The following is a 66249-nucleotide window of genomic DNA, read 5'->3' on the forward strand; positions in this document are numbered from 1 at the left end:
TGTACTTTAGTCAAAGTAGAAGTACTCAGATCTTGTTCTTGAGTAAAAGTAGAAGTACTCAGGACTTGTACTTGTGTAAAAGTAGAAGTACTCAGGTCTTGTACTTTAGTCAAAGTAGAAGTACTCAGATCTTGGACTTGTGTAAAAGTAGAAGTACTCAGATCTTGTACATGTGTAAAAGTAGAAGTACTCAGGTCTTGTACTTTAGTCAAAGTAGAAGTACTCAGATCTTGTTCTTGAGTAAAAGTAGAAGTACTCAGGACTTGTACTTGTGTAAAAGTAGAAGTACTCAGGTCTTGTACTTGTGTAAAAGTAGAAGTACTCAGATATTTTACTTGTGTAAAAGTAGAAGTACTCAGTTCTTGTACTTGTGTAAAAGTAGAAGTACTCAGGTCTTGTACTTGTGTAAAAGTAGAAGTACTCAGATCTTGGACTTGTGTAAAAGTAGAAGTACTCAGGTCTTGGACTTGGGTAAAAGTAGAAGTACTCAGATCTTGGACTTGTGTAAAAGTAGAAGTACTCAGATCTTGGACTTGTGTAAAAGTAGAAGTACTCAGATCTTGGATTTGTGTAAAAGTAGAAGTACTCAGATCTTGGACTTGTGTAAAAGTAGAAGTACTCAGATCTTGGACTTGTGTAAAAGTAGAAGTACTCAGGTCTTGTACATGTGTAAAAGTAGAAGTACTCAGGTCTTGTACTTTAGTCAAAGTAGAAGTACTCAGATCTTGTACTTGTGTAAAAGTAGAAGTACTCAGATCTTGTTCTTGAGTAAAAGTAGAAGTACTCAGATATTGTACTTGTGTAAAAGTAGAAGTACTCAGGTCTTGTACTTGTGTAAAAGTAGAAGTACTCAGATCTTGTACTTGTGTAAAAGTAGAAGTACTCAGTTCTTGTACTTGTGTAAAAGTAGAAGTACTCAGGTCTTGTACTTGTGTAAAAGTAGAAGTACTCAGATCTTGTTCTTGAGTAAAAGTAGAAGTACTCAGGTCTTGTACTTGTGTAAAAGTAGAAGTACTCAGATCTTGTACTTGAGTAAAAGTAGAAGTACTCAGATCTTGTACTTGTGTAAAAGTAGAAGTACTCAGGTCTTGTACTTGAGTAAAAGTAGAAGTACTCAGGTCTTGTACTTGTGTAAAAGTAGAAGTACTCAGGTCTTGTACTTGTGTAAAAGTAGAAGTACTCAGGTCTTGTACTTGAGTAAAAGTAGAAATACACAGATCTCGTACTTGAGTAAAAGTAAAGTACTCAGATCTTGTACTTGAGTAAAAGTAGAAGTACTCAGATCGTGTACTTGAGTAAAAGTAGAAGTACTCAGATCTTGTACTTGAGTAAAAGTAGAAGTACTCAGATAATGTACTTTAGTAAAAGTAGAAGTACTCAGATCTTGTACTTGAGTAAAAGTAGAAGTACTCAGATCTTGTACTTTAGTAAAAGTAGAAGTACTCAGATCTTGTACTTTAGTAAAAGTAGATGTACTCAGATCTTGTACTTGAGTAAAAGTAGAAGTACTCAGGTCTTGTACTTGAGTAAAAGTAGAAGTACTCAGATCTTGTACTTGAGTAAAAGTAGAAATACTCAGATCTTGTACTTGAGTAAAAGTAGAAGTACTCAGATCTTGTACTTGAGTAAAAGTAGAAGTAGTCAGACCTTGTACTTTAGTAAAAGTAGAAGTACTCAGACCTTGTACTTGAGTAAAAGTAGAAATACACAGATCTCGTACTTGAGTAAAAGTAAAAGTACTCAGAATGTACTCCAGGTGGAACTAAAGTACCTTAAACTTGTGCTTAAGTACTGAGTAAATGTACTTAGTTACTTCCCTCCTCTGGATGTTAGCTGTTTTTACTCACAGCACGTTGACCCCCACCGCCCCCCCTGATGTTATGAGCATGATGAAACTGTCGATCTCGTAATCTCCATCAGAAATCCTCCGAGCGGCGGAGATCAGCAGCAAAACCGTCACGATCCAGATGGAAAACACCGACAGCAGCATGCCCAGGATCTCTGAGGGTCAGTGGGGGAAATATTAAACTAACAGGTATCACAATGAAACCCAACCGGTTCATTACTGACATTAACACAAGTACTTTTTACATTACAAGTTTTCTGACAGGTGATGTTTTAGATATGCAAATGAGGCGTTAAAATGCGAATTGTTGGTGAATTTAGGAGAAATCTGCAGATACATTAAAGAAGTAAAACAATGAATTATCTTTAACCCATAAGAACCCAGACCCAATTCTACTTTTGGGGAAATTAAGGGGAACATCATTTAGACCAGGGGGGTCCAACTCAAATACACAGTGGGCCAAAATAAAAAATGGGCATTAGTCGAGGGCCGGACTGGTTCAATGTTTATTGCAGAACTTATTGAAATGAACTTATTGCACATATTAAACCTGGAACTAACAAAGCTTCAATTATTGCCTATAAAAACAACATTAAATAATCAGCTGTATTAATTTCTTATGGCTCTATCTGCAGCTTCTCCAGAGTCATTTCTTATGAGTACATTTTCCCACAGGCCAACAACAGCTTCAACAAAACTATTCCCCTCAAAGAGAAAACCAAACATGCCCTGTTGTCCTGAGAGAAAGTGCAGAAGGAAGCATCCATTGAACTCAGTGTGCTGCTCTGTGATGCTAGCTCTGATACTTGGCATCTCATCTTGGGTGCAAGGTCATCAATGTTTGGGCTCAGGCTCTGAGCGGAGGAGACCCTCAGGATGGAGTGAAGGTGTGCATGCAATATACCGGAGGGCCAGATCTAATAGGAATTAGAAATTATCCTGCGGGCCGAAATTCAATCCACCACGGCCCTGATTTGGCCCCCGGGCCTCGAGTTTGACACATGTGCTTTAGACCATATAGTTGAACACATTTCGGACAAGTAACACCACCGAGTGTCAAACATCTGAAAAGTGAGATATATGTCACATTGGGCGATAATGGTAAAGTAATGGTTATTAATAACTTAATTAATGAGGATGATTTTTTTGTTTGAAATTTCTTTAAACATTCTTTGAATTGAAGAATATAGAATATATTAACTAAATATCCTTGAATCATGATCATATTTCTAATTGTGACATGTCACTCTAGATTTACTGAGAAAGTTTAAGGTTAAAGTCTCGATGTGAAATTAACGATATTTATCTTATTTGTTTCATATCAATTTGATCAAGAAATGTTTTCACAACAGGTTCAATGTAATAAAGGACATGTTGTGTAAGCATTGTAATTCTTTAATGGCTTGAATCTTAAAGGGGACCTATCATGCAAAAGTCACTTTTTGATGTCTTCTCTACATCAACATGTGTCCCCTGTGTGTCCCCGGTGTCCCCCCGCTGTGTCCCCTCTGTGTCCCCCCGCTGTGTCCCCGCTGTGTCCCCGGTGTGTCCCCGTTGTGTCCCCTCTGTCCCCCCCCGCTGTGTCCCCTCTGTGTCCCCCCGCTGTGTCCCCGCTGTGTCCCCGTTGTGTCCCCTCTGTGTCCCCCCGCTGTGTCCCCGCTGTGTCCCCGCTGTGTCCCCGGTGTGTCGGGGAACTCACGCAGCATCAGGAAATAAAACCCTCTCTCTTCTCCTCCGTACCCAAATCTCTAAAAACGGGGAACGACGGAGCTGATCCAGATTTGCGTCGATATGACGTAATATCTGAAATGTGGACCCACGGCCCAATCAGAAACATTGCTATCAGAAACAATGCCCGACTGTTCTGGACGTAATATGGTCGGTGTTTACATTAGCATCGCTAACACTCAGAGCTAACCTGTACTGGAGAGCATGTGTGTGAAGAAGCAGGAAGTAAAAAGGAACTCACCTTGTGGTATAACCGGCAAGAGAGAAAGCCTTTGAGCTCCAAACTGTTTCAGAGAGAATCCTTGATAATCCATGATATGATATGATACTTTATAGGGACGGGTGGCGCAGTGGTCTGTGCATCCGATCATCAGATCAAGGGGGAGTGTTGGGGAACTCCAGTTCGAAACCCGCTCCTGCCGCCACTGCGTCAGGCCGTTGTGTCCTTGGGCAAGACACTTCACCCGGATTTGCTCCTGTGGGTATTGTCCACAGTACATGTATGATACTACTGTGTACTTGTAAAAGCGCCTCGATGACCTCGAGGCGTGAAGATGGACGGTGTGGCGCAGTGCGCTGTGCAATGATCATCAGATCAAGGGGTGAAACCCGCCGCTGCTGCGTCTGTAAAGCCGTTGTGTCCTTGGGCAAGACACTTCACCTGAACTTGCTCCTGTGGGTATTGTCCACAGTGACCATTGCATGTATACAAAATATGTGTAATTTGTAAAGCGCTTTGAGCATCTGGAAAAGCGCTATAATAAATGTAAGGAATTATTATTAATTATTATGATATGGAGTTTCATCACGGCAGCATTTAGTTTAGACAGTAGCTGCCGGGTCCCGCATGAGCTCAGACCCCTCCTCTTTAAAGTTTTATACCCAGATCGGCTCTTTAGAAACAGGAAGTGAAATAGAGGGATATGAGGCGTGGCTAGAATGATCTGTTTGGTGTTTGGAGCAAAACACTTCATAGACATGTTGTTATATATTTGTGAAACCTTTGCTATTGCCTACAAATAGCGTGATAGGTGACATTTAAATATCTCAAGAAGTATAAAAGATATAAAAAAAAGTTTTATAGCTGAAGGTCTTGTGATCATTTTGAAGTTGGAATGAAGTCTAGCTGAAAGTATGTGGAAGAAGAAGCATTTGGCGCAAGGTGTAGGTAAAAGAGGATTTGAAGGTTAAAAAAGAGTTTAAAAAGCTGAATATTAAAATAAATATTTTGAACAAGTTGAAAGTTTCCCATCATGTGCTGAGAAGGCTGAATAGTTTCATGATTGAATGGTTTCTAGCTGAAAATATGCGATACAATTTGACCTTTTATTTTTCATTTCATTTGATTTTTCACATTGTAATAGATATTGCAGTATTTACTAGTATTTACATTTCAGTTGTTTCTAGAGTGCAGCCCAGAGTAGCACAACATGAAGAAGAATTACAGGAAGATACGAGAAGAAAACTAAAGTCAAAGTAAAGGGACCTTCACGAAGAGATGTAAATCACAGCCTGATTACTTTTCAAATTCCCACGGTACTGTATAACAACACACGAGTTTCTCTCACCTTTCATTTGTTGTGGTCTCACATAGTTTAAGTCTTGCTCGCCTCTGGTCGAACAAATAGGTGGTTTCTGTTCCTTTTTCGTGCTTTAGCTGGCCAGCATAGGCGCATTGCCCCCCCCCTAGTGGCTGAAATATGTTACAGCATTACTACTTCTAAAACTGTTCCAATACAGATATTTCGTATATCAATATTTTAATAGATGTAATAAAATGATTGTTAAAATACAAATCTGAATAATATCATGTTTTGAAATCATTTCATTTCTGAGCAGTCGCATGTTGTGACGTGTGTGTGTGTGTGTGTGTGTGTGTGTGTGTGTGTGTGTGTGTGTGTGTGTGTGTGTGTGTGTGTGTGTGTGTGTGTGTGTGTGATGTATGAGGTTAAGGACACAAGGGATATAGTAGTTATCAAATAAGTATAAGATGTGCAGTTATGATAAGTTCTACAGTTATCTAATGCATGTTGTTGGGGGGAGAGACCGCCCCTTCCATATGAGTGTGTGTGTACGGCGGGCATGAGGCGTGCATGACGGGAGGAGTTGTGTTCGTATGTGGAAAAGTCATACTCAGTGAGCGCTGGCTTTATTGCTACTGTATCCGTAGCACCCAACGCAGTAGCTGGGACTGTGTACTGACGTCAGTAAAAAAGGTTTACCCCCCCCCCCCCCCAAGCGCAAATGTTAAATTCCGCCTATGGCGGCCAGTGGCAGAGTACAGCTCTAAATGGTCTGACTCTGTGGTTTCTCATTAGTTCACGGCCCCAGAAGTGTGTGGTTCAAGAGGCCTGTCATATAGGTAAACAACCAGGGTGGAAAGAGGTGCTGCAGCACAGGCAGCAGCATGAGAAAAATAAAGAGCTTTTTGAACATTAAAGCAAGGAGACATGTCCCAGTAGAGGCACTGTGGGGATTGCACTACATGTCACTTGTTAGACGCTTTTATCCAAAGCGACTCACATACTCAACACTGTGGGCAATCCCACAGGAGCACTTTGGGGTGAAGAGTCTCAGGGACACAACGACATGCTGACTGCAGTGGGGTTTGAACCTGTGCTCCCCTGATCCGAACACTAACACTGCGCCACACGCCACCCACAGTATTGAATGTTGCTTTGCTTTGGATAAAAGCATCTAACAAGTGACATGTAATGTGAGATGAGCATAAAAGGGCCCCTTTAAGGCAATTATTTGTAGCAGACTCATGATGTAATTGGGTCCAAAAGGATGTTTATCCCATTGACTAACAGTAAATCAACGTTTATATATATTAAAAAAAATAATGACCATAGGGGCAAAGTGCTGCCATCCCCACCATACATCATCTCACATCATTCAGAGCTGATTGGCTGTAAGTACGTGTGCCGCGAAAAGTGTGGTGTGTGAAGAGGAGACGAGAGAGCTGCATTGACGCGTCCTAAAACCCGGAAGTAAACTGCGCATGGCTTCCCTCCACAAAAAAGCAATGAGATTTCTCCATAGGGTTTTAGAAACAAACCTGTTAGATAAATGCACGTTTTGTTCAGCCGGATAATATCCACATGTCTACCCTACTTTTATAATTTTAGAATCATAAATCTATTGATTAGATTAGATTTATTACATTACATTGCATTTAGCTGACGCTTTTATCCAAAGCGACTTACAATAAGTGCATTCGACCAGGAAGACACAACCTTGAAGAAAACAGAATCATAAAGTACATCAGGTTTCATGGAGCCAAACATTTCAAGTGCTACTCAACTGGCTTTAGATAAGCCAGTCCTTTATTAGTATAATAATAAAGTGACCACTGCGCCACCCGGGATGCACAGACCACTGTCTGTGCATCTGGTCATCAGATCAAGGGGGTGCTGGGGAACTCCAGTTCGAAACCCGCTCCTGCCGCCACTGCGCCGTTGTGTCCTTGGGCGAGACACTTCACCCGGATTTGCTCCTGTGGGTATTGTCCACAGTACATGTATGATACTAATGTGTACTTGTAAAAGCGCCTCGATGACCTCGAGGCGTGAAGATGGACGGTGTGGCGCAGTGCGCTGTGCAATGATCATCAGATCAAGGGGTGAAACCCGCCGCTGCTGCGTCTGTAAAGCCGTTGTGTCCTTGGGCAAGACACTTCACCTGAACTTGCTCCTGTGGGTATTGTCCACAGTACATGACCATTGCATGTATGATATGTGTAATGTGTATTTGTAAAGCGCTTTGAGCATCTGGAAAAGCGCTATAATAAATGTAAGGAATTATTATTATTATTATTATAAAAGTGCTTTGTTAATAATTATATCGCTCGAAGTGGAGTCGAAAGTGATGAGTTTTCATTTATGATAGACTTTTGAAACTACAAGAACATAAGGAGGACTTTTACAAAAAAGTAATAGAGATGTTTGTCCAGAAGGATAGGCAAATGGACTTCATCTTCAAGTCAAGGTAAGACCGCAATTGTATTGAAAATGGGATCTTACTAAGAGAGAACAATTCCATATTTAAATGATAAAATTACATTTTTTGGGTATCCTTCTGTTGAACTGTCTGTTTACAATTAATTGAAGCATCAGACTAAAGAGGCTTTTGAAAATAATATAATATTTTGATTTAGGTCAAAATATAATATTTGTAAACCTGAAGAGTCAGAGCCAGTGCCTCAGCAGCCATGAACCTGCAGAAGCTTATAGCTTATAGACATCTAAGTGTTTTGTGCCGCACCTCTTTTGTACATATAAAAACGCCACTGCATAGCATCAACACAAGCTCACGGTTCATCATATCAAATAAATACAATCATGATTATTAAAAAGGCAGGTTTTACTAGACAAGTATTTAAAGGACAATTCAGTGTTGTGAAATGTAGTTATCATTTAATATAAATATAAAGTCCTTAACTAAAAAGAGTGCACATGGATATTCTTCCTAGAAAAAACGGCTGTGAAATCATTTCGTTTCATATTAAACTTATTGGTACTTGTGGGTTATCTGTCGCCACTTTTTTTGTTTTTTTCAGGCTAACCCTAACCCCTTCATGGTGTATTTTGTAGTGTTGGATTCTCACTAGTCTTGCCCTGTCTTGGTCTTGACCTCTTAAAGTCTTGGTCTTGACCTCTTAGGGTGCATTCACACCTAATAGTCCGCTCTCAGCTGCGCACCAGACCAGTTTGTTCCATTGCTTCATTTTCCAGAAGGTTCGGTTTGCGTTGACACGGCAAAACTCAAACGGACTATAAACTTTAAACACGAGTCATGTGCACGGAAATGCTGTTCACCCATTGGTCAGACATTAAGGGGGTAAAAACGCAAATCCCGGCAATTTCTCCCGGAGCCTCCGCCATGGAGCATCGGCACTTTCTGCAGGTTATTCTCATGCTGCTGTTCATCTGGAGATCAACAGACTCTAGCGGCCCGCGCATAAGATTATATAATCAGACAACGTGCGTTAAAAAACAAAACCCCTGGCGTATAGTAATCATAGATAACACGGCAGGGTCCGTTACAGTTTGTTTTTATCTGATTTCAAATAAACAAAGTCTTGGCTTTCAGAATATTAAACTTGTTTCGGCAAATTCAGAAGATAAATACAACTTTGAAGCTTCGGCATAATTACAAGCGGAGAGCGGAGTAACTTAACGTCACAGCAGGCAGAACAACAGCCGGGGTTTCTACACACACACGGGGTTAATACACACAAACACAAACACAATACACACACACAAACACACACACACGTATACAAACACACTTCCCTCCGTAGTATTTTGATCATTTGCTAACAACCAATCAGATCGATGGATTCCAGAGAGAGGAAACTTTGAAGGCCTTTTTCTCAAAGTGAGGACTCGTGACAGTCGTTATATAATGTGACATATTTTCTTAATATTTGGAGAACAACAACAACAATCCTGATATCATCAGAAAGCTAGGAGTCTCCTCTTTCAGTGCATACAACTCAAACTGTGTCTCCGGGTCAATGCGACTGTGCAACAACATGTTTTATGTGCAGCTTCATTTGTGCATTATGAATATTATGTGCAATCATTTGAATGTGTTCATTCTGTCCACGCTGTCTTGATAATGTGTACTTTATTATGTATTTGTACCTCTCTCTGCTTGTTGCTTCTGTAACTTTGCACACGTCCCTGCTCTGGGACCAATGCAGTATTATCTAATATGTTAAATGATAAATGTGTGCTCTGCGTGCAGGCCCTCTGAAGGAGGAGGACGTGACTCCAGGAACCGTTTATCCGTGTTTAGGGAAGCTGTTGTGTTTCCTTCCTGAACGTCTGAAGAAGAAACTCTGCTGCGTCACGCCGCTCGGACACTCGGTAAATATAGATTCATTCAAAATGTAATAAAGGGTGAGCAGGGTGCTTTAACAGAGAGGCCAAGCCCCTCCCTTTCCGGGCAGCTCCATGGACCTTCTTTCAGAACAAGTCTGTATTGAAGTCAATGGAGAGAGAAAGATTATCTTTCCATCCCGTTTGAATGCTGTAGTCCTGTGTCTTGGATCCTCTATCCTGAGTTCTGGATTAAGTCGTGGACTTCGGGTCGTGGCTGAACCTGTCTCTGCGGTCCTGCCTTGGGTCTCGTCATGCTGCTTCCCTGATGGCTTCCTCAGGATTGTAGCTGACATTCTCGTGGATTCATCTTCTTATTACAGACACATGCATTTCCTAACATTCGGTCTATATGCTGTAAAATGTATTATCTCTTCGATTTACACACGGCATCTATTGCACGTCTGTCCGTCCTGGGAGAGGGATCCCTCCTCTGTTGCTCTCCCTGAGGTTTCTCCATGTTCCCTTTAAACTGTGGGTTTTCTCTGGAAGTGTTTCCTTGTACGATGTGTGGGTCTAAGGACAGAGGGTCTGAGGACAGAGGGTCTAAGGACAGAGGGTCTGAGGACAGAGGGTCTAAGGACAGAGGGTCTGTGCTGTTGTATTTGCTGTAAAGTGTCTCTACTGTAGGCTATTTTTATTTTATGTTCAGCACTTTGGCACCAAACATCGTTTATAAATGTGTATATAAATAAAACTTGATTTGATTTGTGCCACGAATTACACATATGATGTTTGTCAATTTAAAAGATAATTTTGAAAGTCACAAAAATACAATTGTGTCGTAAAACTGTGAAGTAACACTGAAACCGCTCAATAACTACATCTCCCGTCTCGCTCCACATACCCAGACGGCCGTCACGTTGAAACATTTCACTCCTTTCTCTCAGAACGAGGCGGAAAGTATTAAACGAGGTGAAAATCACTCCAAGTCTGGGCGTGTTGAGAGCTGCACACACACAAGGGGAGTTAGTCGGTTCCTAAGAGCCAGCATGCGGGACCGGGACTCTGGGATCTGTAGTCTTTCTAGTTGCGTATTTTTCATAGTCTTATATTTCAACAGTTTTACGACAAACTGTGACTTTTTTGACATGAAAATGATTTGTTAAGTTTGACAAACATCATGTGTGTAACTCGTGGCACAATTCAAACGGGATCGAAAGATAATCGTTCTCTCTCCGTTGACTTTGATACATACTTTTTCCGAAATAAGGTCCCATGGGTCGGAAGTAGATGGGCGGGACTTCGCCTCTATCGAGGTCGGGGGAAATCACAGATCAACTCACAGTTTGAGCTTTAAAGTGTATTTTCTCCAAAAGCAGCTGGAAGTCAAGAAATTGTGTGATTTGTTGAAAATAATCCGATAAAATACCAGTTTGACATTTGTGTACAACTAATTTAAAGGGGACCTATCATGCGAAATGCTCTTTTGTACGTCTTTTAAACATGAATATATGTCCCCGGTGTTCCAGGGAACTCACCAAGTGTCAGAAAACACAACCCTCTCTATTTTCCTCCAAACCCAAATCTCTTAAAAAGGCGCTGCAGCGGATCTGATACAGACTGATCCAGATTTGAAATATCTCTGACATCACAGAAGTGGCGCTACGGCTATTGGGCCAACTCCACCAATCAGGAGGAGACAGCCACGGACATTGCCGTTGGAAAGCGCTGGAGGCGCTGTAGTACATATGCCAGGCCTGTAGATGGCGCTGCTCTCACAGAATCAGCCCATGCAAAGACAGTGTTAAATTGAGCGAAATGAGGAATGGCTAAAATGCATGATCTGTTTGGTATTTTGAAAAATAAAAAGTATAAATATGCCTTATAGGTTTGGTCCTACACTATATTATTCAAATATAGCATGATAGGTCCACTTTAAAATCAATGTCTTGTTAGAAATGAAATGTGTACGTTAGTTCTGCAACCGGTTTTATTTCTGTATTTCTTATATTTGTTTATATTTATGATCAATGATTTGATATTTGTTATGAAGGACGATCTCACTCACGGTTGAGACCACAAAGGTTGTTCTTAAATAATGTTTAAACAAAACAATTCTTAAACTCGAAGTTAACTGGAAAGAACGTGAATTTTCAGAAAGGTTTTTAATAGGCTGTCAAACGATTACAATTTTTAATCAGATTAATCACAGCTTAAAAATTAATTAATCATGATTAATTACGATTCGAACTATGTCCAAAATATGCCATTTATTTATGTATATTGTTGTGGGGATGGAAAGATAAATGAAAGAAGGCGGATATATCCATTTAACATACAGTATCTATGTTTATTATAACATTTTTCTGCGTGTCAAAATGAAAGACAGCCCACACACCTATCAATCACCAAACCGTGGGGTCTTAATTCATTACGTGTTGATTTCTATCAACGGGGGAGTACTTCAGGAAAGTCGACAGGGGGGGGGGGGCTAGTGGAGTATTCGTGACCACAGAGTGTGAACGTTGTGATCAGCTGTTTTAGCGCAGTGCTCCAGTGAAGGGGGGGAGTCTCCCTCCGCAGCCGGTTGGCGTAGTTTTGGCACAATTCCGTTGTACAGACCGACGTTAACAGCAGCCCTGTCTGTGCACACGGAGACCGACTCTGTCGTCCGGTGATCTAACCGCCTTCTGGAAAAGCTTCACAAGTACGTCGGTACGCAAATGCGCTTTGTGACACAAGTGACGGTACGCATTTCAGATTACGCACATAACCTGCGTACCAGTTATGTGCACCCCTGTACTACAGCAAAAGTATTCTCCGTCGGGACTTCCTGCAACAACACCACGCCGTTATCAAAGATGTTCTATTGAGAAGACGATCACTACGTGACAAAAGTTTTCAAAACCGTGGCTACTGAAATCAATCTGACTAACTGCTGTCTGTGCAATTTACTCCGCGCGAGTTGGCAGACTTTATTTTGCTTCCTTTAACATCATTTTTCATGGTGGGGCTAAGCCATTTCTTGGTATGGGTGTAGCCTACCCCAGCCATACCCTGGCGCTGCCACTGGTGGCACGTATGGGGCGGGCCATTCTGCATATGCGTTAAATGCGTTAAATATTTTAACGCAATTAATTCAAATAATTAATTACCGCCGTTAACGCGATAATTTTGACAGCACTAGTTTTTAATTATTGTTTTGATTTAAGGTTTAATTTCCTCAGTGTTCTTGTAGTTCATTAAACACACGTACATATTTCCTTTTGTTCTGACGATCTATTCAGAGTCTTATTGGTTCCTTCCGGTGGGACTTCAGAGGTCGTTCTTTAAATAATCTTTGAATAACATGTTTTTGTTTAATAGTGAAACGTGTGCATTTTAAATTCAGTTTATTGACGTAACGTTTATTTACCTCAGTGTTACATCTTTTTCCAATTGATTCTGATCTTCCTTCCGCCTTTCTTCTTCAAGAGCCTTGGAGTGATTCATTTTCCAATTGTATGAAATGTTTCCTTTCATCCTTGCAGCTCTCGGCGCCTCAGAAGGAGTCGGAGGACAGAGAATCTCCGGAGGCTCAGACTCTGCTGGTGGAGGACGAGACGAACGTGTGAAATAACCGTTAACTATCCAGAGACACAAAGCACTGAAGAGACTTGAATACAGATCATCTCTCAATCCTCTGGACAAGTCGGCACCTTTTCGACTGCACAGTGACGACTGCTACTGGAGGCCGTCTCGTGATTTAGAAACAGCATCGTGTGTTCCTGCTGACTCTTCCCTGCTTTGAGCCCTCTGACGGTTATCCCGAAGCAAGGACCTCCCTGCAGTCCAACAGGCGGTAAACCAACTGTTCCTCATGACCATATCCAAACCATCCGGTCCACTGAGTGTCCTTATATCACCTCGTGAACCTTCTCTCTTCCTGTGGGTCTTGTGTTTGAGGCAGAATGTGACGTCGTTTCCAATCGTCTTCATTGTAGAGTTTTAGGGACTTTAGGGGCGATCACAGAAATGTTTGTTCTAACGCTTTTCAAAGAGACCGAGGTTCTGCCTGTCGCAAAACTTGCACCGCATTTGTTAAAATAATTGTGCAAATTAAAACTTATTTGGAAGAAAACATAAATGATAGCGTTCAAACATCCGGCCAATATCCTGAGCCCTAAATTAATTACATTTGATAATGTATTGCTATTTTTTGAGTGTGTGCACTCCCTATTTTCTCTCAAGGCATGCACTAAAACCAGAGCAACAAACGCTCAATCAAAAATAATCCAGAAGGACCTTCGAGCAAATATTCTTTAACGGTTGATTCTCTGTCTTTTTTAAAGTGTCTGAGATCTTGTTTGTATTTGATTACAGTTCATGTGGAGAAAACACTTCACTGTTTTTACTCGATTTCTTGCGATTTCCTGTGAACTTTAAATGTTGTATTCCGTGACTCAGACGACAGTGCCTCTTTTTGAATCATTTTCTAATCGTTTCTTAGAATGAACGAGTGAATCTTTCTGTTTTGCAGCTTAAAAAACACTGGAAAAACCTCTATTTTGAGTTTGTAGATATTTGTTGACGCCTTGTTGATTAGAATTGTTTCCAATCCCATTATCCGCTTAATTTCACTTCTTTTGTGATTCGTAGAGATTGATTATTGTCTGTTGAAGATGCTTTGTTTACAGTAAATGAAACCAACCAACAGTAAACTGCGTTGTGTAATAAATAAATAATGAAACACTGAGACGCATTTTTCATCCATGTCGTGCTGTCGTCCACTTCCGTGCAGTGTTGTGCTAGTTACTGAAAACCAGTAACTAGTTACCATTACTAGTTACTTCAAGTCAAAAGTAACTCAGTTACTTTACTAGTTACTTACACCCAAAAGTAATGCGTTACTGTGAAAAGTAACGTTTTCCTTACTTGCAAAAATGTCTCCCATTAATGCCCTCATAGCCTTCATTTCAGTACTGTTATTGCATTGGAGAATAATACAATCTGTTGATCAACTTGACATGCATTATATGCAATCTGGATTGCATCGATATTAGCTGGCTTTCCATTTTTGTATATTCTTTCTCCAGGTAGTTGGAAAAAGTGTTCCGTCCCATATGCCGTGTGCCGCCCGGACATGCTATCATGCTAACTAGCTCCCTGAAAGCGGGTGACTCCACTGTAGCAATAGCCTGCATGTGTTCTACAACATACCGTGCAATGGCTTTATCGACTTTTCCCTGGCTAGCAGTCCCTTGGTTAAAATCCAGCCGCTGTTGCTTAGGTGGAGGTGGAGTGGCGTCGGCTGAGTCTCTGTGGTCTTAGCTACTAGCTTCGTCCCAGCATGTTGTTTTTGCAGATGTTTTAAGAGATTTGAATTACTGGTTTGGGCAGTAGATAGGATCTTTGACCCGCCAAGACACAACTTACATTTAACTAAAACGTTCTTTTCGTTGTGCTCGACAAAAGTGAAATAGTGAGAATATCTCCAGGTGGAGAAACTAGACTTGAGCTCCGCCGCCGCCATGATAGTCTTGTTAGTAAACAACACAAACACGCCCACAGCCCGTCTCCGCATGTGACACAGGAAGTATCTAAGTACATTTACTCAAGTACTGTACTTAAGTACATTTACTCAAGTACCTAAGTACAGTTCTCATCTCTGTTCGCCTGGCTGTTGACTATATAAAAAAACTAACGGAGTAACGCACCATGTAGTAACGGTAACTGCGTTACTGAATTTAAAAGTAATGCGTTAGCGTACTGGTTACTGCCAAAAGTTACTTGTAACGCGTTACTCCCAACACTGCTTCTGTGCGACTCGGGCAGGGGTCTGCAACCCGCGGCTCTCAAGCCCTCTGCTCTGGCTCCTTGAGCTCAGACAAAAATAAGAAGGAAATCAAATAAAAGTATTTGTAGGACTATTTATATTTGGTTGAAAATGTTTCGTATCTTGTATTTTGAGGAGATACTGTGACAATAAAATAAACGGTTTTAATTAGGTCAACTAAAATGTGTCACATCCTGCTACGGTCCCGCACCAGGCGAATGACCTGACCCCCGGCTCTATGAGCGAACTATTGATACATCAAAGAAAAGTATGGGAGGAGCACAGAGGGTTTCATTCCGCGTGGTTAGAGTTATCTGCTTCCACAGCAAAGGATGCTGGCTGTTAGAGTTTATTGAAGGATACAAGTGTTTTCATAATGTATATACTATTTTCATTAATGTGTTTTCATTAATGTATTCTCATAAAATGTGTTCTCATAAAATGTGTTATGTAGCAACAGAGAACAGTCTGTTCTCTGTCAAATGGCACACATACACACACACACAGATTCACATGACTGACAGTCACAAGATTCACACACTAACAAATAAGGCGTTGGTCAACACCACATGATTGTCTCATGTTACTGTTTGTTGAAATAAAAAGACTGCACTGAGAGAAGGCGAGTGAGAGTTGGTTCTCCTAGCTGAGAGTTGGTTAAGGAGTGGACATGGCATATGTCACTCGCCGATTCTCCTAGCTGGGAGTTGGTTAAGGAGTTGACATGACATGTCACTCGCTGACTCTCCTTGCAGCAAGTAAACTTGAAACATGAGTCCTGTTATCTTTGTTCACTGGGTTCTGGTTATTGAACCGAGCTGGGGTTTACCCTTACAAAGTAATATAGATACCCCACATTAATTGGTCCTTCGGAGCCGGATTCCAATACATCGTGACGGGAAGGAGGAGGGAAAAGACACGCCGCAAGTCTGTCGACAGCCGGGATCATCAGCCGACCCCGAGAAAGACCCGGGACGCAGAATTCGTGGCCGGGCCGGTGCTTATATGTCCAACCTCCCTCATCCTAGGCACGATTGACGGAATCCAACCGGACCAGTGACCACAGATAACGGGTAAGATAAAAAGTTGATATACATGGTTACTCCGCCATTTAAGGAGGTTGATAAAACGTTGATAGAGAAAGGCTACTCCGCCATTAAGGAGGTTGATAAAACGTTGATAGAGAAAGGCTACTCCGCCATTAAGGAGGTTGATAAAACGTTGATAGAGAAAGGCTACTCCGCCATTAAGGAGGTTGATAAAACGTTGATAGAGAAAGGCTACTCCGCCTAGGAGGAGGATTGACGTGCCTTTGGGTACACTTATGAGTGATTGAGTGAAAGCAGTGTGTAAAAGTGTCACCAAGTGGAATCAGCGCACAGAGTGGAAACCTAACGGTGATAACAAAAACTCTGTGGTCTGTTGAAGTACACTAGTGGTGAATTAGGAATTAGGTTCTGACCGGCACGTTGTCCAGTAGGAACACCAAGCAGTAAGAGAATTAAGCGACAAATTGAGAGCAGCAACAGCTGGAACAACACAAGGCAAGAAAAGAAAGAAGTTAGAAGCTCAACTGCGGGTTGCAGCTTTATGGGCTGAACAAGCCCATAAAAGGACAGGTGGAGCAGAAGAAGGTATGATAGCAGCGGCTGTTTCAGTGAAAGCAGACGAGGAGACAGGGCGTTCAGGGTCAGTTGACGCTGTATGCCGCGAGAAAGAGAGAGCGATAGTGGAAGAACACAAAGCGCAGGAACAAAGAATAAAAAGAAAGCCCCCCTTTTTTCTTCACAGCTTTCCTCTAATTGCTGAAGCAGCAGCCCGAAGTATGACTGCTTGTGCTTCTTCTCAAAATGCCTCAAAAATGGCTGCTGAGCGTTGAATTTAAAACAAGGAGTGAATAATCAACGACTGGTCTGAAGTTGGAGTGAATAACATTGAAAATTAATAGATCAATGTGTCGTAGATATTTAAATAAATAAGAAACTATAATTTGTCGTTTTTAGCATAGTTTTTGTGGGATGCAGTTACGTCACATTGTGGTTTTCATGAGAAGTTTTGAGAACTGATTGTTACTATTGCATTGCATTGTGAATTGTGTGGTATTTGTCATTAGGTAGTTTTTGTAATATCATTAGAAGACATTCATTGTGTTTATGAAGAAAGAGTAAGTAAACAGGAGGGATCTGTTCATGTTTAAACATGACAGAGGTGCTGCACGAGGCTAAAAGCACACTGTTGGCTAAACACAGAGAGGTGATTGATGAGAGAAGCTTGTGCAGGAGCAGCTGCAGGGCACAGAGAGAGAGAGACAGGAGAAGTAGATGTTTTGAAGAGTTCAGAGAGAGTACAACTTATATAAAGTTAACTACTAGTCTGAAGAATGTTATATTGTTTTGTGAGTAAAACATGAAGTAAAAATATATCTACTAGATATAAGAACAACATGCAGCAACCCAGATCAAAGAAAAAAGACATAAGAAAGCGTCAGCATCAGCTTTCTTCATAGGAGAAGATGGGGGAGAAAATCAGATTTTCTTTGTGGGACCAGGACAGGGGAGAGGCGGGTTTAACAGAGGACGAGGGAATGATAGAGGAACAGGCAGAGGCAGAGGAGGAGGCAGAAACGCAGAAGGCAAATTTCTCTGCTACAGGTGCGGAAAGGAGGGGCACATGGCGAGAGACTGTGAGGAACAGAGACCACAGAACAAAGAAGGGGGACAAAAGGGACAGTACAAAGACGAAAGACATGGCCCCCCCCCTTCACATAACCTACATAGTTATGACAACTGACTAGACGTAGAAAAGGAAGAAGAGGACGTCCACACACATCACATTGACCTTTCTGAAGTATTCAGAATAAACAACAAGATAGTACTCCCTGTTAGTCTCTATTAAACAGCAGCTCATTTGAGTCATGGGCCGTGCCATGTCTCAACAGGAGGGATGGTGACAATAATAAATGAACACTTCCATACAACTATATTACATTTTCTAAAAACTTTTGTAGAGCCTGTGTAGTATGTTGCAGACAATGCTCAAGGCAATGAGCGACCACAGAGAGGAAAGTAGAAACATGCATGAGAATCACACCCACGGCAAAAGGGTTGTCTCCCTTTGAGATCATAACAGGAAGGCAATTCAGACTACCAATCACAGACGAGGTGAGGGAGGAGGATGATGCTGAGGCAGAGACTACATTAACTGAATGGATGAGCAGACTCTTCAGAAGTAATGAGATAGCTCGAACAAATAACCTGCCAGACATTTCTACTCCCTTACAGGATACTCGAGTGCAGACTGGTGACCAGGTCCTCGTGAAGGTGATTAAGAGGAAGCATTGGCACTGTCCACGGTGGGACGGTCCCTACACGGTACTGCTGACAACACCGACTGCACTAAAAATCGCCGAAAGAACTACGTGGATACATCAGAGCCACTGCAAAAAGATAATACCTCTCCAACTTAACGACGGATAAGTGGTGGAAGTCCGGCTACAAAGGGCGGTGTTTCATTAGGAAATACTGGTCTCAACCCCGGTGAAGAAAACAACAGAACCACTATCACAACTAGACTATGTTGGGAGAGGTGTTGTGTGTAGTGACCCTGCTGGGTCTGACGCTAATGACTATAAAGACACTGTAACCAGCTAGTAATTATGAAAAACAGGAGGGAATGTTAGAGTTTATTGAAGGATAAAAGTGTTTTCATAATGTATATACTATTTTCATTAATGTGTTTTCATTAATGTATTCTCATAAAATGTGTTCTCATAAAATGTGTTATGTAGCAACAGAGAACAGTCTGTTCTCTGTCAAATGGCACACATACACACACACACAGATTCACATGACTGACAGTCACAAGATTCACACACTAACAAATAAGGCGTTGGTCAACACCACATGATTGTCTCATGTTACTGTTTGTTGAAATAAAAAGACTGCACTGAGAGAAGGCGAGTGAGAGTTGGTTCTCCTAGCTGAGAGTTGGTTAAGGAGTTGACATGACATGTCACTCGCTGACTCTCCTTGCAGCAAGTAAACTTGAAACATGAGTCCTGTTATCTTTGTTCACTGGGTTCTGGTTATTGAACCGAGCTGGGGTTTACCCTTACAAAGTAATATAGATACCCCACACTGGCTCACCGGATGTTGGATCTGTGCAGAGGAGTTGTCTAAGGTGCTGCAGCTTCATCATAACTCAATCCGTTAACTCTTTTTAGGGTTGTTGGAGCAATGAGTGGTCTGAAACCCACCTCGGCTCCGCGTGTCCTTTGGTGAGCTGGTCAGATTTATAAAAGAAGGAATTCAAAGCACCGGGAGAAAGGTTAAACAATAATCTGTTTAATGGTAAAAGAACAACAATACAAGTTTAAAGGGGCGCCCCTGCTCTGGTCCCAGTGCGGGGAGATCTTACTGTCTTGACGGCAGGAGGAAAAGAGACCGGACAAAGCTCACAACAGGATACACGTAAGAACAACGGGGAGGAGTTGTGTTGGATGCTCCTCCCATAGGGCCCATCCATTGGGAGATATACAAACGATAGCCTGTCGCAGCGAATCAGCGCGAGCCAGCCGAGATGAACCTGAAATAAGAGTCTCTTGAGTTTGAGGTATTTCTGCATAGACTTCCTTCTCTCCGGCCCCCTCCCCCATCAGTTCAATACACACACAGTTTCACATACTTTAGGTATCTTAAAGATATGTTTACGACATAGCTGTTTATAGTTGGCCAATACAAGTAATACATATCAGTTACTTTAATATCACACACATATTTTAGACATGTATCATTCCAGATTCTTGACATGCTGTGTTTAAATAAGGATGTCTCCTCTCCCACCTCTCTAGTCTCCTGTCATGCTAAACTGCTCCTCCTTCACACAGAGTCATTAAACACATTTAAGCCAACTACTTCACAATGTTGTGGCAATTTAGTACTCACAACATGAAAGAATAAGACGGAGAGAAATCAATAAAACACAAACACAGGTATAGTTGAGCAGTAATTATACAGCATATATAGCCGCTGCAATGAACACACACACATCTTACCATGCAGCATTCCAGAGGCTTGAGCTGTGTCCAAATAAGGACATCTCATCTCTCACATCTCCACTACTCCTAATAGAAATGTTTCACTTCTCATATTTCCAGCTTCTTGTTATACAGACTGCTACTATTTAATACAAAGTAATTAAGTACACACATGAATATATAAAAACACAGGTGACATAATAAAATGAATATACCAGAAATACGCTGTATTAAACGTTCTGCTATAACACGTTACTTCAGGGTGCAGCTATATGTTTTATTTATTTCAAAGTGGGTCCATTTGAATTATATTCATTTTCTTCAAATGTGCAGAGGACTCCCCAAGTGCTGATTCATTTTGAAGTAGGCCTGTGTCTTTTTATTAATTCTCCTTATACGAGTTCTTTGTTTCTAATTAGAGGTAACCAGTTTTCTAGAATGTAATAAATAATAAATGCAAACAAACTGTAGTTTTCGTCTATGATGTAACAATAAATACAACGTTATAAGCTATCAAGCTATCAAATATGTGTTGCTGCTCCAGACAAAAAGATTGGTGGAAAAGACAGACCCCTGGACGAGTGTAAAGAAAACACATTAAGAGTTTTTAAAATCAATCAATTTTGTCTTTTCTCAAATATTTTTAATTCTGAATCCGGACTTTTGATTTTTTTTCCAATTCAGAAAAAAACATTATTCTATACTTTTCTGAACATTTCAGAATTTTCACAGATTTGTTACTTTTTCTAAGAATAATAACTTTTTGTGGGAATTTTTACTCTTTCCTCAAAAACTAATTTCCACTTTTAAAGATAGGGTAGGTAGTTCCCTTCAGAAACACTTTATTATATACGGAAGAGGATTAGGGCCACATCTCAGAATTCTGAGATTAAAGTCAGAACACATTATTTGTTTGTTTGTATGTGGCCCTAATCCTCTTCCGTATAGTTCCCTTCAGAAACACTTGTTATATTCCATGGAATGCTCTTAGCATCCCGATAGCAATGAATATCTGAAGTGCTTTGAAGCCGTGGCGCTGTAGAAAGCACCAATCATCTGAGCCGGCTAAAGTAACTGGATGGCCTACCTGCCTGTCAGCCTTCCATCTGGGCACAAACTGACCTCGTGCCCTCATTGGTCATGTGCGCGTTCGTGTGTGTTGGAGGAGGGGCTCTGTGAGGAAGGGGCAGATTTGTTCCGGTTGTGTATTTTCAAATTCTAGCCACTCAAGCTGGTTTCTTCATTCTTACCTACCCCACCTTTAATCTCAGAATTTAAATTTGTTTCAGAATTCTGACTTTTTTCCCAGTATTTGAACTCTTTCCTCAGGATTGTGTCTTTTTTTCAGAATGTTGACTTTTCTCATCTTTTGACTTTTTTCACAGAACTACATTTATTTTCAGAACTTTGACCCCCCCCCCCCCCCCAGAACGGTCAAAATGTGACATGAGTGAGGGTGGGGCTGTGATTCGGCTATACATCGCCGCCGCGTAGTAATAAAGGTGAGCGCATACATAGTGAGACCTACAGTACAGAGACGGTTTAGAAAGTATATGAATTTGACCCGATAGAAAAGCTGTGTTAGTTATGACGAAGAGTGAGTGTCATTTAAAACAATGTATGATGAGTGAGGTTGTGCCCATCTTGTCACTGTGGGTCCTCTTTGCTCAAGGGGCCCTGGGCAGATGTCTTTTGTGTGTGTGTGTGTGTGTGTGTGTGTGTGTGTGTGTGTGTGTGTGTGTGTGTGTGTGTGTACATGGGTACCATAGGGGTGTAGTGGATCTTGTAGACCAGGCCCATTGCAAGTACTCTGTCGTCTACTCTAAGCCATCCTAGGTTGTCAAAGTGGGCAGAGGTGAGGTGGGTTCTAGATGAAAGGTCAAGCAGTAGTCTGACCAGTTTATTTTGCGATGTTTGAAGTTTTATTTTTAGCGCCTTGGAGGTGCTATGGTACCATGACGTGCAAGCATAGTCATAGTACCCTTGAATGAGTGCTCCTGCCAGAGTTTTCAGGGTGTTTTTGTTTACCAGAGAGGAGATCCGGTATAGGAATCTAGTTCTTTGATTGACTTTTTTTATTACATTGGATGCCATTTTATCACAGGAGAGGTTTGCCTCAAGAATAGATCCTAGGTATGTAATTTCCTTCTTACTTGTGACAATAATGTCGCCCACTGTAACTGAGAAGTCGTCGGATTTGCTGAGATTATGTTTCGAACCGAAGAGAATGGACTCTGTTTTACCCAGGTGTAATGATAGTTTATTATCGGCGAGCCAGGTGCAGATTCTGCCGAGCTCGGAGCTGAGGGTTTTTTCAACCTGCAACCTGCTCCTGTCAGAGACCAGCAGGGCTGAGTCGTCCGCGAACAGGAACAAGTTGCAGTCACATGCTGATGACATGTCATTTACATAAATTAGGAACAGTAACGGACCTAATATGCTTCCTTTTGGAACACCACAGCTCACTGGGAGGGGGGGGACAGAGTACCGTTTACCTCCACCATCTGTTCTCTCCCCTCCAGGTAGGACCGCATCCAGCTCACCGATAGTTTATCAAAACCAATTGCTTTTAGCTTGTCAATCAGAATGGGGTGATTGACAGTGTCGAAAGCCTTTCGTAGGTCCAGCATCATCATGCCGCAGTACTTTCCCTCGTCCACCTCTTGTTTGATGTGGTCGCTCAAATAAAGAAGGCATGTGTCAGTGGAGTGAAAAAAATGTTCAAGTACTTGGCCATATCCAGTTTGTCTGTGATGAGCCGGTTATCTGTCTTTATGTTTAAGTTAGAAAATCTCGTTTTGAGTTTTTTACTGCAGCCAAGCTGGTTATTGAGTCATTTCCAAAGTTCACAGGGTTTATTTTTGTTTTCCTCAGTTTTGACATTGATGAAATTCTTTTTGGCAGTTTTGATCATGGAGCTTACGTCATTTCTTAGTCGGTTTCTTTGCACTTTGAGTTCAGTCACGTGGGCCTGGAGTTCACTGCTCGTGCTTTTGGAAAGCATTGACTGACTTTTATGAAACTCAGAGCATTTTTTGTCTCTGGTTTTCATGGCGGTCAGTATGCCGGAGTGCATCCACGGCTCAGCGCGATGTGTTACCCTGGTTGTTCTTAGGGGGGCCAAATCATTGAGTATTGCAGAGAATTAGTTTTTGAAACCAAGCCATGTTTCTTCAACTTGTGTACCACTGAGCTCATCTGACCAGTCCAGGCTCTCCAGTTCTAGGTTAAAGGCCTCGCTAGAGTAGTGTTTGAGGTCTCTAGATATGACTGTTTTGTGACAGCCGGCCCTTTGTTTTAGCTTTTTGCGGGTACAGAATATCATATAATGATCACTTAACCCGCATGCTATAACCCCTTTACTGGAGATCCTGGACCTGCCAGAGGTCAGAATGAGATCAATGGTAGTTTGTGTTGTTTCACATACCCGGGTGGGTTGGGTGATTAGCTGGCTGAAGCCGTGCAGATCACAAATCCCACTGAAGGACTTGAAGACGGACGTGTCTTTACGTTGCATATCCGTGTTCCAGTCTCCAATAATAATTGTCTCTACATCCCCCACATCAGCCAAACACCCATCTAATGTATCATAAAAGCCACTCTGTTCCGGTGGTCTATAGATTGTTTCTATTACAGATTTAGCATTGTCAAAAAGAATTTCAACCCACAGATTCAATATTTTCATGATGCAGGTCAGTACGGTTTTTGAAATTGGTGTCTTTATGTATGTACATGCAGACACCACCTCCATTCACGTTCCTGTCCCTTCTCACTACAAGATAATCTTCAATTTCAATCTCTGAATCTGTAATGGCATTGTCCAGTTTGGTCTCAGAAAAGCATAATATGCTTTCCTTACCGTTCATGAATAGCTGCCTGAGTTCAGCCACTTTGTGTCTCAGGCTGTTCGTGTTCAGATGAAACATATGTAGTCACTCAGAGTACTTCATGATGTGAGAGTATCACTCAGAGTACTTCATGATGTGAGAGTATCACTCAGACTCAAACTTACAGCTGATTAATAACGGTATCTAACTTGAGTTTTTATCATATCAAAAACCTGTTGAAATGCTACTGTTATTTTTATTACGCATCGGCAGCCTCCAGGCACGCTTCTTTCACAACTTCGCCGTCTTTGAAAGACTTCATGTGTTTCTCAAGAACGTGCCTGACACGATAAGATGCTCTGGTAGCAGCCTTGCTCTTGTTGTTGACCTGGTGAAAATGGACTGCTGTGCATTTAGCTGTCCTCTCAGGCCCCTCCCCTTTTGGAGCGTAGGGCAGAATTAGGAGGGAATTCCGTCTCGTAGCGTTTGTGCACTGTTTTGAAATGCCGCTCCTAAATTACCCTTCTTCGATAAAGCCACGCTCGCATTGCAGATGAGACAGATGGACTTTGAATTGGAATAGATACAAATATAATCATCCTCCCACTCGGAGTGAAAATTATATATGTTTTGCTTCTGCCATAATTGCGGTCTTGTGTTGTTTGTGTGCGGACTGTCACTCCTGTTGACACGGATAACGTTAGCGAACTAGTGCACTGCCCACTGCTCACCAGCCACGCCCCGACACATGGGGTCACGCCGGCCAATCACAAAGCTTTGATGCGTTCAAGTGCATTATTCTGGCACAGGAAGATTATGTTACAGGACATTAACGATAAAACAGAATATTGTTGTTCTATTTTTAGACACATCTCGCGATCGACTGGGAATCTCCCCGCGATCGACCGGTCGATCGCGATCGACTGGTTGGGCACCCCTGGATTAGGGCATGTAATAACTCGACATCTGAATTGAAGCCATCCAAAGTCACATGGCAGCTGTTCTTTGGATCCTGAAGGCCTGTTATGGTTTTCAAAAGTACAAAAATACAATACAACAACATATTGTTCTGTAAGATAAAGATTTTCTTTCTTGGTATCTTTGCTCTTCAGGGAGAAAAGATGGAGACACCTAGAGAAGTCCTATTAACAACTTTAGAACATTTGGAGGAAAAGGACTTAAAAAAATTCAAGTGGTTCCTGGAGAAGAAGGTCCTAACATTCCCAGGAATCCCAAAGAGTCGACTCGAGAAAGCAGCAGACCGGATGGACACAGTGGATCTGATGCTTCCCTACTACGGCATACACACCATTAAAGTGACCATAGACGTTTTGAAAGAGATCCCGAGGAATGATCTTGTCGAGGAATTATCAAAATTCCCATCAGACCCTGAAGGTAGGTCTTTAAAAAAGAGTTTACCAAATATATATATAACTTTTTTTATTGTTCACTCCTGATATACCCCTCAGAGAACCATCACCCCCACATGGTGTTGGGGCTGAGGTACCCCTGAAAGCAGAGAGGTCAGGGTCACTAGTTTCTGGCAGGGTCACCCTGTTGGTTCCAGGTGAGGGGTAGTAAAACCTTTATAGATCAGCATTTTAGAAATCCAATTACCTTTCCTGGATTAGGAAGTTTGGGTTTCGGTAAAATTGTCCAAAACACATCTTCTTTCGTCTCTTCCTAACCACAATTCCTTAACCTCTGTGAAACATCTTGGGGTTAATGATAGGAAGATTCATCAGGAAAAGAAACTGCTGTGCTTTGAGAGTCCGACCGCACTGACACTATCCAACGTCATTATGATTAGCAGCCGATGTTATTAAGAAGGAGAAGACGCTTTATTTCCTCCCAAAGGGGAAATTCAGCTCAGTTGTTCACTCGGTTGTGGTAACAGACAGTACAATACACACACATGCACAGGACAGGTGAGAGAGGCCTGAGCAAAACAGACGGCCAGTCTGTCCAGCGCCAGGGAGCAGTTGCGGGTTCTGTGCCTTGCTCAAGGGCAGGAGGTGAACTGGCACCTCTCCAGGAACCTGTCTACACTCCGTATTATTTTGGTCCGATCGGGACTCCAACCGGCGACCCTTCGGTTCCCAACACAAATTCCTGCAGACTGCGCCACTTAAACACTCTGCTGCATTGGCTGGGAATCTAACCCGGGCATCCAGGTGAGAATTCTACCACTGAACCACCAATGCTATTTCAATCAGGAGAGACGTTGATGTATGAAATACATATTTACTACCGGGACTCATAATGTGAATGTAATAATGATTGCCAGAATTATAACAGGAGAATGGAACGGTGTTTGGCGATTAGGCCCCGGTTTGCAGGATAATCATTCAGGAGGGGAAGAACCGCTCTGATGAAACCCCCCAAAAGAAGTGAAGTATGATATACTGAGATGTAATGAGTTTCTTAGCTTGTGGGCTGACTGCAGTGATCTGTGGAGGAAATGAGAGATTAACACGTGGATCAAGCAATTTGCCAGAATCAACTGCCGGGCTTACAGTCCATCCTAAGATGCTGACTGCCGAAATCAGTGCCAGGCTTATATGAAAACGACCCGAAGGTCGCCTGCCTGGCTACGCAGGGCTTGACTACGCCAACACGATGGTCGGACGGCCTGATGAAGCAGGGATCTTTATTACGAAGAGACGGAGGTCTACACAGACACGAAGTCTACACAGACACGATGGTCAACAGCCTGACGTCGACGTAAACATTACCCAGACCAGAAATCAGTGCCTGCAGAGCAGGGGGACATAGACCCGTGGCTTGAAATACGAACATGTGACACGAACATTATTTCCCGGGGATACGAGCCCATAAACTTAAATAGACATGCAATTAAAATCCAGAATCATGATGAGAGACACGTATAGCCTACATGCTGACGTGCTATGAAACCACCACCAGCTTTATGCATAAATCCCAGAGTTAAGGGTTGAAGAAATGCCTTGATTGGCAGCAGAGGTCGCTGCACCTATCTTGACGAAAGCCCTGATATGCTATTAAGACACCACCACCAGTTATATGCATATTTACCATAGGTAAGCTGGAGAGATCTTGGATTGCCAGCACGAGCCGATGTCCGGGCGAAGAGGGAGATGTAGACAATGTAATGCACGTGAGCTGTTAGCTGGAGTACAGTGATGCATGAATGTCATAACCTGGCTTAACAGCAAGCCATGTGAGCATGAAGCCGAGAATATGAATGAAGTGCAGGAGGCACGCATAAAATGACATACGCTTAGTTAAATACTGAAACATGACCCATGATATAGGTCTAGCTTGATTAGCAGACACCAGGATGAGTCATAGATGCTGATGAGCTGATTGAGTGATTAAGACTGTCTTCTATCATCTGAAGTGAGAATGATGGAGGGACGTTAGTGTTAGATCCAACGAGTGTGATAATAAATGTTTAAACAATGGTGGAAATCTGAGCGTGCCGCTATGCGGATGATCTCGTGCAGGGAAGAGTCGCTACTGAAGAGAGTGGGCTCGAGACTGCGACTCGCTTACCCTGCGAGATTCCCCCCAAAACGAAGTGCAGTGCACGTCCTTAAGAGTCGGGGAAGAACGCGGTCGTCGTGAGGCCGGCGGATGCCACCTCCAGGAAGCGGGAGATGATGGCGTGCCGAAGATTATCCGTATGCGAAGTACGGTTGCCCGGTGAGGAAGAGCGACTGTCGTTGGAGATGTTTGCTGTATACCTTGACGTTATGTGGATGCACGCAGTTTGGTTAGAGGAACGTTAATTACCATGAGCTTGATGTGATGCCTAGGAACTCCAGGTGTGTGACTGGGCCTATAGTTCCTCATGATTAGGAACGCTGTGCTCCTGGAGGAGTCTCTTCTTCGTTCTTCTTCTCTCTTCTCTCTTCTTCTCTTTTCCCAGTTGAGCGGTGTTAGGTTAGTAATGTTGTATTTGAACACTAGATGGCGTAAAAGAGCAACGCATTAGGGGATCTCCCTGGGCAGTGGGTGATTGAACTGGGGAGAGACAACTATTAACATTATTTGCCCGAGTAGCCGGTGCACGAGTAGTTTCTCCTAATACTTGAGGCTGAAAGAGCTCCGCTGAACGGATGATGGGAACTTTAAAGCGCGTCGTTAATATCTGCTTTGAAGAGCCAGCCTTGGCCTGCACGCTATTAAGATGACATTATCTCCGTGCGTAGAAAGGGGGAACATTGACCTTGTCATCGAGATTACCCTGGGCAATACCAGTCATGCTAGTAGCCTACGCTAAAGTGAATAGAGTTGTAACGAGCAGTAGCGCTGAACAAAGTGACTGAACGCGACCGCACCTTGGAACATCTATACAAGTCAGGCAGCGCTAACCAGTACTGAGATTCTGTTGATTGTGTAGGAAACGGTTTAATGCCACGAGATAGTGACAAGTAGTCAAGATAACTGAGTAGCTCGGTTGCTTAGCAACATCACCTGTAGAATGCCAGAGAACCTTAATGACGGCGTTGTGATGCCGACGGCGTAAATTAATTCTGAAACACATCGCTATGAGATGGGGAATAATGATCAGCTGCTTGTGTGACAGTCGGACAGTGAGTGCTTAACGGCGACCGCTGCCGTGTGAGTTAACAGTGGAATAAGCTGCGGTGCACAACGCACTGCAGCGGCGTTAATGCCGCTGAACCACATGATAACCGATGCATAACGGCATCCTAGAAAAGTATAAGGTTGAAGAAGTAGCCTAGTTCTTAATTGAATCTGCTTCGTATGATTAAAACTACTCGACGCAATCGTCTATTGATGTTTGTTTGACAGCGGTATTGGGAGAAAACGGCGACGTAAACGTCATGACGCAAACAATGACGCAATATTTCCCCTTGAACCTAATTCACCTCTGTAATGTTTACGGATTTAAAAGTGGATCAGAACTGTAAACAGATTTGGACAGTGCTGCCGAAAAGTGTTGTTGTCGTAGATCCAGCCGTTGGTGCGCCGAGAAACTGAATATTTCTTAGAGGAAAAAAGAACATCTCGTGAATTTGCAAACTGCCTCTTGCCAGCGCTACACCTGACGCCTTGTTTTAGAGGTGAGGCGCAGGAGAGAAGAGGCGAGAGCCTGGGCTGTGCAATGAACCTGCTAGCCGCCTATGACGCACTTAGTGTCCAGTACTGACTACTGAGCCGGGAAGAGAAGTAGCTTCTATGGGATGTAGCTTAAGCCCTGCCAATGGGAGGGGCTGTGGTTCAAGCCAGAAATGTGTAAAGCTTCGCATGCGATGAGGGCCCGTTCCGCGTGAAGCCGGAAGCGCCGCATTTGAGCGGCCCTGATGCCAGTGATGCCCTCTCGAGAAACTGAAGGCATGCGTCAATTGTTTGCATGAAGTACGCCATTTCCATTCATCCGGAGGAACTTCCGTGGAGCCGGATTTCCTTGTCCTTTCCTCCCGCGTCCGGGTTTGCGAGGTGGCCAGCTGGAACCGTTAACCGCGCTGGGGAACGCCGCCTGTAGCTTTATCCGCAAGACTGTGGAGCTGATGAAGATATGCCTGGAGCTGGAACGAAGCTCTGCTGCTGCAGTTGGGGAAGGAGGAGCAAGTGGGCTGCTGGGGGATACCGAGCGCAGTTTGAAAAAGTCGAATCTCAGGCCTTGAGTCGGCCCGGATCAAGATCCCTGTTCGTGGTCTGAGTACTCTGAATCGGAAAAGAGAAGGTGGCGAAAGGGGTGGAGGAGGGTTGAGTTTTGTCACCTGAAATGACAGCTGACAAGAGGGAAGAGCAGATATAAAGGGATTAGCGGGTGCAACGATAGGCTTGTGAGAATGGAGAGAGGAGAGATTGGTTAGCTGGGGAGTAACGCCCCCGATCACTTAATGAGGGAGGAGAGGGTAATGAAGTGACGTGTAATCTGAATGAAGAGCTTGGTCTTCCTGATTGAACTTGCGCTAAACTTCATATTAACGAGTTTATCCTGGTGGGACATTGGAGATATGTAATACAAGTGGGTCATGCTGAAAGCCAGTGTTGGGGAGGGGATGGATCAGAGGAATGACCAGAAAGTCATCAGTGTGCTCTGAAATGGCAGTGAGTCTTTGAGTGCTACGTTTTCCCAGGAAACGGCCATTTCTGTTTGGAATGAGGTTCGTCCTGCCGAACTGTCAGATCTCTCAGGAGGAGGAGTCATGGATAAACCCCGGCTGTTTTCCACAGTGTAGGTTAGCTGCTGACTCAGTCTCAGGATGTTGAATGGGACTGTCCTAGTCATTACTAATGGCCCAGCCGCCTACAGGTGGAAGGGGGTATTCTTTGCCATCCTACATGACTTGGTGAGGAAGGGAGGGGTTATTACTGGGACCCCCCAGGGTCTGCAACACAGTAAGAGCCATCCACTTCCTGTATAGCTAGAGAGAGAGCTGTGTCCACACCCTCAGTGGGTGTTTGGATCTGCTGGTAGCAGCAGGAATAAGAGTCAGTCAGGTTTAGGGCCATGGTTCTCTGTGGGAAAACAGATGGTTCTCTGTGGGGTGCAACTTATACTGGACAATGTACGGATAAATATGCAACACGATCCAGTGACTTGATATGAGGAAAATAACCTGCTATTTGTCAGAAATGGGTCCAATTAGAAGGTAATCTTTTGATGTGTCTTTCGTGTAAATGTCTTTCTTATTCACTCAGATATTCTCACGAAGTGCCAAGGTGAACTCAAATCAAAACTGAAGGAAACATTTGAAAATATCACATTTATGGACAAATCTGAAACCCTACATAAAATCTACACGGAGATCTACATCACCAGGGGAGACACCACAGAGGTCAACAAGGAACATGAGGTCAGACAGATCGAACAAGCATCCAGTAAACCAGACAGACCAGAAACACCCATCAGCCAAGAAGACCTCTTTAAAGGCTCAACTGAAAGAGGTAAACCAATCAGAGCAGTGATGACAAAGGGAGTGGCTGGCATTGGGAAAACAGTCTTAACACAGAAGTTCACTCTGGACTGGGCTGAAGGCAAAGCCCACCAGGACATCCAGTTCATATTTCCATTCACCTTCAGAGAGCTGAATGTGGAGAGTGATGAAAAGTACAGCTTGGTGGAACTCGTTCATCACTTCTTCTCTGAAACCAGAGACGCAGGAATCTGCAGGTTTGATCAGTTCCCGGTCGTGTTCATCTTTGACGGTCTGGATGAGTGTCGATTTCCTCTGGACTTCCTCAACACTGAGATCCTGACTGATATCACAAAGTCCACCTCAGTGAATGTGCTGCTGACAAACCTCATCAGGGGGAAGCTGCTTCCCTCTGCTCGCCTCTGGATAACCACACGCCCTGCAGCAGCCAATCAGATCCCTCATGAGTGTGTGGACATGATGACAGAGGTCCGAGGGTTCACTGACCCACAGAAGGAGGAGTACTTCAGGAAGAGATTCAGAGATCAGGAGAAGGCCGGCACCATCATCTCCCACATCAAGACCTCACGAAGCCTCCACATCATGTGCCACATCCCAGTCTTCTGCTGGATCTCTGCTTCAGTTCTGGAGGACATGTTGAAAACTGAGGGAGGAGAGCTGCCCAAGACCCTGACTGAGATGTACATCCACTTCCTGGTGGTTCAGTCCAAAGTGAACGTCAAGTATGATGGAGGAGCTGAGACAGATCCAGAGAGCAGGAAGATGATGGAGTCTCTGGGGAAACTGGCTTTTGAGCAGCTGCAGAAAGGCAACCTGATCTTCTATAAGTCCAACCTGAGAGACTGTGGCATCGATATCAAAGCAGCCTCAGTGTACTCAGGAGTGTTCACACAGGTATTTAAAGAAGTGAGAGGAACGTACAAGGACAAGGTGTTCTGCTTCGTCCATCTGAGCGTTCAGGAGTTTCTGGCTGCTCTCCATGTCCATCTGACCTTCATCAACTCTGGAGTCAACCTCATGGCCCCCTGGTGGTCTAAAGCAGTGGTTCCCAAATTTGTTGTGCCCAAGGCACACCAAAGGACAAGTAAAAATCTCAAGGCACACCTATTGTGCAAAACAGCCCTTATAACAAGTGTTATCACTCATATCATGTAAAATATCTGTAAATGTGCATAATTATTTACTAATGCCAAATAAAATGTGACAAAGACAACTATATTACTCATGAAATATTTATTAACGAAATATTTCAGAAATTAATTTGAAACTTTATCAAATTAGGTTTCATCAAAGCAGCAACACACTCATTTCAGCAATCAGCATTGAAACATGTGCTATTGTAAATATTTTTGCCGACTTACAAATTAGTGAGATACATGTGCCTGTCGGGGCGTGCAGAATCCTGGCACTGAGGAGAGGGCCACTCGCAAGACCTGTTCAACAGAGAGCCGTGAGTCCCGTGACCTCCTGTTGTTCTTCATGTAAACCAGAGTAGAGAACGCCAACTCCAGAGATGGGGTCGTTACTCATTTTTTTTAATATATTACATATTACTTTTAAAAAAGTAATATATTACACTACTTCGTTACTATCTACATAAAGTAACTCGTTACTTTACTCGCCGAGCACGTACGAACTTGCGCATGCCTGAGTGGCAATAACTTTCCTTACCAGCAGGCGGCGGTAGTGTGTATTTGTCATTCAAAACAGGCAACAACCGGAAAACAGAGAAGAAGAATAGACGACGTGATATAAACAAACAACAAATAGCTGTGCGGTAGCTTCACCTTAGCATTTGTTCTTTGCAGGTGCTTGTTGAGGTTTGACCACGTGGTGTTTCCAGCAGTGGATAACAGCTGCTGGCCTGGACACAGTTTGCACCTCACCGTCACATTCCTGTCTATTCTTCGGACGAACTCAAAATAATGGGCAGACCTCCACCCCTCCAAAGTTATCGCTGACTCAGCCATGTTTATGCAGCACTGCACGTGAGATGTGGACGCACAAGTCGCGCAGATTACGTACATATAAACCTACAAAGTACTGATATTATAGTAAATAAAAAATTATTATTTTTGTGTAGTTGTATATTGCAATAATAACGTATGGTTGTCACAAAATCCCACGGCACACCCGGACTTGCCTCACGGCACACCAGTGTGCCGTGGCACACCGTTTGGGAACCACTGCTCTAATGCATCAATAATAATCAAAACATGTAATATATATTATTCTGAAATAGACCAACCTGCATAATGAATACTTTTGGTATTTGAAGTATATTTTGATGCTTATACTTTTGTACTTTTACTTGAGTAACATTTTAAATGCAGAACTTTGACTTGTATCTGAGTTTTCCTATACTCTGGTACTTCTACTTTTATTTAAGTAAAAGTTCTACGAGTATTTCTCCCACCTCTGGATGTTATTGCATTTATCACAAACATGACTCACTGAATCACCTACAATTAGCACCATCAAATCAGCAGCAGTCAACTGAGAAGATGTGACTGTAGCAACTCAAGCTGTCACATAACTTCCAAAATAATTGTATATTAAATGTAATTGCCCCGCCTTGGTAAATGTTACCTTGTTTGGTTTGCTTATATGCTTAAATGTGTTAATAGGTGTTTCAGAGTTCAGGTAAAACAAGTTGGAGGTATCCATGCTAATCTTTAACTGGCATAATGTTTTGTGATTTAAGTAATTTTTACGAGATGTACATTTTAAATTCTACAAGTTTCTCTTATGTTCAAGTGTCAGGTCATATACTACTTCCTAGACCTTTTGTTCTGTGTGTGTATTTCGGGACTATGTGTGTAATTGTAATAACACCAGTGAAACACTGAATTTCCCCTCAGCGATATAATAAAATGTGATCATAATCATTTTTCCACACGGCTCTAAATTCTCTACCATCCCTCCCACCTCTCCTCCTAATGTCAGTATGTGTATATACGTATGTCTCTAAGTTTGATTATGTGTATGTGCATATATATATATATATAAGAGGGTGTATAGGAGTTTATGTATGTGTGTATATATATATATACACACGTATATGTACCTATATATGTATTAGATATTTATGTGTATTCCTCTGGATTGTGAGGAACAGCATTTCTCCCTGTCTGTATCTCATACACAGAAGATTGAAAATAAAGTTGACTTTGACCATCTTAAATAATATATTTTTTTAGAACAGATCCCACTAAAATATCACTATGTTTAAATCATAACAATGTAGTTGCTCCCTTCACTGGCTTCCGGTAACTGCTAGAATCCACTTCAAGACACTGGTACTTGCTTACCGTGCTGCGAATGGATCTGGCCCTTCCTACATCCAGGACATGGTTAAACCGTACACCCCAGCGCGTGCACTACGCTCTGCATCAGCCAAACGACTCGTTGCGCCCTCGCTGCGAGGGGGACCCAAGTTCCCATCGGCGAAAACACGTGGGTTTGCTGTCCTGGCTCCAAGATGGTGGAATGAGCTCCCCATTGACATCAGGACGGCAGATAGCTTGCACATCTTCCGGCGCAAACTGAAAACTCATCTCTTTCGACTCCACTTCGAGCGATAGAACTATTAACGAAGCACTTATATACTAATAAAGGACTGGCTTACCTAAAGCCAGTTGAGTAGCACTTGAAATGTTTGGCTCTATGAAACCTGATGTACTTATATGATTCTGTTTTCTTCAAGGTTGTGTCTTCCTGGTCGAATGTACTTATTGTAAGTCGCTTTGGATAAAAGCGTCAGCTAAATGCAATGTAATGTAATGTAATGTAATGTAGAAACTACACCAATCGTGAGTGAATTATGTCCCAGCTCCATGCTGATTATGTACAGAGTAATGCTATTGAAGAGGCCTAAATGTATAAAAGACTCACAGATAAAACACACTCACAACTGCAAGTTTGAGTTCAGTACATTTAATTGTTAATTAATTCATTCCACATTTGCTCAAGTGCAGAGTCATACTCAATGTAAAGCTTTAAAAAATACAATCTCAGTCATCTCTGACGGGACGTGAGTGCTTCCATCCATCCATCCATCCATCTTCTCCCGCTTATCCGTGGTCGGGTCGCGGGGGTAGCAGTTCCAGCAGAGAGCCCCAAACTTTCTTTTCCCTGGCGACATCAACCAGCTCTGACTGGGGGATCCCAAGGCGCTCCCAGGCCAGCGAAGAGATATAATCCCTCCACCTGGTCCTAGGTCTACCCCTTGGTCTCTTCCCAGCTGGACGTGCCTGGAACACCTCCCTAGGGAGGCGCCCAGGTGGCATCCTAACTAGGTGCCCGAACCACCTCAACTGGCTCCTTTCGACGCGAAGGAGGAGCGGCTCAACTCCGAGTCCCTCCCTGATGACCGAACTTCTCACCTTATCCCTAAGGGAGACACCAGCCACCCTGCGGAGAAAACCCATCTCGGCCGCTTGTATCCGCGAGAGTGAGTGCTTCCATGTAGATTTAAAAAAAAAAAAAATACAGTATATGACGGATAAACCTTCTCTTTAGAGTCATGTTCTTTGATAAACCTGTAAAGTAAACACTGAGAAACCGGGCAGCATAACTGGTCAACGTCAAATATATTTTCATTCATAGTTAGGTAGTGTAACATTCGACAAAATACATGTGCATTTCTCTTTTTCTGTGTAAACACCACTGTCTATTTTATTTTGTTTGTAAAGTGTGACATACTGTATATTACCCTTTTAGAGGCGAGCCTTCACATTAACTGTAGCATGAATAACCACCTTTCTCTTGGCACCTGAATTATCCTCAACATCACCCTTGAGACAGCAGCAGCACGTTATGCTCCACATCATCAGACAATCTTCCGTTTTAGAAATAGCTCAACAGTTTTACAATACTTAACATCTTTTCCTCAAATTAAAAAATAGTTTGGATCATCGACTGTACACAATACCAAAAACAATGTGCTTTTCCCCATATAGTGTATAGTACTGATATGCCCTCCAAGACTGTAGTAACAGTGTGCTCATCTCCCTTTGTCTCTTGAGCAGGGGTTGTAATCACAGAATGCGTCAAGGAGGCCTCTCTCCGTGAAACTTTCGGTGTCTGCCTGCTGTTCTTTTTCTAGGCCACGTTGACACAGGCGTTGTGCTTGTTGCTCTGCAAGCGATTCCAGTACTTGATGAGTTCATTGGGGTGGAACTGATGGGACGTAATCAGGTGGCTGTACTTACAACTGGAGTAAGACACCCGCCAATGGTTGAAGAGGAACTCGTTGGGAGGAGGGGCCGGGTCGATGCGCAGCTCGGCCAGGCAGATCCCCACGTAAACGTCCTCCAGGTGCAGCCTTCGTATGCTCAGGGACGCCTGGTAGATCAGATCGGCCATGTCCCCTGAGAACACATACCCCGTGCCCGAGCAGAATATCGGATAACGCTCGCTTGGATACAGCTCGGGCGGCATGTACCACTTGCTGTCCTTGTTTCGGTTTGGTGCATAGCCCCTCATCAGGTAGCCGGTGAAGTACCTCTGTTTGGGAGGTAGCTTGGGCTTAAGCAACTTTTGGATGAGATACTCGGTATTGACAAACACGTCGCTGTCTGTCTTCATCACGTAGGAGGCGTGTGGGCAATAGGTGGCCACCCAGTTCATGCCCATCAGCGTTTTGATGGTCAGGTTATAGTAAGTGTCCTGATAGTCCTGTTGGATGATGTCGTGGTGAACAAGGCTCTCTTCCTCTATGCTGCTCTGCAGGTAGGTGTCTGAGCTCTTTCCAGTGCCGAGCAGGAAAAGACGGACAAACCCTAAGCCCATTGAGTTGCTCTCATTTCCCCATGTCTGACGGATGGCATTACGGGCATCGGCCTGTCCGGGTTCTGCAGCGATCAGGACGATGATGAAGGGCGTCCTGTCCCTGCACTTGACAGGCTCGTTCAGGATGTAGCGGTAGGGCTGAGCATTGAGCCTCCCTCCCACACCCATCTCCTTCTGTAAACTGTTGTTGGTGCTCATGGAGTCCCCAAGTCCCATTACCCCCATCCTGGAACCCCCTCCGCCTCCTGCTGCTGCCTCCCCCGCAGCCCCATCTGCCTGCTGAGAGCTGAGGTTGAGAAGAGTCTTTGGTGCCACATACCCCGTGTCCCTCCACAGGCTCCGCAGGGAGCTGCTCTGGTTGGCTTCGCCTTTGGGGCTGCGGAAGCCCCTGACAGTGTAGGCCAGTGGGTTTTCCCGGGGCCCGCTGCGTCCCGGAAGCCAATCCTGATGGCTGAAAAATAAGAAAAGGGTGAAGAGTAGAGCCAGCGAGAGGAGGCCGGCCACATGGGTCCTGAAGAGCGACCGCTTGACGGTCCAGGTCATGTTGATGGGACAGCAGTGCCGCCGTCTCCACTGCATGGTGCAGATCGGGGTCGCAGGAAGCTGCTGCTGCTCGAGAATGGGCGGCGGCAGTCACTCACAGTCACCTCAAACATGTGGTTGCCAACTATCAGAGGGTTATCTGAGCTGACAGATGGGTTGGAGTGAGCCTCCTGGTGGAGTCAGGGGAACGTTTGAGCCCCCCAGTGCAGCTTGCAGCAGGGTTAAAAGAGCTCAATGGAGCAAGGAAAGCAATGTTTCTCTGGCCATGAAGGCTTCTCCCTGGCTCTTCTTTGGAACTGTAGACAAACACAAGGTCATGCCCGATGTCTCGTCTCCTTCAGGATATGATAAGGGTCACCTCCTCTGTGTTTGCTGTCTCTAATCTGAAAAGAGAAAAAAGGAACAGATACAAATGTTGGCATCGGTCTGAAATAAACCCCAAATTGCTGGCACTGAGCCACATGTCAATGCCTGATTGTAGATGTGTTATTTATTATACTTGCGGGGAGAGCCGAGCATATTTCTTAATCATTTTATTTATGGTTTGTTTTGACAGAGACATTCTGAATGAATGTCTTCCAGATGCAAAAGCCCCAATTAGAGCTTTTCTGTGAATGCAGCAGCCACTATGGTGAATGGCTCTTTTGATAAGCTGACTTTACATTTTGAAAGGGAGAAGCTGAATCAATATGACAGCTTTGTTTGTAGCATCTTTGATTGGACGGGGACGTGAAACACAGCAGGCTCTGGGGATGTGATGGGAAAAATATATATGAGATTTAGAAAATACTGTTGCCAGCAGGGCAGTGGCAGAAGGGAAGATTACTGCTATAAATGTTACCTTGCATACAGTGCACCTGTATGGTGGAAAATAGGCTGCCACCTAATGTGTGCGTTATTGCTCATACAGCATAACACACGTTGTTTGCACCATTCTCACAGTAAATACAACATACTAAATGAGCATATTATGCTAGTACTTTTTTACAGTGAGTGAAAACAAGAGAATGTCTTAGATAAACACATCAAAGACTCTAAAAACAGTGAAGAATGGAAAATACAATTCCTCCTCGAAACACTTCCTATTTTTAAATCCCGACTAAAAAGGCACCTATTTGCCGCTGCTTTTAATTGAGCTGCCCACACTAGTGTTGTCACGATACCAACATTTTGGTTTCTATACCAAGTCAAGAATTGCGATTCTGATTGTTTTTCGATACTTTTCTTTTATTATTTTCATGATCAATACAATTGTAGTTTATCTGTTAAGGGTTTTCTTACAACATGGTCTCTTCTTTATACTTGAGTTTATGTGATTTCTTTGATAGTTAACTTTATATTTTATTAGCATGTAATAGTACGGTAATATTAAAATTATTGACAAAATGTACATTGCAGATGTTAGCCACATTGGTAAGTTAGCTAAAAAGATAGCCATATTAGACAGTTATCATCAGAGGTGGGACCAAGTCATTGTTTTGCAAGTCCGAGTCAAGTCCGAGTCAAGTCTCAAGTCAGACTTGCAAGTTCAAGTCAAGTCCGAGTCAAGTTCAAGTCAAGTCCGAGTCAAGTCTCAAGTCAGGATGGGCAAGTTCAAGTCAAGTCCGAGTCAAGTTCAAGTCAAGTCCAAGTCAAGTCCAAGTCAAGTCCAAGTCAAGTCCAAGTCCTAAACTTTGACAAAACGAGTCATAAACAAGTCATTATGTGATTTTCACCAAATGTAATGACATCGATCAACAGAATAATACTTAATAATCAAATTGCTCTTTATTAGTCAAATTAATAATTTAATAATCAATTTTCTCTCTGCTGGTAAAGTAACGTGTTTTTCTTCTATTTGAAGAGGGAAAAATAAGGTAAGGCTACCGTGACGGTTTGATTCAGAAGGAGTTTAATTGATAAGATCCCTGATGTTGAGGTGACCAGAATGTTTATGTTGTAAGGGACCCACAATCTTTATGCAAGGGATAATGTGCAGCCAGGCGGTCTCTATGGGGAAGAGAACACCTGCATCTAGATCCCTCTGCAGGTGGTACTTTAACTATATTTTGATGCTAATACTTTTGTACTTTTACTTGTAACATTTTGAATGCAGGACTTTTTATTGTAACCGAGTATTCCTACACTCTGGTACTTTTGTACTCAAGTACAAGATCTGAACTTCTCCCACCTCTGACAGTAAATCCTGAGTGGTTACCAAAATAAAGGTAACCAAAAAAGGTTATTTTCATTTTACAAATCCTGCACTCAGCTTTGCTTTCTCCAATATCATTGAAATGCAGCCAGATGCTGCTTCTTTTTTCGGTTTTCGCTCATTTCTTGACTTTTTCCGACGCACTTGCATTTAAATCCGTCTCCCCGTCGCTCTGTGCAGCTGGCCTGTACTACTACACCTGCTGTGCCCCCCACCCTTCTTTCACATAATGGTATGATCCTAGTGTGTCCTCGCATATGATCACTGTAACGCCGTTATCTTTGGCAGTAACTGGTACTCTAACGCAGTGGTTCCCAAACGTGTTGTGCCCAAGGCACACCAAAGGACAAGTACAAATCTCAAGGCACACCTATTGTGCAAAAATAGCCCTTATAACACGTGTTATCACTCATATCATGTAAATTATCTGTAAATGTGCATAATTATTTACTAATGCCAAATAAAATGACAACTATATTACTCATGAAATATTTCTTAACGAAATATTTCAGAAATTAATTTGAAACTGTATCAAATTAGGCTTCATCAAAGCAGCAACACACTCATTTAAACCAGACAGGTCACAACATTAAAAATGAGGCAAAGGAAACTCAGCAGTAATTCAGCACAGAGAACTGTCAATGCAAGGAAGCTGCACTGCATGGTCCTGAACTACACATTATAAATGTAACATTTCAGCAATCAGCATTGAAACATGTGCTATTGGAAATATGTTTGCCGACTTACAAATTAGTGAGATACATGTGCCTGTCGGGGCGCGCAGAATGTTTTAATCCTTGGTGGCACTGAGGAGAGGGCCACTCGCAAGTCCTGTTCAGCAGAGAGCCATGACCTCCTGTTGTTCTTCATGTAAATCAGAGTAGAGAACGCCAACTCCAGAGATGGGGTCGTTACTAAAAAAATGTAATATATTACACTACTTCGTTACTATCTACATAAAGTAACTCGTTATTTTACTCGCCGAGCACGTACGAACTGCACATGCGTGAGTGGCAATAACTTTCCTTACCAGCAGGCGGCGGTAGTGTAAATTTGTCATTCAAAACAGGCAACAACCGGAAGAGAGAGAAGAAGAACAGACTGCGTGATATAAACAAACAAATAGCGTGTGCGGTAGCTTCACCTTAGCATGTGTTCTTTGCAGGTGCTTGTTGAGGTTTGACCACATGGTGTTTCCAGCAGTGGATAACAGCTTCTGGCCTGGACACAGTTTGCACCTCACCGTCACATTCCTGTCTATTCTTCGGACGAACTCAAAATAATGGGCATACCTCCACCCCTCGAGAGTTATCGCTGACTCAGCCATGTTTATGTAGCACTGCACGTGGAGATGTGGACGCGCAAATCGCGCAGATTGCGTACATATAAAGCTACAAAGTACTGATATAGTAAATAAAAAAAAAATTATTTTTGTGTAGTTGTATATTGCAATAATAACGTATGGTTGTCACAAAATCCCACGGCACACCCGGATTTGCCTCACGGCACACCGTTTGGGAACCACTGCCTTAGACTTCACGAAAGACATTCAGGAAGTCAATCCTAAACTTGAAGACAGTCAGCAGAGTCAATTCTGTCTTTTTCTTTCATGTCTTGGTAACCTGACTTTAAAGAGCAGACACTGTCTCAGTCAGATCATAAAGTGGTCTAGACCAGGGGTTCCCAAACGTTGCCATGCCAAGGACCCCATATAGCATTATCTTCTGGCGCGGACCCCCCTGTTGCAATTATTTTTTTAAATGATGAGTTATGATGGAAAATATGACAAATTAATCATACAGCTTAATACATTTTCTCAATATATATTTGTATTGATAATTAATAGTGAGTTATTCTTCTAAAAAATATTTGTATTTATCTTTTGTTTGTCATTCATTACATTGATTGTGTCTTCTGTTATAAACATTCTTAACACAATATTAAACAGTAATATCAACAGTAAACATATTTTAAAGCATTTTTAAAGTGATTTCTGTCTTTATAATATTATATAATCTTGAACAGTAATATGAACAATTAACATTTATTTTTATCATTTTTGAAAGCGACTTATGCCTTAATAATATTATATATAATATTCAACAGTAATATTAACAATAAACATATTTATATTCATAGGCCTATATAAACATCAATATTTGCTGCATCCGTGCTCTCATCCGGCTGCAGAGCGAAACATTCACTCGCTCTCACTTGCTCCAAAAGCTGAGATACTCAGTTTCACTCTCAGTAGCGGCAGCTCGGTCCTGATTGGCTTGAAGGCGGTCGTGTGATTTAAAAAAATAAAATATTAATAAATAAAAAATATTAAAAGATTGGCATCAAAGGACACAAAGACTGACAGATTAATTTATGCAGTTATTAATAACATCTACAAAAAAAAAATGCAACTATAACAACAACAAAAAAATTCCCTCAAACTTTGCGTGGTCGGGTATACCCCACTTTGAAAAACACTGGGCTAGCAGACTGATTGGTGAGTCACGGCTAAACATGGAGCCCCTGCTCATCAGACAGTTACAGAGGCTGTCTAACTCCATGTTTAATGAAGACTCCCACCCCTGCAACCTGAATTTCAGCTTCTTCCTTCGGGCCGGAGGTTAATCTTCCTAAAGGTCTAGAACCAAGAGGTTTAAAAACAGCTTTGTCTGTGCTAGTGGTTTTCAATGTGTCTGTGTTGCTTGAAGCATGTGTCACCATGGATACCTTTTATTTGTTCTGCAAACCAAGTCTACCCACTGGTACAAAGAAATAACCTGGACCTGAACTGGACAGATTGGATATTGTGACAGTGGGATACAGTTAGGGCTGATGGTAGAGAGAGACTCACACACCTGGTTCTGGTCTCCGGCAGTAAGCTGGTTACTGGAGACAGGTTCAGGACCAGGTTCAGGACCAGGTTCAGGAGCAGGTTCCGGTTCAGATCCAGGTCCAAGTCCTTCTTCATATCCCTGTCCAGGTCCAGGTCCAGCAGAATGTGTTGTTTGCTCTTGGCTGGAACACAACACACATAGCTTTGAGTGAATAATGAGTGCTGAGCTTGACATAGACCATAGTCAGCTAACGTCTGCCCTCTCTTCTTCCCTATCCAGGCCCCATGCTGCACTCTCACTTGAAGAGCATGTGCACCGGTATAATAACACCCTGCATGAGTGCCTAGACAGGCTGGCACCTGAAATAAGCTGAGTGGTACATGGCGCTCTGCCCCATGGCACACTGACCAGCTCAGAGCGCACAAATCAGAGGGTCGGAAGATTGAGCGCAGATATAGGAAAACTGGCCTAACTGTCCACCTGCTCTCTTTCAGAGATCACCAGAAGGCCTATTCCTCGGCATTGAGAGCAACCAGGTCAGCCTACTACGCCAATCTGACTGAGACAAATCGTAACAAACCCAAGCACCTATTCTCCACAATGCATCGGTTGCTCAAGCCTAGTGATCCCTCATCAACCACTCCTACAACTGATGACTGCAACCGCTTTATGGAACTTTAAAAAACAAACCTCAGGCTTAACATCGCCAAAGCCTCCTCAAACCAACCTGTCTCTCCCCAACATCCTGTTCTTGCTCCACCAAATGCACCAACCCTAAACTGCTTCACGGAGGTCTCGCAAGCTGAGCTTTCAAAAATCATCTCAGCAATGACCTCATCTAGCTGCGCCCTTGATCCTATCCCCACCTCCCTACTGAAAGCCTGCTCTCCATCCATTATTCCAACTGCCACCATCAACTGCCACATCACATCACATGTCACTTGTTAGACGCTTTTATCCAAAGCGACGTACAGACTCAACACTGTGGGCAATCCCCACAGGAGCACTTTGGGGTGAAGTGTCTCAGGGACACAACGACATGCTGACTGCAGTGGGGTTTGAACCTGTGACCCCCTGACCCCAACACCAAGGCTCTATCCACTGCGCCACACGCCTCCCTCAAGCTGGCACCATCATAATTAACAAATCCTTGTTGAGTGGGTAAGTTGAGCCATTCTTTAGTAATGCTGTCCTCTAAGCAAGGAGAAATGACACATAGTAAAAATGAAAGCACACACCTCTAATTCAGGATGTCTCCTATCAATGGCAATGATAAGAATTAATATTTGATCAAGGGCAGTGAAAATATTACTTCTAAAAACTGGGGCTCAACTTGCCCCAGTGTAGGGGTGAGTTGATCCAGGTCAGGGGGTAAAATGAACCACTGTTCAAACCTGGGCATACAACACATCTTAAAGGTAACTATAAACAATCAATAACAAACCAAATACAAGCTTAGTTTCTCAAATATTTTTAAGATACATTTCGATTGAATTTATTTACGTGTTAAAAGTAAAAGGAAAAGTAATCATACAAATGGTGATACAATTTCATACATCTTACCGATCAAACACAGGGTAAATTCAACTTTAAATGTAGCCTACAATGAGCTCTTATTATCAACTTGGCCTGCTTTCATTAATTTCTCCATTGAAAAAGTGGCTCAACTTACCCCACGGCCCGTGGTTCACTTCACCCCACAGCCACCATTTTAGAACAAATAGCCTAGCATTAAAATGCAGAGTCATCTTTAGCGTAATGATTCACATGGTGTAACACGCTGCCAACACATCAACATATACAATATACACTGAACAAAAATATAAACGCAACACTTTTGTTTTTGCTCCCATTTTTCATGAGATGAACTCAAAGATCTAAAACATTTTTTATATACACCCCCCCAGACCCCCCCAATAAAGCAAAAGTGCACGTTTCAGAGTGGCCTTTTATTGTGGCCAGCCTAAGGCACACCTGTGCAATAATCATGCTGTCTAATCAGCATCTTGATATGCCACACCTGTGAGGTGGGATGGATTATCTCGGCAAAGGAGAAGTGCTCACTATCACAGATTCTTTCAGATTTGTGAACAACATTTGAGAGAAATTGTTATTTTGTGTATATAGAAAAATGTTTTAGATCTTTGAGTTCATCTCATGAGAAATGGGAGCAAAAACAAAAGTGTTGCGTTTATATTTTTGTTCAGTATACAGTATGTGTTTAAACCTGGATACTTTTTTTTTGACATGACAGCCGATATAGCTGACATCTAGAACATTTACTTTGACAAGCAATAAACCAATGAGTATCTCTCTTTCACAGGCAAGGAGAAATGGGAGGAGCTTGCATCATTTCTGGTCACTTGATTACAACTATAAGGCGTTGCCTGGTTACAGGGGAGGTTCAACTAACCCCCTTCTCCCCTACGTGCGTAAACGCAAACGTTCCCGTGTAAAGGCACCCAAAGACGGTTTGCCAAGCCTCATACTACCACCTGAGGAACATCTCCAAAATGCGACACTCCCTCACCAAACCGGATGCAGAAAAACTGCTCCATGCGTCACCTCCCGCATTGACTACTGCAATTCTCTGCTTGCAGGCATTCCAGCAAAAAACACTCAGAGACTACAATATGTACAAAACGGTGCCGCCCGGATACTCACAAAAACACGCAAATCAGAGCACATCACCCCCATCCTTCACTCAGTCCACTGGCTCCCTGTAACACACCAGATCAACTACAAAGTCCTCATAATGGTCTTCAACGCCATCAACCACACCGGCCCCCCCCCCCTTACCTACAGGAACTGCTAACCAGAAAACATTCCCATACCTCACGCACACTCAGGTCAGACAGCTCCAATCTCCTGGCTGTTCCGTGGACAAAACTGGTCACCATGGTCACCGTGCTTTCTCCTCCCTGGGTCCACGTCTGTGGAATCAGCTTCCAGAGAACAGACGGACCTCGGCATCACTCTCAGTCTTTAGGAAATGCCTCAAGACCCCCCTGTTCCACACCGCATGCTACTGCCCGTCCTTTATTTAATTGTTTTAATGTTTGTAACCTTTTATGCTCTTAACCTTTGATTTTGATTTGTGACATTACCATATTTTATTCAATATGCTCCTTTAGATATATTTTTATTTTATTATTTTCTCCTTATAGCTTTGTGAAGCACCTTGAGATGACGTTCTCTTTAAAGTGTGCTGTATAAATCTAATGTATTGAGCTGTGACATGGAGAAGAGTGATGGACAGCTGGAGATCTCACCTCTGAGATTTGGTCTGGCTGTCATGTTCCCCAGAGCTTTTAGAGGGGGGGGCTTCCTCCTCTCTGTCCTCACACTGATCCATAGCAGAGCCCCCACCTTCACACAAACACAACAACATGCTGACTGCCCTCCTGCCGGGGGTTCTGCCAACCCTATGTCCTGTCCCGTTGGAGGTCCCGCCGACTTCGCTCCTGCCGGGGGTCCTGCCAATCCTGTGTCCTGTCCCGTTGGGGGTCCCGCCGACTGCCCTCCTGCCGGGGGGCCTGCCAACTCCTGGTCCTCTTCCGTGGGGGATCCTGCCGAGGCCTGTCCCAACAGCGCCGGTTCCTGTCCGGCCGACACCGGGTTCTGCCCGGCCCCCTGAGAGTCGCGGTCTTCGCCCTCGAGCCCGGCCCCCTGAGAGTCGCGGTCTTCGCCCTCGAGCCCGGCCCCCTGAGAGCCGCGGTCTTCGCCCTCGAGCCCGGCCCCCTGAGTGCCGCAGTCCTCGCCCTCGGGCCCGGTCCACTGACTCTTCCTGCCGTTGCCTTCGCCCTCGGGCCCGGCCCCCTGACTCTTCCTGCCGCTGCCTTCGCCCCTCCATGGTCCTCACCTTGGACTCTGTCTTGCCCCCGGGCCGTCCGCCCGAGTCCCCCTTTTTGGACTCTGCCTTGCCCCCGGGCCGCCCGCCCGAGACCCATTCCTGGTCCTTTGCCTTACCCCCCGGGCCGTCCGCCCGAGACCCCTTCCTGGTCCTCTACCGTGCCCCTGGGCGGTCAGTTCAGTCCCGTCCTCCTGACCCCCTCCACCCACCCTGGTGGCTTAGTGATGCGTCCCTCCTCCGGACCCCCTCCACCCACCCTGCTTGGGGTTTTGGATTTTTTTTGTTTTGTTTTGGGACATCTGGGATCCGTCCCTTGAGGGGGGGGGGTACTGTTAGGATCTGTCTGTGTTGGTGTTTTTCTTGTCTTTTTCTATCTTTGGGTTTCCTGTTTTATTTTGTAAAGTGTTCACCCCCGTTTCCTGCCTGTTTGCTTTCTGTCTGTTTCCCTCCCCGATTACCCGATTGTGTTCACCTGGTACCTCTGTGTTTTCTCCTCCCTCCTCACCTGTCTCGTGTTTATGTGATTAGTCCTGGGTGTATTTAAGTTCTGGGTTTTCTGTCTCTCTTTGTCGGGTTGTCTTGTGTAAATGACCAGTTCATCGGTGAGTGTTCCGTTCTGTCTCTGTTTGTGTTAGAATTATAGCCTTGAAATAAAGGTATTATTTTTGTTATATCTGCATTTGGGTCCTGCTTCCTGCACACCGTAACATCCACCGTAACAGAAACACTGACAACAGTACATGGAGATCTTTCTAAACTCATTCTGCTTTCACTCAGAGAGAAACCCTACACAATATTAGACTGATGTTTAGAGTCAGCATCAAGAAACATGTGTCCTGTTAAATGTAATACAGTATATTGTAGTGATCACTAATTTACTCATGTTACATGATTCACTCATGGAACTACGGGTTGGGGGTATTGTTTCCACACGGACACGTATGTTGACTGTCCCTACTGTATACCTACTGTGTGCCCTCCATTCTCTTCTTCCCTTCTCTTCCCGGTCTTCAAGCCAGCAACATGTGCTTTTCTGCAGCTCAATAAAGTAAACTTTGCACCTTCGATGCACCGCCTCCGACTCTCATCTCTCGGCACTACAATATATAACTTATTACTGTCTCTTTTAAGTAATAAGTTACATTAGAATATTACTGTCTCTGAAATGTAATGAGTTACACTACTTTTATATGACTTTTATACGCCAGTGACTTATCCGACCGGCCCACATCGTGCGATCGGCCCACTTCAGTACCGGCCCATCGGGATTCGTCCTGATGGCCAGTCCGCCCCTGGTATAGACAGACAGGAAGAAAACACTAACAGGAACACGGTATGGACTACAGACAGGAAGTAAACACTAACAGGAACACGAGAACACGGTATGGACTAGAGACAGGAAGTAAACACTAACAGGAACACGGTATGGACTACAGACAGGAAGTACACACTAACAGGAACACGAGAACACGGTATGGACTACAGACAGGAAGTAAACACTAACAGGAACACGGTATGGACTACAGACAGGAAGTACACACTAACAGGAACACGAGAACACGGTATGGACTACAGACAGGAAGTAAACACTAACAGGAACACGGTATGGACTACAGACAGGAAGTAAACACTAACAGGAACACGGTATGGACTACAGACAAGAAGTAAACACTAACAGGAACACGGTATGGACTACAGACAGGAAGTAAACACTAACAGGAACACGGTATGGACTACAGACAGGAAGTAAACACTAACAGGAACAAGGTATGGACTACAGACAGGAAGTAAACACTAACAGGAACAAGGTATGGACTACAGACAGGAAGTAAACACTAACAGGAACACGGTATGGAATACAGACAGGAAGTAAAGACTAACAGGAACACGGTATGGACTACAGACAGGGAGTACACACTAACAGGAACACGGAATGGGCTCTGCAGTGTTAAAGGACTTGTTAGTGCAGGGGTGGGGAACCTCCGGCCCCCGGGCCGCATACAACCCGCGAGACCATTTGATACGGCCCTTGAGGTAATTTATAAACACACGTGAAACATTTAAGAAATCTAGATCGCAAAATAATTAAACAAGCGAGTGCCTGTTTTTCCTGGCCAAGGTCAAGGTCCTTGAACACAACCCGAGCCTAACGTGTCATCACGTGGTGTATGTCTCGTCTGATGACAGGTGCTGACGGAGAGCACCAGAACGCGGCTCAGCCACTTCAGAAACTGCAGTACCCATAAGGAGCCGTACACATGCCGCAGTTCCTGCGTGGCTGTGTCTTTAGCTGAAAGCCCAGTGTCGATCTGTCACACTGATCATACAGTCTTTGTTGTTATTAGCATCTGGTTAGCTAGCTATGCTAACGAATATAAGAGCTTTTTCTCCAACCAGTGAGGTAAAGGCACATCTTTATATGATCATTATAGTTATAAAAAAACAAGAGAATAAAGTAAACAGGTATAAAATACTATATGACAGTAAAAAAAAGTTATTAATAAACAAGAATACAGTTTGAAAGGGGAGTGATGCTTTTAACTTCAACAAGCAGCATGCCCCCCGGACCCCCCCTAGAGGAGGTTAGGTCCCCCCCCCCACTTAAATCATGTCCACATGGATATGAAACTAAATACATTTGCACACATCTTGTGTCCATATCCTTCTGTTTTGGTGGTCATGCCACACCGTGCACGTGCATGCATGCCACAACCGTGCACGTGCATGCATGCGCAAGTCATGGTTAGATATCTGGATTCAGAGGTTGCGTTTTCTTTGCACAGCATGAAAGAAAGGCAAAATGAATGGGCTGTGATTTTAGTATTTTTAAGCAGAGGTCAATAATTTGTACGACTCTCGGAGGATGTTGTAAAAATTGAAATGGCCCTTGAGAGGAAAACGGTTCCCCACCCCTGTGTTAGTGGATCAGAAACTGTGAACAGAGTTCGACAGTGCTGCCCTAAAGTTGTTGTTGTCACAGTTCCAGCCGTTGGTGCGCCATGAGGTCTGCCTGCATCTGATCTGAGGACGCCTTCACACCCTCAGGAATCCAGAGCGTGAAAACACGTCAGTCACGTGGAAACCGGCCTTACAGGATGTAGCTGTCCGCCTGCCAGACGCTCCCTCACCTGCCTGACTCAGAGCATTAAGAGTTAGACATCCTACAGGATCAATTAAGATATGTTTATCATGCTTGGGCTAAAGCAGTGGTTCTCAAAGTGGGGGGGGAGCCCCCCCAGGGGGGCGCAGAGGCATGCCAGGGGGGGCGCGAGAGACCAGGAGGAAAAATGGTTAAAAAAAAAAAAGATTAAAAAAAAAAAAAATCATAATTTTAAAAATTATTGATTCGAAAATAATATGATGCAGTACAGTATTATTACGTGTTGAGAGATGTATCCATAGATCTCTTCATTTTGCTCTCAAAGTGCACCAGATTGATACATTTAACTTCAATATTTAAAAATGAAATCTTCCCGGGGGAGCTTGCCCCCGGACCCCCCTATGTGAGGTCCACACACCACCTATAAAAATAGCACTTTACCCCTGCTAAGCTGATTATCGAGCCTTCATTGTAACAGTCGCGGGTACACTGTGTATATGCGTGGGGAATGTTGCAGTAGAAAATTCCACTGTAGCGACCGGTACATTAATGGGAAACCCTAAATGTTTGAGCACCCTCTATGAAACGTCAAGCTACCTGAGCTACTGAGCCTGACTATTTGTGTTGGGGGGGCCCGACTTTTTTTTTTCTCCAAAGGGGGGGGCCTGACAGAAAAAGTTTGAGAACCACTGGGCTAAAGTCATGAACCAGTCGTCAGAATCCAGTGTAATCTGCAGGAGAATTCAGATCAGAGGATGTACTCTTACCTTCTGTACAGTAGATGGTGATAGCAAACCATGGAAGAAAGTTAAGTGAAAATAATGTATCAGAAGTAAAAGCAGTTATTGCTTGTTCTGAAGGTTATGTAACTCCATTCATTCAACATACTCCAGCACATACCAGTAAACCAGTCTACACTGATCTATGAATCAAAGTGGGAGGGGCTGTCCGGTAACCAGGGATAATCTATTGAGGGCAATCCCCACAGGAGCACTTTGGGGTGAAGAGTCTCAGGGACACAACGACATGCTGACTGCAGTGGGGTTTGAACCTGTGCTCCCCTTATCGCAACACCAGCCCACAACCCACTGCGCCACACGCCTCCCACTTTCTTAACAAGAGAATATAATCGAGGGGTGATCAATAACATTTCCGTATTTATTTATTTCTCCAAGTTATGTTTTTGTGTGCACGGAGGAGTCTCAAACAGACGTTTGTTAAATCATTTAAAGATTGGCTTCAATCATGTTTTGTTAATTAATTCTAATATATGATAAATGAGAGGTAACATTTTATGTGAGACTGCAGGTCTCCCTTGAAAAAGAGATCTCAAGGGACAATCTGGATAAATAAAGGATTGAAATTCATGGTATTATTTCCACATATTTCTCTCCATTCTTCCTTCTGCCAACGGTGTCGCAGTTTCTCGTCCCTCCTGTTGTTGTGTGTGGAGGACGGCACATTTTCCATTTTGTTTTTTATAAATCGCAAAGATTGCTTAGAAATTGGCGTACGCCATCTTTTGAGCGTACGCCACGTTTATAAATGAGGCCTCAGGTCAGCCCAGAATGTTCCCCTCAGAACCAGAACCACACTCAGGGTGTTGACCCATCAATATGTGTTAGTGTGTCACAGTGTATCACAGCACACACAAACAGTCACTTCAATGAACATCCACAGGTCATTTACAGCCCAGCCCCCACAAGATATCCCACACACCTGAACTGCGCTCAGTAACCGTTCAATAACATTTCTTTGTTAGGTTTAGAACAAATATAATTGTTTGGCTTAAAATGTTAATTACATGAAAGCAGTTACGGACTTTAATTAAAATGAGGTCTTTTGTGAACTGATAAGAAATGTGTTTTTGATATATCATTGAAAATATGAAACATAAGTTCCCTCATAACTAAGTTACAATGCAGTTCAAATCTATGGGAAGAATCTTTTTATTTTTTTGAAATCTCCCGTTTACTTTTCATGCAAATGTTTTGTATAGCCCAACATATATATCAAAACATGTATTGTTATATATTTTTTCAAATTTGGGCGATCTAGTCCCAGATGTATAATCTAAAATGTAAAAAAAGATTTGTCATTTTCAAGGCTCTTCAGTGAAACCAGGTCAGTGTTGGAAGACGGGCCCTTCACACTCCTTCCCTGATTCAGAGTATTACGAGTTAGACAGAAAAACAGTCACGAGTTGTTAGAGCGGGTTCTGACACGCCCTGCACTTTGCTCTGATGACGAGAACTCAGAGAACAATCAGACTGAAACTCATTTACCTGAAACACTGACAACAGTACATGGAGATCTTTCTAAACTCATTCTGCTTTCACTCAGAGAGAAACCCTACACAATATTTCAGACAGATGTTCAAACAGACCCTGGATATGTTTGAGTTTTCTTAACTAACCCTAACAAACGAGATCTCGCTAAGAGGTCCTACGACGCTGGTTATCAACTCAGTAAATCAACCAGGGTTTCACAAACATGGACAAGCGTACTGGCAGCGCAGCGTCATACTTCATGACTGAATAGTAAACTATCATGTTAGACAAATAGGAAGACGTTCAACTTTTAACATCCATGACTTAACACTTTATCCAGGATAAAAGCCACATAGTTGCACGGGCAAGGTCAATACAGAACAGCTGGTAAAAGAAAAACTACCAAGTGTTTGAATGCGTTCATTAACAGTTTTATGATATCACTGCCTGTCTACTCACAGACTCTCTTCAGGTCCACTCACAGACTCTCTTCAGATCTACTCACAGACTCTCTTCAGGTCTACTCACAGACTCTCTTCAGGTCTACTCACAGACTCTCTTCAGGTCTACTCACAGACCCTCTTCAGGTCTACTCACAGACTCTCTTCAGGTGAGGAGGAAACTCTGCTCATCTCTTCCTCTTCAGTCCTGAGTCCGCCTGCATCTGATCTGAGGACGCCTTCACACTCTCAGAAATCCAGAGAGTGAAAACACGTCAGGATCACGTGGAAACCGGCCTTACAGGATCTAGCTGTCCGCCTGCCAGACTCTCCCTCACCTGCCTGATTCAGAGTATTAAGAATTAGACAGAAAAACAGTCACGACTTGTTAGAGCAGATTCTGACACACCCTGCATGTCTCTCTGATGACGAGAACTCAGAGAACAATCAGAATTAATTCTACCTGAAACCCTGACAACAGTACATGGAGATCTTTCTAAACTCATTCTGCTTTCACTCAGAGAGAAACCCTACACCATATTAGACTGATGTTTAGAGTCAGCATCAAGAAACATGTGTCCTGTTAAATGTAATACAGTATATTATAGTGATCACTAGTTTACTCATGTTACATAATTCACTCATGGAACTACGGGTTGGGGGTATTGTTTCCGCACGGACACGTATGTTGACTGTCCCTACTGTATACCTACTGTGTGCCCTCCTTTCTCTTCTTCCCTTCTCTTCCCGGTCTTCAAGCCAGCAACATGTGCTTTTCTGCCGCTCAATAAAGTAAACTTTGCACCTTCGATGCACCGCCTCCGACTCTCATCTCTCGGCACTACACTGGTGACCCTGACGTAAGTCTCGCAGAAGTTTCCGAGACTGGACCAAACATGGCTGGAAACGTTGTTTTTCACAAACTGCCGGAGATTTATGGAGGCGTCCGTGGCTGCCACGCGCACACGGATTGAGGCTCGGTGCGCCCTCCGCGGAATGGCCGGGGACGTCGCTCGCCATTCCCTCATCGTTTCAGCACTTGAAGACAGCAAGCCTTCCGACTACATGGAGACGATACACGGCCTGCTAGGTACGGAAGAGCCTGATATTTTTTTCATGGAGCTGTTTCTCCAGCTAACACGGCTAGCGTGGAGCCCCGCGCTTTTGCCGAAGAAGCTGACCGGTTCTTCCTGGCCGCCCAAAGATTTACCCCTGAGGTGCTGCCAGGGTTGCCAACTCTCACGCATCTGGCGTGTGACACACGCTTTCACTCTCACGCTCTCACGCTGCCCAAACTATTCTCATGCCAAACACAAGATGAACCGGCGATCGTTTTTGGTTGCTTATTTACAATGTTGAGTTGACAGCTGCTCAAGCTGTCGACCCGCTCCCTCCCCGCCCCCACCACTCTTAACAACGTTAACAGACAGCAGAGCAGTGGGAGCCGGTTGGTCAATCAGGTGTGTTGCGCATGCGCAGATCTAAGATCCAGTAGAAATGATAACAAAGTAAAAGTCTGCTGCTTATTGTTCTACTAGGCCAAAATAGAGTCAAAGAGTATAAGAGAGTGAGAGTGTGTTAATTAATATATTTGGCAGTTTGGAGTAAGTCTTTAGATTTGTTTGTGTCTGTGTGTTTCATGTATAGGCCTCTCACGATAATTAATTTTGTTGGATACATTTTCCCAGAAATTATTGCGATAACCGATAATATTGTCGGCACCGTTGTATGACCATTTTAGACCACTGACATAATGACAATATATAATAATAATTCAAGTAGGCCTACATCCTTTCAAACTGCTAGTCACATCCTCATGTAAATGGAAAGGAATCGAGTTCATTTTTATATATCGTACGATAAGTCAATTCATTGCTTATCGCTACAGGCACACAATAAAACAGTGGAAACAAACATGTGTTTGACTTTCATTAGTGAATGAAACTGTGTGCCCTTTATAGTCTGTGTCCAATATTGTGTATTTGTATATATTGTATATATATCCTATATATATGCTAAGGTCCCGCTGCTGACATGATAGCAGTCATTTAGTGCGCATATGTGTAATTAAACCCATGATATCAAAATCTCACTCCAGCCAGGTACCCACAGTTGGCAACCCTGCTGGCCACTACACGCAGCGGCACCTTCCCTGGTAGAGGCACGCGGGGGAGGCAGAGGCTCCGGGGCCGACGACATCGACTGACGGCTACCGACTTACAGCTAACAGCTAACCACGACAGCTAACGGCTAGCAGCTACAGATGGCTAACAGCTAACAACGACAGCTAACAGCTACCAGCTAACGAAGACAGCTAACGGCTAGCAGCTACTAACAGCTATCGACGACAGCTAAAGGCTAGCAGCTAACGACTGACTGCTTCCATATGTTAACATCTGACTGTTAACTATTTTTGGTGGTGCCGGAGAGGAGGTTCGACCAAGCCTGGTTGACCTCGTGTGGATCCTCTCACAATTTTGCCCACCTGTTTTTGATCTTGGACAGGACGACCCTTTTGAGATTTTTACGGTGCCTCGTGTGGACACTCTCGTTTCGGACGTCGCCCACGTTTTCATCGGCGCCTGCGTGGCGCACTTCTGGACCCCGTCTCGCCTCGACAGTTTCGGACGTCGCCCATGCTTTCATCGGCCCATGGATGGCACGCTTCGGGACCCTGTCTGGCCTCTTCCTTCGCCTCTGCAGCAGTTTCGGACGTCGCCCACGCCTTCATCGGCCCGTGGGTGGCTCACTCCCGGACCCTGCCTGGCCTCTCCTCTAACCACGGCTCATGGTTCACCTCGACGGCGGCTTCGGACGTCGCCCACGCTGTCATCTGCGTCTGGGTGGCGCACATCTGGACCCCGTCTCGCCTCTCCCCTGTCCACGGCTCTTTCCTCCCGGGGATGCCGCTCCTTCCTTCCGAGGATTTTGTGCCCGCCGCCGGTTCGCGCTCGCCTGCGGCCGGGCTGCGCTCCTCCCTGCTGGGGACCACCGGGATATTCACGCCCGTCGCGGCACAGCGACCCAGCTTTCTACGACTGGCGGATGTTGTCTTCCGCCACAACGGCCCTTTCCATGGCCTGTCCCCCAACCCCCCGGTGGGGATGCCCTCACACTCGTTGGGGCCCCCCTGCCCGCTCCTGCGGCCTCCTTCCGACGGCTCGTTCCATGGCCCGGCCCTCGCCTACGGCCCCGCCCTCCTGTGCCCTTGTGGTGTTTCCTCCGGATGCGAGGATTCTGTCCATGGTTGAATTCTGGGGGGGCTTGTGTAGTGATCACTCATGTTACATAATTCACTCATGGAACTACGGGTTGGGGGTATTGTTTCCGCACGGACACGTATGTTGACTGTACCTACTGTATACCTACTGTGTGCCCTCCTGGAAACCGGCCTTACAGGATCTAGCTGTCCGCCTGCCAGACTCTCCCTCACCTGCCTGATTCAGAGTATTAAGAATTAGACAGAAAAACAGTCACGACTTGTTAGAGCAGGTTCTGACACACCCTGCATTTCTCTCTGATGACGAGAACTCAGAGAACAATCAGAATTAATTATACCTGAAACACTGACAACAGTACATGGAGATCTTTCTAAACTCATTCTGCTTTCACTCAGAGAGAAACCCTACACCATATTAGACTGATGTTTAGAGTCAGCATCAAGAAACATGTGTCCTGTTAAATGTAATACAGTATATTATAGTGATCACTAGTTTACTCATGTTACATAATTCACTCATGGAACTACGGGTTGGGGGTATTGTTTCCGCACGGACACGTATGTTGACTGTCCCTACTGTATACCTACTGTGTGCCCTCCTTTCTCTTCTTCCCTTCTCTTCCCGGTCTTCAAGCCAGCAACATGTGCTTTTCTGCCGCTCAATAAAGTAAACTTTGCACCTTCGATGCACCGCCTCCGACTCTCATCTCTCGGCACTCCAATATATAACTTATTACTGTCTCTTTTAAGTAATAAGTTACATTAGAATATTACTGTCTCTGAAATGTAATGAGTTACACTACTTTTATATGACTTTTATACGCCAGTGACTTATCCGACCGGCCCACATCGTGCGATCGGCCCACTTCAGTACAGGCCCATCGGGATAAGTCCCGAACGTCCTGATGGCCAGTCCGCCCCTGGTATAGACAGAGAGGAAGTAAACACTAACAGGAACACGGTATGGACTACAGACAGGAAGTAAACACTAACAGGAACACGGTATGGACTACAGACAGGAAGTAAACACTAACAGGAACACGGGAACACGGTATGGACTACAGACAGGAAGTAAACACTAACAGGAACACGGTATGGACTACAGACAGGAAGTAAACACTAACAGGAACACGGGAACACGGTATGGACTACAGACAGGAAGTAAACACTAACAGGAACTTGGTATGGACTACAGACAGGAAGTAAACACTAACAGGAACACGGTATGGACTACAGACAGGAAGTAAACACTAACAGGAACACGGTATGGACTACAGACAGGAAGTAAACACTAACAGGAACACGGTATGGACTACAGACAGGAAGTAAACACTAACAGGAACAAGGTATGGACTACAGACAGGAAGTACACACTAACAGGACCACGGAATGGGCTCTGCAGTGTAAAAGGACTTGTTAGTGTAGGGGTGGGGAACCTCCGGCCCCCGGGCCGTATACAACCCGCGAGACCATTTGATACGGCCCTTGAGGTAATTTATAAACACATGCGAAACATTTAAGAAATCTAGATCGCAAAATAAAATAATAACAAGCGAGTGCCTGTTTTTCCTGGCCAAGGTCAAGGTCCTTGAACACAACCCGAGCCTAACGTGTCATCACGTGGTGTATGTCTCGTCTGATGACAGGTGCTGACGGAGAGCACCAGAACGCGGCTCAGCCACTTCAGAAACTGCAGTACCCATAAGGAGCCGTACACATGCCGCAGTTCCTGCGTGGCTGTGTCTTTAGCTGAAAGCCCAGTGATCTGTTCATCTGTCATACTGATCATACAGTCAATATCTTTGTTGTTATTAGCATCTGGTTAGCTAGCTATGCTAACGAATATAAGAAGCTTTTTATCCAACCAGTTTTTATATGATCATTATAGTTATAAAAAAACAAGAGAATAAAGTAAACAGGTATAAAATACTATATGACAGTAAAAAAAAGTTATTAATAAACAAGAATACAGTTTGAAAGGGGAGTGATGCTTTTAACTTCAACAAGCAGCATGCCCCCCGGACCCCCCTAGAGGAGGTTAGGTCCCCCCCCCCACTTAAATCATGTCCACATGGATATGAAACTAAATACATTTGCACACATCTTGTGTCCATATCCTTCTGTTTTGGTGGTCATGCCACACCGTGCACGTGCATGCATGCCACAACCGTGCACGTGTATGCATGCGCAAGTCATGGTTAGATATCTGGATTCAGAGGTTGCGTTTTCTTTGCACAGCATGAAAGAAAGGCAAAATGAATGGGCTGTGATTTTAGTATTTTTAAGCAGAGGTCAATAATTTGTACGACTCTCGGAGGATGTTGTAAAAATTGAAATGGCCCTTGAGAGGAAAACGGTTCCCCACCCCTGTGTTAGTGGATCAGAAACTGTGAACAGAGTTTGACAGTGCTGCCCTAAAGTTGTTGTTGTCACAGTTCCAGCCGTTGGTGCGCCATGAGGTCTACCTGCATCTGATCTGAGGACGCCTTCACACCCTCAGGAATCCAGAGCGTGAAAACACGTCAGTCACGTGGAAACCGGCCTTACAGGATGTAGCTGTCCGCCTGCCAGACGCTCCCTCACCTGCCTGACTCAGAGCATTAAGAGTTAAACATCCTACAGGATCAATTAAGATATGTTTATCATGCTTGGGCTAAAGTCATGAACCAGTCGTCAGAATCCAGTGTAATCTGCAGGAGAATTCAGATCAGAGGATGTACTCTTACCTTCTGTACAGTAGATGGTGATAGCAAACCATGGAAGAAAGTTAAGTGAAAATAATAATAGGGATATTCATGCCCGTCGCGGCACAGCGACCCAGCTTTCTACGGCTGGCATCCGCCACAACGGCCCCCTGCGGCCCCCTGCGGCCCCCTGCGGCCCCCTTACGACGGCCCCCTTACGACGGCCCGTTCCATGGCCCGTCCCCCACCCCCCCGGTGGGGATGCCCTCGCCCACGTTGGGGCCCCCCTGCCCGCTCCTGCGGCCTCCTTCCGACGGCCCGTTCCATGGCCCGGCCCCGCCCTCCTCTGCCCCTGTGGTGCTTCCTCCCGGACGCGAGGAGAGAACCTTTTTTTGAAGGTTTTTTTTTTCAAACCTTTATTTATCCAGATAAATCCCATTGAGATCATTGAACTCTTTTACAAGGGAGACCTGCTCAAGTAGGTTCCACATGAAACATAAAAACATTAACAGAACAACAAAAGGACATCTTACATCATTATCACAGGGACTACAATTTACATAACTATCCACATGTACAGGTACCAACAGCTTCCGATTGAGTAGCACCCAACCGAGCTTTAAAAACATTTAGTGGCACCAGATTGCTCAGTTTCCATTTCAGTTGCAGACTATTCCAAGACAGTGGTGCTGCACATCTAAAAGCTGTCTTCCCTAAGACAGTCCTAGCAGTTGGCACATTTAATAAAACCACAGCATGCGATCTCAGGCAGGAGCCACTTACAATTCTCCCTGAGATCAGGGAGCAGATATAGGATGGAAGTTTCCCTAACATACCTTAGGGATATACGCGTCCCCCGTAGCGACATTAACTACCAGTCGCGGTAAGCCAAATGTACAGAATGGATAAAATGTATCCCAAAATAGTGCCTCATAATGCAGGTAGAGTCCCCTGGCAACTCCCCTTGCATTCCTCCAGAGTCAGAAAAAGGTAAAGTTAACTTTTGGATGAACCGCAGAAAAGGGGTGAAAATGGTGAAAATGTGTCCGGGAATAGTGCCTCATAATGCAGGTAGAGTCCCCTGGCAACTCCCCTTGCATTCCTCCAGAGGCAAAATAAGTTAAAGTTAACTTTTGGAAGAACCAGAGAAAGGGGTTAATATGGTGAAAATGTGTCCGAAAATAGTGTCTCGTTATTCCGTCGAAACTCCCCTTGCATTCCTCCAGAGGCCAGTTCAAAAACTTAAAGTTTTGTAAGAACCGTGATTGGGGGTCCTCCGGGCAACAATGTGTCCGAAAATAGTGTCTCGTTATTCCGTCGAAACTCCCCTTGCATTCCTCCAGAGGCCAGTTCAAAAACTTAAAGTTTTGTAAGAACCGTGATTGGGGGTCCTCCAGGCAACAATGTGTCCGAAAATAGTGTCTCGTTATTCCGTCGAAACTCCCCTTGCATTCCTCCAGAGGCCAGTTCAAAAACTTAAAGTTTTGTAAGAACCGTGATTGGGGGTCCTCCAGGCAACAATGTGTCCGAAAATAGTGTCTCGTTATTCCGTCGAAACTCCCCTTGCATTCCTCCAGAGGCCAGTTCAAAAACTTAAAGTTTTGTAAGAACCGTGATTGGGGGTCCTCCGGGCAACAATTGTGTCCGATCCAAAGTGCTCACTCATCGGACGCATTCCTCCATGATTTCCCCATCATGAGAAATAGGCCGTTTTTTTCTAAGTGCTCTCAAAAACCGGGTTTCCGATTTCGTGCAGAAGGTAGCTTGGAAAAGACGAATGAAAATTGTTAACGGAGGAGGGGAGGTCTCAATTCCCCTCTACGTTGAAAAGTGCAACGGGTCAGTGGAAATGTCTCCGGGGCTTCCGCCCGAAGCACCGAAGGGTTGGTCCCCTCACCCGTTGGCACTTAGCCGTTTTTCGAGAATTTTTAAAAACGTAGTTTTTGATGAATTTAAGATATAATTGACCGTTTTATTTACTTTTTTTTGCTTTCCACGGGTGGGGGTGCACGGCAGGCCGCATATGAGCTCCCAAATTCGGCCCGGAACCTCCGGGATTTGGGTCAATTTCATCCACATGTCACTCCCCCATGAAATGTACATGAAATGGACACGAGGAAATGTACATGAAATGGACACGAGGAAATGTACATGAAATGGACACGAGGAAATGTACATGAAATGGACACGAGGAAATGTACATGAAATGGACACCAGGAGAGAAGAACCAGGGGTCAACATGGATACATTTTACCCCGAAATAGTGTCTCTTTAGCAGGGTAACAGTCATGGAAACATGTCCAGACCCTGACTGGACTTAAGCCGATTTGCATTGGAACTACACATTGCATTCTTCCAGGGACACCAACATGCATCCAGTGTACAAGGATGAAGAACCAGGGGTCAACATGGATACATTTTACCCCGAAATAGTGTCTCTTTAGCAGGGTAACAGTCATGGCAACATGTCCAGACCCTAACTGGACTTAAGCCAATTTGCATTGGAACTACACATTGCATTCTTCCAGGGACACCAACATGCATCCAGTGTACAAGGATGAAGAACCAGGGGTCAACATGGATACATTTTACCCCGAAATAGTGTCTCTTAAGGCGGGTACCAGTCATGGGAAGATGTCCAGACCCTGACTGAACTTAAGCCGATTTGCATTGGAACTACAAATTGCATTCTTCCAGGGACACCAACATGCATCCAGTGTACAAGGATGAAGAACCAGGGGTCAACATGGATACATTTTACCCCGAAATAGTGTCTCTTTAGAAGGGTAACAGTCATGGCAACATGTCCAGACCCTGACTGTACTTAAGCCAATTTGCATTGGAACTACACATTGCATTCTTCCAGGGACACCAACATGCATCCAGTGTACAAGGATGAAGAACCAGGGGTCAACATGGATACATTTTACCCCGAAATAGTGTCTCTTAAGGCGGGTACCAGTCATGGGAAGATGTCCAGACCCTGACTGGACTTAAGCCGATTTGCATTGGAACTACACATTGCATTCTTCCAGGCCCATCTACATGCATCCAGGGTACAAGGAACAAGAACCAGGGGTCAACATGGATACATTTTACCCCGAAATAGTGTCTCTTAAGGCGGGTACCAGTCATGGGAAGATGTCCAGACCCTGACTGGACTTAAGCCGATTTGCATTGGAACTACACATTGCATTCTTCCAGGCCCATCTACATGCATCCAGTGTACAAGGAACAAGAACCAGGGGTCAACATGGATACATTTTACCCCGAAATAGTGTCTCTTAAGGCGGGTACCAGTCATGGGAAGATGTCCAGACCCTGACTGGACTTAAGCCGATTTGCATTGGAACTACACATTGCATTATTCCAGGCCCATCGACATGCATCCAGTGTACAAGGAACAAGAACCAGGGGTCAACATGGATACATTTTACCCCGAAATAGTGTCTCTTTAGCAGGGTAACAGTCATGTCAACATGTCCAGACCCTGACTTGACTTAAGCCAATTTGCATTGGAACTACACATTGCATTCTTCCAGGGACACCAGCATACATCCAGGGTACAAGGAACAAGAACCAGGGGTCAACATGGATACATTTTACCCCAAAATAGTGTCTCTTTAGCAGGGTAACAGTCATGGCAACATGTCCAGACCCTGACTGGACTTAAGCCGATTTGCATTGGAACTACACATTGCATTCTTCCAGGCCCATCTACATGCATCCAGTGTACAAGGAACAAGAACCAGGGGTCAACATGGATACATTTTACCCCGAAATAGTGTCTCTTAAGGCGGGTACCAGTCATGGGAAGATGTCCAGACCCTGACTGGACTTAAGCCGATTTGCATTGGAACTACACATTGCATTCTTCCAGGCCCATCTACATGCATCCAGTGTACAAGGAACAAGAACCAGGGGTCAACATGGATACATTTTACCCCGAAATAGTGTCTCTTAAGGCGGGTACCAGTCATGGGAAGATGTCCAGACCCTGACTGGACTTAAGCCGATTTGCATTGGAACTACACATTACATTCATCCAGGCCCATCTACATGCATCCAGTGTACAAGGAACAAGAACCAGGGGTCAACATGGATACATTTTACCCCGAAATAGTGTCTCTTTAGCATGGTAACAGTCATGGCAACATGTCCAGACCCTGACTGGACTTAAGCCAATTTGCATTGGAACTACACATTGCATTCTTCCAGGGACACCAGCATACATCCAGGGTACAAGGAACAAGAACCAGGGGTCAACATGGATACATTTTACCCCGAAATAGTGTCTCTTTAGCAGGGTAACAGTCATGGCAACATGTCCAGACCCTGACTGGACTTAAGCCGATTTGCATTGGAACTACACATTGCATTCTTCCAGGCCCATCTACATGCATCCAGTGTACAAGGATGAAGAACCAGGGGTCAACATGGATACATTTTACCCCGAAATAGTGTCTCTTAAGGCGGGTACCAGTCATGGGAAGATGTCCAGACCCTGACTGGACTTAAGCCGATTTGCATTGGAACTACACATTGCATTCTTCCAGGCCCATCTACATGCATCCAGTGTACAAGGAACAAGAACCAGGGGTCAACATGGATACATTTTACACCGAAATAGTGTCTCTTTAGCAGGGTAACAGTCATGGCAACATGTCCAGACCCTGACTGGACTTAAGCCAATTTGCATTGGAACTACACATTGCATTCTTCCAGGGACACCAGCATACATCCAGGGTACAAGGAACAAGAACCAGGGGTCAACATGGATACATTTTACCCCGAAATAGTGTCTCTTTAGCAGGGTAACAGTCATGGCAACATGTCCAGACCCTGACTGGACTTAAGCCGATTTGCATTGGAACTACACATTGCATTCTTCCAGGCCCATCTACATGCATCCAGTGTACAAGGAACAAGAACCAGGGGTCAACATGGATACATTTTACCCCGAAATAGTGTCTCTTAAGGCGGGTACCAGTCATGGGAAGATGTCCAGACCCTGACTGGACTTAAGCCGATTTGCATTGGAACTACACATTGCATTCTTCCAGGCCCATCTACATGCATCCAGTGTACAAGGATGAAGAACCAGGGGTCAACATGGATACATTTTACCCCGAAATAGTGTCTCTTAAGGCGGGTACCAGTCATGGGAAGATGTCCAGACCCTGACTGGACTTAAGCCGATTTGCATTGGAACTACACATTGCATTCTTCCAGGCCCATCTACATGCATCCAGTGTACAAGGAACAAGAACCAGGGGTCAACATGGATACATTTTACACCGAAATAGTGTCTCTTTAGCAGGGTAACAGTCATGGCAACATGTCCAGACCCTGACTGGACTTAAGCCAATTTGCATTGGAACTACACATTGCATTCTTCCAGGGACACTAGCATACATCCAGGGTACAAGGAACAAGAACCAGGGGTCAACATGGATACATTTTACCCCGAAATAGTGTCTCTTAGCAGGGTAACAGTCATGGCAACATGTCCAGACCCTGACTAGACTTAAGCCGATTTGCATTGGAACTACACATTGCATTATTCCAGGCCCATCTACATGCATCCAGTGTACAAGGAACAAGAACCAGGGGTCAAAATGGATACATTTTACCCCGAAATAGTGTCTCTTAGGCAGGGTACCAGTCATGGGAAGATGTCCAGACCCTGACTGGACTTAAGCCGATTTGCATTGGAACTACACATTGCATTCTTCCAGGCCCATCTACATGCATCCAGTGTACAAGGATGAAGAACCAGGGGTCAACATGGATACATTTTACCCCGAAATAGTGTCTCTTAAGGCGGGTACCAGTCATGGGAAGATGTCCAGACCCTGACTGGACTTAAGCCGATTTGCATTGGAACTACACATTGCATTCTTCCAGGCCCATCTACATGCATCCAGTGTACAAGGAACAAGAACCAGGGGTCAACATGGATACATTTTACCCCGAAATAGTGTCTCTTTAGCAGGGTAACAGTCATGGCAACATGTCCAGACCCTGACTGGACTTAAGCCAATTTGCATTGGAACTACACATTGCATTCTTCCAGGGACACCAGCATACATCCAGGGTACAAGGAACAAGAACCAGGGGTCAACATGGATACATTTTACCCCGAAATAGTGTCTCTTTAGCAGGGTAACATTCATGGCAACATGTCCAGACCCTGACTGGACTTAAGCCAATTTGCATTGGAACTACACATTGCATTCTTCCAGGGACACCAGCATACATCCAGGGTACAAGGAAAAAGAATCAGGGGTCAAAATTGATACATTTTACCCCGAAATAGTGTCTCTTTAGCAGGGTAACAGTCATGGCAACATGTCCAGACCCTGACTGGACATAAGTCGATTTGCATTGGAACTACACATTGCATTCTTCCAGGCCCATCTACATGCATCCAGTGTACAAGGATGAAGAACCAGGGGTCAACATGGATACATTTTACCCCGAAATAGTGTCTCTTAAGGCGGGTACCAGTCATGGGAAGATGTCCAGACCCTGACTGGACTTAAGCCGATTTGCATTGGAACTACACATTGCATTCTTCCAGGCCCATCTACATGCATCCAGTGTACAAGGAACAAGAACCAGGGGTCAACATGGATACATTTTACCCCGAAATAGTGTCTCTTTAGCAGGGTAACAGTCATGGCAACATGTCCAGACCCTGACTGGACTTAAGCCAATTTGCATTGGAACTACACATTGCATTCTTCCAGGGACACCAGCATACATCCAGGGTACAAGGAACAAGAACCAGGGGTCAACATGGATACATTTTACCCCGAAATAGTGTCTCTTTAGCAGGGTAACAGTCATGGCAACATGTCCAGACCCTGACTGGACTTAAGCCGATTTGCATTGGAACTACACATTGCATTCTTCCAGGCCCATCTACATGCATCCAGTGTACAAGGATGAAGAACCAGGGGTCAACATGGATACATTTACCCCGAAATAGTGTCTCTTAAGGCGGGTACCAGTCATGGGAAGATGTCCAGACCCTGACTGGACTTAAGCCGATTTGCATTGGAACTACACATTGCATTCTTCCAGGCCCATCTACATGCATCCAGTGTACAAGGAACAAGAACCAGGGGTCAACATGGATACATTTTACCCCGAAATAGTGTCTCTTTAGCAGGGTAACAGTCATGGCAACATGTCCAGACCCTGACTGGACTTAAGCCAATTTGCATTGGAACTACACATTTCATTCTTCCAGGGACACCAGCATACATCCAGTGTACAAGGATGAAGAACCAGGGGTCAACATGGATACATTTTACCCCGAAATAGTGTCTCTTTAGCAGGGTAACAGTCATGGCAACATGTCCAGACCCTGACTGGACTTAAGCCAATTTGCATTGGAACTACACATTGCATTCTTCCAGGGACACCAACATGCATCCAGTGTACAAGGATGAAGAACCAGGGGACAACATGGATACATTTTACCCCGAAATAGTGTCTCTTGAGGCGGGTACCAGTCATGGGAAGATGTCCAGACTCTGACTGGACTTAAGCCGATTTGCATTGGAACTACACATTGCATTCTTCCAGGCCCATCTACATGCATCCAGTGTACAAGGAACAAGAACCAGGGGTCAACATGGATATATTTTACCCCGAAATAGTGTCTCTTTAGCAGGGTAACAGTCATGGCAACATGTCCAGACCCTGACTGGACTTAAGCCAATTTGCATTGGAACTACACATTGCATTCTTCCAGGCCCATCTACATGCATCCAGTGTACAAGGAACAAGAACCAGGGGTCAACATGGATACATTTTACCCCGAAATAGTGTCTCTTAAGGCGGGTACCAGTCTTGGGAAGATGTCCAGACTCTGGCTGGACTTAAGCCGATTTGCATTGGAACTACACATTGCATTCTTCCAGGCCCATCTACATGCATCCAGTGTACAAGGAACAAGAACCAGGGGTCAACATGGATATATTTTACCCCGAAATAGTGTCTCTTTAGCAGGGTAACAGTCATGGCAACATGTCCAGACCCTGACTGGACTTAAGCCAATTTGCATTGGAACTACACATTGCATTCTTCCAGGGACACCAGCATACATCCAGGGTACAAGGAACAAGAACCAGGGGTCAACATGGATACATTTTACCCCGAAATAGTGTCTCTTTAGCAGGGTAACAGTCATGGCAACATGTCCAGACCCTGACTGGGACTTAAGCCAATTTGCATTGGAACTACACATTGCATTCTTCCAGGGACACCAACATGCATCCAGTGTACAAGGATGAAGAACCAGGGGACAACATGGATACATTTTACCCC

General features: G+C 44.2%; 2 protein-coding genes across 2 annotated transcripts; one reads left to right on the forward strand and one right to left on the reverse strand.

Moving 5' to 3' along the window:
• The first annotated feature begins 25197 nt into the window (after positions 1 to 25197).
• On the forward strand, positions 25198 to 36017 carry LOC117534805 (NLR family CARD domain-containing protein 3-like). The gene is made up of 3 exons (XM_034199033.1): positions 25198 to 25477; positions 30743 to 32022; positions 36009 to 36017. The coding sequence occupies exons 1-3, from the start codon at positions 25204 to 25206 to the stop codon at positions 36015 to 36017; spliced, it is 1563 nt and encodes a 520-aa protein (XP_034054924.1). The 5' UTR covers positions 25198 to 25203.
• LOC117534809 (beta-1,3-galactosyltransferase 2-like) lies at positions 35442 to 52222 on the reverse strand. The gene is made up of 3 exons (XM_034199038.1): positions 52094 to 52222; positions 42364 to 42523; positions 35442 to 37697 (listed from the first exon to the last, which is right to left on the reverse strand). Exon 3 carries the CDS (start codon positions 37348 to 37350, stop codon positions 36082 to 36084), a length of 1269 nt encoding a protein of 422 aa, XP_034054929.1. The 5' UTR covers positions 37351 to 37697; positions 42364 to 42523; positions 52094 to 52222; the 3' UTR covers positions 35442 to 36081.
• Between the last annotated feature and the right edge of the window lie 14027 nt (positions 52223 to 66249).

The sequence above is a fragment of the Gymnodraco acuticeps genome, unplaced genomic scaffold (assembly GCF_902827175.1).
Source record: "Gymnodraco acuticeps unplaced genomic scaffold, fGymAcu1.1, whole genome shotgun sequence".
Classification (NCBI taxonomy): Eukaryota; Metazoa; Chordata; class Actinopteri; order Perciformes; family Bathydraconidae; genus Gymnodraco; species Gymnodraco acuticeps.

Bases quoted from the DNA above. Each gene is read 5' to 3' on its own strand.
- LOC117534805 (XM_034199033.1), top strand. From the start codon at position 25,204: ATGGAGACACCTAGAGAAGTCCTATTAACAACTTTAGAACATTTGGAG. The intron at 25,478-30,742 runs GTAGGTCTTTAA...TTATTCACTCAG, and splicing joins ATTCCCATCAGACCCTGAAG to ATATTCTCACGAAGTGCCAA.
- LOC117534809 (XM_034199038.1), bottom strand. From the start codon at position 37,350: ATGCAGTGGAGACGGCGGCACTGCTGTCCCATCAACATGACCTGGACC.